The sequence below is a fragment of the Typopeltis vanoorti genome, chromosome 22 (assembly GCF_054136105.1).
Source record: "Typopeltis vanoorti isolate ZY-2024b chromosome 22, IOZ_Tvanoo_1.0, whole genome shotgun sequence".
In the NCBI taxonomy this organism is placed as follows: domain Eukaryota; kingdom Metazoa; phylum Arthropoda; class Arachnida; order Uropygi; family Thelyphonidae; genus Typopeltis; species Typopeltis vanoorti.
In genome coordinates this window covers 57,400,001-57,450,781 of record NC_143570.1, presented here as the reverse complement: position 1 = coordinate 57,450,781, position 50,781 = coordinate 57,400,001, and the positions used below count along the sequence as shown (strand labels likewise).

The window sequence follows — 50,781 nt, the reverse complement described above, 5'->3', positions numbered from 1 at the left end:
TGCTTACTTTTTATAATAAATTGACGAATGTGTTGGATAAGGTTATTGCATATACAGTGGTATATTTAGATTTTGCAAAGGCGTTTGATAAATTTCCACATGACAAGCTGGTAATTAAATTTGAACGGATGGGGGCTGAACAGTAGATTGGTTCACTGGATTGGAGATTGGTTGTCTGATAGGTATCAGCGAGTTGTCTATGGAAGAGTGATATCCCAGAAGAGGAAAGTTACTAGTGGTGTACCTCAAGGGTCTGTTTTGGGTCCATTGCTGTTTAATTTGTATGTAAATGATATCTGGAGAGATCTGAATGGTGATGTGCAGTTGTTTGCAGATGATGCAAAGTTGGGCAGAGCAATCAGGAGTAGTGTGGATGCTGTAACTTTGCAAGAGAACTTGAATACACTGTCTGAATGGGTAAATAAGTGGGCATGTCAATTCAATGTTTCAAAGTGTAAGGTTTTGAAATTTGGGAAGCAGAGATGGGATGTAAAGTTCACAATCGGTGCGAATATCTTGGAAGAGGTAGAGGAAATGAGAGATCTGGGAGTGATTGTAGACAAGGACCTAAAATTTCGGGGACATGTTACTAAAATAGTGAAGACAACACAGTGGATAATGGGAATGATGAGGTGGACATTGACTTGTAGAAGTAAGGATGTTATGGTTCCTTTATATAAGGCTTTGATCAGGCCACATATGGATTACTGTGCACAGATCTGGTCACCTGATTTTCAAAAAGATGAAATTGCGTTGGAAAAAGTTCAGAGGCGATTGACTAAGGTGGTTTCTGGTCTCTGGAATGTAGAGTATAAAGTCAGATTGACAAAATGCAATTTGCAGAAATTGGTGGATAGAAGGAGGAGGGGGGGGACATGATTGAGACGTATAAGCTGTTAAGTGGTTATTACCAGATTAACGTCGGGGAGGTTTTGCACAGAATGGGTGAGGAAAGCAGGAGAACAAGAGGTCATTCCTGGAAGCTATATAAGGAGGGTGTGAGCAAGGGAGTGAGGAGCAGGTTTTTGCATGGAGAGTGGTGGGTGATTGGAATGCTTTGCCCGAGAGTGTGCTGTGTGCAGAGACAGTGAATATATTTAAGCCACAGTATGATAAACTGTGTGTATAACAGTGGACCTCCCACAATGAGTCTTTGACTCCATGGAGGTTTTTAAAATAATAATAATAATAATAATAATAATAATAATAATAATAATGTTTGTATAAGGGTGTGATTATGGCGGTCTTTAGCATACTTGGTGTATCTCCTGTTTTAAATATTTTATTTATTAATTTTAGTAGGATAGGACTTAAACTAGTTGCATGTTGCTTTATATCTTTAGGTCTTATACAATCAATACCTGGGCCTTTGTTTGGTTTGATTTGATGTATTACAGAGAGAAGTTCTGCTTCTTTTATAGTTGGGAACCATAATGTCTGCTTTGATTGTGGTCCACGTGGAGGGTCACGTTTTGTGATTGGGGAATATTTCTGTGCAATTCTTGGATGGAGTCTGCAAAGTATTGGTTAAAATCATTTGCTAGTTGTCGGATAGGAACACAATCTAGCATCTCATTGATTAGATGCCAGGTTTGTTTCATGTTGTTTTCTGCAGAAGTCAGTTTGTCTCTGTAGTAGATTCTTTTTGCTTTTCTAATTTGTGTGGTAAGGCGATTCCTTGTTATCTTATATTGAGTTTTTAAAGCTGTGTTATTTGGATATCGCTTTAATTCTTTCCATAAAGCCTCCTTCCTGTGTATTTCTAGGATTACGTTTTGTGTTATCCAAGGATTTTGTGTTGTTTTTGAACGAATTCTGATTTTCTTTGTAGCGTTCTTATATATTTCCTCCAGTGTGATTTTAATGTTGTTGTATAAGATATCTGCTGAATCTGATGCCAGGTGTTCCCAGTCTGTTTTTCGTATTTCATGGTTGACTATTTCTTCGTCTATTATTGTTTTCTATCGCTTTTCTTCTGTGGGACATTGCATGGATATTGTCTTGGTGTGCAGGTTTAGAGCGGTGAAGTAATGGTCTGCTACTTTGCACTTTATGACTGATGCAGTGTAACTGTTCGTTGGTGCCCGGAACTTTATATGATCTAGACAAGAGGCAGTGATAGTATTACCGAATATTTCTTCTCTAGTACATGATGTTATTGTTAGTATTAGATTATATATGAATAGCGAGTCTAGGTATTGTACAGTGCTGTTCTGGTTTTCGTTTGCAATATTTATGTTTATGTTGCCAATTATCATTAGGTATTTGGTTGAGCATATTTCTTGGCGTGAAAGCCAGCAATTCGGTTCTTGCAAGGATTTTATCATGTTTAGGTTTGGTGGCATGCAAATAGCATTTAGTATTATGGGATGCTGTCTATTGGTGGTATTAGTAATTTCGATGCAAAGGATTTCAGCACGCTCAAACTGATAGGCTGTTTCTTTTGCTATTAAATTTTGTTTGATAAATATTAATATTCCACCACCTCTTTTTGTTTGGCGGCATGATCTATGTTGTTGGAAGCCTGGAAATTGGAAAGCAGTCGCTTCGTCATTGGTTATGGATGCTTCTGTTAGAATAAAAAAAAAAAAATCAGCTAACGCCTTTTTTATTCCCGTATATACGAGAGTAGGCGAGGCCATTTAGCCCTATCTAACTTTTGGAGACTGAGTGGGCAATTCAATCTCCACTGGTACCCAATCAGAGACAGATGGCCCAAGGCTATCACTAATTAAGCGGTACGCAGTGAAGAGAGACGGCTCAAATGTGCCGCCATCTCGTGGTCTCTAACCCTAACACAATATATTTAATGTCTGAAATAATGTGGGTTCTACGGTCGATTTTCTTGAGTTTACAGGACGAAAAACCCGAGTTTCCGGGAGGAAAAACCTGCTTGCCCGTGCCAGAGATCGACTAACTCGGGAACCGGTCGAAAAAGGCTTAGAAAAATTTCCTCTAGTCGCCGACTAGACTCGAAACCAAGACTTCCTTCGTGCGGCCTAGCGCGGTGGTGTGCAAACGCCACATCCACTGAGCTACACAGGCTCATCAGTGTAATTCCTCAGATAAGCCTGTAACAATAACCAATGTTTTCGGATGCTTCCGATGTTAATATGCAAGATTGAGAGACATCTCGCTTGTACTGTATGTTGTTTCCATGTTTCAAGCGATTCAAAAGTACAATTACTGATGTATTCTGGTGTAATTACATCTATCTGATGGTTCACATTCATATTTGTTGTGTTGGAATCTTCTTATTGAACTAAGTTGGAGTCTTTTTTTTTCTTTCACTCTGGCAAGCTATCTATATCTTCCGAGCTTTTTATTTGTATAGACTTTGAAGTATGTGACTTTCTCAAGAATATTTTGCCATCTTTGATCCATAAAAATTGGTACTGTTTTCTGTTTTATCTTTTCTTGCTTGGTTCAAAAGATTCTGATTGAAAGATGTTAAATACTCAGATAGAAAGATTGGCGCATTTTCTTGCGATGCATTTAAATCCTGGACTACTGGATTTTTCAGTCTGCTGGCTTTAATGAGATTGTCCCTTGTAGCCTTGCTTGTTAGACGAACTATGACTGGTTCGGGTCGTGGCGAGCCTTGTTTTTTGTTCTTCCCGGGAAACCGATTTATGGTCTGAATATCATTTGCTGTAGGGGGGATGTCAATTGCATGGCCTAACTTTAAAACCTGTCTCTGAGATTTTCTGTGGATTCAGTTTCTGGAAGACCGTTTATGTCCAGGTCATTTTTATGTTGTTCAAAACTTCGTATTGTCGTTTCAGGGAATTAAATTCTTGATGGAGTTCCGATGTGTCGTTTATCAATTTGTGCTGCCTCACAGTTAGTGCGTTAATGCTGGTTTTAATGTCTTTTACCGTTTGTAAGACTTCTTCGACTTTTGAATTATTAAATTTAACAAACTCTTCATATTCACTAATTTGTTTTGTTATTTGTTTATTCTTTTTATCAAATAGTTCTTGTACAAGATCTACCAGGCTGGCTTGTATCTTTTCTAAACCTTTTTATAGTAATAAATTTACAGAAATCAAATTATAAGACTCACCGGTATTTTTTTCTCTTCAGTTCATCGTCCGATTCTACCTCTGCCATCAGTTGCGTCGTGGGTGGCAGCGTTTCTTTGTTCTCTCTGCAGTAGAGGCATTTCCATTCCTCTCGTTTGGCATTGGATTCGCGTTGCCATGTTGTTTCTGAGACTCCGGAACATGTAAAGTGAAGATTCCTATGGCATCACCTGCAGATCTCCTATGGCAAATCAAATTATAAGACTCACCGGTATTTTTTTGTCTCTTCAGTTCAACGTCAGATTCTGCCTCTGGCATAATCAGTTGCGTCGTGGGTGGCAGCGTTTGTTTGTTCTCTCTGCAGTAGAGGCACTTCCATTCCTCTCGTTTGGCATTGGATTTGCGTTGCCATGTTGTTTCTGAGACTCCGGAACATGTAAAGTGAAGATTCCTATGGCATTTCCTGCAGGTTATATGATTTCCGTTGGACGATAATTCCTTCAGGCACTTGTTACACTTCATGGCTCACCTTTCTTCCTTTGGACAACTGTAAAGATGGCGACGTCCTTTGTTCTATGCTCGTTGGTGACCACGGTGAACTCTGCTCAAATTTTCAGCACACTCAAAATTTGGGTTTCACTTGGTCGATTTCGATGAATTATATATCACTGTCTTCAGCGTGACAAGAAGAGTTACTTTGTGACACTTTTAAATTAACAGGAGTTTGAACCACATTTAAGTATAAAAACTGTACCAGCGATACAAACCATGCAACCATTTGTATGCCTACACAGCGCCCTATCCCTATAATAATAATAATAATAATAATAATAATTGTTAACCAAAAGAAACTGAAGAGGTACAGCCTTTTATATACTTCGGACACATATTTATAGATGGAGGAAATACCCTTAAAGGAATAAAAAGAAGACTAGAAATAGCAAAAAAGCTTTTATTATTATGAAAACTCTTCTAACATTAAGGGACATTAATATAGACACAAGAAAAAGATGAATAAATTTGGCCAAGCCTTCTCTACAACAGTGAAACTTGGACTCTAAATAAAGAAGCAGAGAAAAAAATTAGAAGCCTTTTCAAAATGTGGACGATCAGAAGAATGTTGAAAATAACATGGACAGAGAAACTGAAAAACGAAGATGTTTTGAAGAAAGCAAAGGGTTTTTCCTCCTGGAAACTCGGGTTTTTCATCCCGTAAACTCAAGAAAATCGACCATAGTACCCACATTATTTCAGATAGTGACATATCTTTTTAGGGTTAGGTACCAAGATATGGCAGCACTTGTTTTCCAGCCTCTTCATCTGCGGCTGCTATAATTAGTGATAGACATGTGCCAGCTATCTCTGATTGGCTACCGGTGGAGATTGAACTGCCCACTCAGTCTCCGAAAGCTAGATAAGGTATAAAGGCATCTCCTACTCCCTATTAGGGAATAAAAGGCGTTAGTTGATATTTTTTTTAAAAAATGAAAAGAACATTAATGAAAATTATTAAAGAATGAAAACTTAAATTTTTTTGGTCATCTGGCTAGACAAGATGGCATTCAGGAATTAATATTAGACTGGAAACTAGATGAAAAAAGAAGTAGGGGTAGATCCAGGAAAATGTGGTTTGAAGAGATTAAGAACTTGATTGGCTTGAATTACGATAAATGTTTCAGAGCAGCAAAAGAAAGAAAAGGTTTCATGACATGGTTGCCAACCTCCTTCTAGGAAATGACAATTGAAGAAGAAGAACATCCTACGGTGACGTTGGGTGAGTGTGGTGGGTCTCCCACTCTCGGTAGTATTTGAAATGACTTCCTGCGCTTCCATCTCAATATAGTATGAATGATTTTTGACCTGCTATGGCCTAATTTGTAAACAATTTGCTGAACAGATAGACCTGCAACATTGCATTCTGTCGCAACACCTTTCAACCTCCGTCAGTTCTCTTCTCCCAGCTGTTTCATCCTGGCCACAGTTGCACTCACTTGGAGCATCATATTCCTCCAATTTCTACCGGCGCAAACACGTGACTCGTTACTTGGCGCGATTTACCTTGTCCATGGGGGGGGGGGACCCATTGACCTCTTTCCAAGCAGTGTATTTCTTCCTCTCTTTTTTCCTTTAAATGTTTGTGTAGCGTCCAATAGTATTTTGGAAAGTTCTTTTGCACCTTAATGCAGCTCCTAACATTGTGATCTTCATTCATAATTGCAATCGGAATCATTTATTACCTTCCCAAACTTAATCTAGAAACTCAACTGAAAAAGTTTTAGAGACGCTTTACTATCATTTGCTTTTAAGTTTTCGTGCTCTTCCTCATATGCACATTGCTCCTCAAGGAGAGCTTTACCTTTAAGAAAATTGAAATGAGTGTTAATTCATTAATTCTCGAAGATTGGCGAAATCCAGTGATTCAAACCTAGATTTCTTCCAATCTTCACAAGGTCTCCTGCAACTGTTTTAATCTGCGATTCAAAACCAATGAAACATTTAGCATAGAATGAAGTCAAACATGCTTCCAAAGAGTTCTCATATAGGCATTATATAGGAATATAATTTCTTGACATGTTTAATTGGGTTACTGGTAATGGATAATATGGAGATAGCTTCCCATCTATTTTCAAAACTTAGGGTTAAAAGCAGAGGCGTAGCTGAAGAGGTGAGTAGGGGACGGTCCGCCCTGGGTGGCACTTTGAACCGTTTTGAACTTGTGCAGTTAATTCTAAATTACAGTCTCGAGAACTCATTTCCAAAGATTGTAATACTACTGCGAATTTTCTTCACAATTGTTGTAAGTGTTGCTAGTTGTAAGAGGATTTTTTCTAAATACAGTTGACTAAGAATTAGCTAAGTTATTATGAAATAGACTTCGCCAATGTCATCGACGATTTTCCTAACAAAAAAGCAAGAAAATTAACATTTTAGAATGTTGAAATTAATGTTTTGCTTCAAAAATAAATATGACGTTTTCATTTATTTCCCTATACGTCGTTTTTACTCTTTGTAGTATTTTTGGTGTGTATTGAGAGGGGCGGCAAACTCATGGATCGCCGTGGGCGGCAAAAGCACTAGCTACACCACTGGTTTAAAGGGTTTTGCCCACTTACCTTGAAAATAAAACGCTTTGGATGATATATTTTTATTTTATTGATTTGATTCGTCACCATATGCATTAGCAAGATACAGATATACATTCAAATCTATGAATATGCTACTAAACAATTGGTTTCATTTATTTCGGCAGCAGGGTTTTTTCTGCCGGAAACTCGGATTTTTCATCCCGCATACAGACAAATCGGCCCTTCAGAACACAGCAATTTACAGACATAGAATACTAGTTGGAGTGGTGGTGGAGGTGGGCGGTTGATGGAGATGATTCGTAGTAGAGGTTCGGGCTAGTGGTTTAGGCAGTTGTATCAGTTGAGATAGTTGTAGATGTCCTCCCACGATGAGTCTTCGGACTCCTTGGAGGTGTCAGGAATAATAATAATAATAATAATAATAATAATAATAATAATAATAATAATAATAATAATAATAATAATAATAATAATAATAATAATATTATTATTATTATTATTATTATTATTATTATTATTATTATTATTATTAATGTCGTCAAACCTACAACCTTCTACTCATGATGACTGTTTTGAGAAACCCAATTTTACACCAAATATGAGCGAAACAACCTTCATCTACTTTTTAGCCCAATTCCCTCGTCATTTCCGAGATTTTATATACTATCTTCTTCTATGGATATTTTTCAGCCATGCCTCACTTAATTCAACAATTTTTGAAAAAATTATTGAGCAAGCAAAAAACCCACGCGCCTTACGGAAAGAGAGGTCATGTTCAAATTGATTAAATTACTGAACACGGCTGAAAGAACAGCCGCGTTCTTTCTTTTCAAATAATTTTCATTTATACTTCTTTCGGCACTCGACGAATTTGCTTATTCTCTTCTGTATACGTTGATTTTTTTTTTTTTTTTTATCGTGCACATAAACGAAAGGAATACGATTAAACTGTTAAATCTTTTAATTTAATAATGACAATAAATAAATAACAGTTTTTTTGTGGTTTTCTCCCGCTTTCATTTTATAATTCAAAGTCCTTCAAATTCTTATTGATTCCGAATCTGATTATTCTGGTAAAATAACTGAATATAGAAGAATTCTATACAGAATTCTTCCAATTTTTAATTTCCATTATAGTTATGTAGATTATAATGTGACACCTTCGTGTGAGGGCATTCCATTCGATACAGCCACCATATACTTAATCCTTCGTCTATCCGTCTACAAGCAACGAAACTAGAATGCATAAAATAGATGCATAGAATACATAAAATTTGTTTGTGTGGCGTAGTGTGTCATGTACAGTTTCGATCGGGAAGATGGTATGTGTTTGCAGATTATTTTGACTTTGATGCTGTAATCGCGGTTTGAAATATTTATTGTCTTCGGGCTTTATTAAGTTAATATGGTTGAAGTAGAAGATAAACAAAAGCGATACGAAAAGTTACAGTTTTTAGGAGAAGGACAGTTTGCTACCGTATACAAGGCTAAAGATGTGAAATCAGGACTTATTGTTGCAGTTAAGAAGATCAAGTTGGGATCAATGGCCGAAGTTCAGGATGGAATCAACAGAACAGCTCTTAGGGAAATAAAATTACTGCAAGAACTATCTCATCCGAATATCATTGGACTTCTTGACGTCTTTGGACATCGATCCAATGTATCTTTGGTATTTGATTTTATGGAAACAGACTTGGAGGTGATTATTAAAGATACGAATGTTGTCCTGGCGCCTGGGAACATTAAAGCTTATATAATGATGACACTGCAGGGATTGGAATATCTCCATATCAACTGGATTCTTCATCGTGATTTGAAACCCAATAATTTATTAATTAATGAAAGTGGAGTACTTAAATTAGCCGACTTTGGTTTAGCGAAATTTTTTGGCTCTCCCAATAGAACTTATACACACCAAGTAGTAACTCGCTGGTATCGAGCACCGGAACTTTTATTCGGCGCCCGCATTTATGGTACTGGTGTGGATATATGGGCAGTAGGTTGCATTCTAGCGGAACTTCTGCTTAGGATTCCATTTTTGCCAGGAGAGTCTGATCTTGACCAGTTAGACAAAATATTTCAGGCATTGGGCACTCCAACAGAGAAAGATTGGCCTGGTTTAACACATCTTCCACATTATGTGCAGTTTAAGCCTTGCATTGGAACACCATTAAACAATATATTTACAGCAGCAGGAGATGACTTACTGGATTTAATTAGTAAATTGCTAGTCTTGAATCCCCTAAATCGTTGCTCATGCAGTGATGCTTTGCAGATGCCTTATTTTTCAAATAAACCTCATCCTACACCAAGGACACAGTTGCCTCGACCTTCTGTTTCTCTGGTAAAAGAAAGCGAAAACCTGACATCGAGATTCAAACGAAAATTGAGAGAGGGAGACAAAGATAGTTTAATAAAGAGGCTAGCATTTTAAAAGAGAAAATCACATATATAAAATTCAAGCTGCATGTATTATTATAATTAAGTTAGAGATGAGTGACAAATTATTGAATGTTTATTTTCTCTGTAGCTGGAAATTGAGTGGTGGTGATATGCAAATATCTGTTTATACTACATGTGTGTGCATTTGGAATTCCTTTATCAGACTTGTCATTGAGGAAGAGGTGATTAAGATTTAAAAAAAAGCACATTTTTATTTTACTTTAATATCTTTTTTTCATAATCATAACTGTAGTATTGAATGTTATTTGTAAATTATTCAGATTATAATATAATTTGGTAGCATATTACTCTGCAGAAAATTCATTAGTTTTGCAAGCAGTGTTATATTAGAAGATACTGCCAGATTTTTTTAGGTGATATTGTCAAAGTATGCATATAATTAATGTCTAATATGAAAATTTCAGTGATTATTTGTAGTGTCACAGTTTGTAGATTAATAATTTAGTTTAACACTTTGTTGGATGACCCCTGTAGTTTTTTTTTTAAAGAAATCACAAGTTCTTGGTTACTACTTTTATCTAACTTGATCTTTCACATTTGCTGCTCACTGGAATGATATATAAAAAAAAAAAGTACTATAGTTCATTTGTTTGGAACAGCAGTAAACTTTTTGACTTAAGTTAATTGCTCATTCATGATTAATTGGATAATATAAATACTTATATTGTGCTGCTAGATATTTTTTTTCTATGGATAAGGTGCAGGCTAGAAAGGTGACAAGCATGGTAAAGAAAGAAAAGGTGCAGTATAAGAGGAAATTGGCTGGTCAGACCAAAGTTAACTTAAGGGAATTTTTCCGCTACATGGCAAGCAAGAGGACGAATAATTATGGCAGACTAAAATTGGTGGATAGTCAAGGCAACAGACTAACAGCTGCAAAGGATATAGTGGAATTATTGAACGAGCATTTTATCAACGTATATCGTACTGGTATAAATGATTCGGTACAATACATAGAAGAGTGGCAAGTATCAGGAGAATTGGAAGTGAAAGAAACAGAGGTGTATCAGATGTTGGTTGGGTTAGATGTGAATAATGCTGTGAGAATGGATGACATATCACCATATATGCTTAAGGAATCTGCACCAGAATTGATTATGCCCTTGACCTGGTTATTTAATTAAAGTCTTGCAGTGGGTAGGGCCCCTAAGGAGTGGAAAAGAGGCAAAATAGTACCACTCCACAAGCATGGTTCTAAGGCAGAAGTCTCCAATTATAGGTCAGTCTATATAACTGCAGTTGTGATCAAGGTGTTGGAGAGATTGGTAAGGAATAGAATACAGAATTGGTTTGATGGACATGGCATTCTTTATGATGGTCAGCATGGATTTGTAAATGGTAGGTTCTGTTTCAGTAATTTACTTGCATTCTGTGATAAAGTGACAACCTAGCTCTTACCCCTTTCTTGACTGCAGATAAATTTAACTTCCATGGATGCCCCCATGTTCTCTTCTCACCTTCCATATAATGAAAATTTTCATCAGTTGATATCCTATAACACCCATTCAAAAGTTTTAGAAACCTCTATCATATCACCCCCTCTTTCTCCTGTTAACCAGAGTCTGCAATCCACATACAATCTGTCCTCATCATCTAAATCTCATAATCCAGATATAGTCTTTTGCAAATCTTCTTTGCACCCTTTCCACAGCCTCGTTTTCCCCATGGAACCCAGGAGACCAAATCTGTGTACAGTAATCCAGATATGGTCTTATGAAAGCCTTATAAAGATGCAAAATGACCTCCTTATCTTTACGTCAAGGTTCGCTTCAACATCGCAATTATCCTCTGAGTTGTATTTGCAACTTTTGCTATGTGACCTTTGAACTTTAAATTGCTATCCACCAATACGCCAAGATCCCTTGCCTCTTCAGTTTCTTGTAGCATAACCCTGCTAATATAATATGCCACTGGAACTCTAATCATGCCAAAGTGCATAACTTGACACTTACTAACATTAAACTGACAGCCATTTTTGCTTGCCCAAATTTCCAGTATATTCAAATAATTTTGTAATTGCTGAATATCAGTAGCATCCCTATTTGCCCTGCCTATCTTTGCATCATTGGCAAACAATTGCACATCTGATGTTAGATCCTTCCTGATGTAATTAATGTATAGGTTAAACAATAATGGCCCAAGGACTGAAATCTGGCAAATTCACATCCACTGTATGCCACTTTTTGATATCTGTCTGTCAACCATCCCCTGATCCAAGTCGAGTTTATTATTATTTCGGGCAACTCCAAGGAGTCGATAGACTCATCGAGGGAGGCCCTAACATCATGTCAAGAACAACTATTCGACATTCACACAGTATCTATCATACCTTGCCTTGAACTCATTCACAGTCATAGCACACACAACAGAATCTGGGCTTATTCCACTCATTCACCACTCTCCAACTAAAAAATCTAGCTCTAACACCCTTGCTAACCACATTCTTGCCCAGCTTCCATGTATGGCCCCTAGTTCTCCCACCACCACCAGTCATATTCTCAAAAATATCTTCTGAATTAATCTTATAGAAACCCTTCAGTAATTTGAATGTCTCAATCATATCACCCCTTTTCTGCCTATCAACCAATTTTTGCAACCCACAAATCTTCAACCTATTCTCATAAGGTTTATTCCACAGACCTGCTATCATCTTGGTCACTCGCCTCTGGATCTTCTCCACCTCCTCCCCATCAAGAAGAAACCCTGGCGCTCATATCTGGGCACAGTAGTCTAGATGGGGTTTTATCAAGGCTCAATACAGAGGAACAATAACTTGTTTGCCTCTGCCTGTTAAAGTATTTTTCAGGCAACCAAGTGATTTGATGAGCTGATTTAGCCACTTTTGCAATGTTCCCCCTAAACTTCAATTCCCTATCCACCAACACTCCCAAATCCCTGGCCTCATCAATCTCCTGGAGTACGGTTCCACCAATGTGATATACTGCTGCTAATCTTTTCACCCCAAAATGCATAACCTTATACTTTGCCACATTAAAATGACATCCATTTTCCTTAGCCCAGTCCTCCAAACTCCAAATCTTTCAAAAATTTGACATTGTGTGCACTCACTATTGCTCTACCCAATAGTGAGTGCACATCTTTGCATCATCAGCAAACAAGTGAACACTTCCTCTCAGATCCTTTCCTATATCGTTAATGAACAAATTGAAAAGTAGTGGTCCAAGAACAGAACCCTGCGGCACACCATTAGTCACAAGCCGTCTTTTGGACTCTACTCCTGAATAAACCGCTCTAATATCTCTCCATCAACCACCCTCCTATCCATCTCACCAACCCTATATCCATCCCCATATGCTGCAGTTTACTGATTAGAATTCCATGTGGTATTCCTGTCAAAGGCCTTAGCAAGGTCCAGTAGAATCACTGTAAATCCATTACCCTTATCCAGTTCAGCCGTCACTGTTTTATAAAACGTGAGCAAGTTACTGAGGCATGATCTACCTTTCACAAAACCATGTTATCCCCCATGGTATCCCATTTTCATCTATCCAGTCCTGTATTTTTCTCTGAACTAATTTCTTCAAAACCTTGACAACGATTCTTGATATGCTAATCGGTCGGTAATTTACAACAGCAGTCTTGGAACCTCCTCTATGCAGTGGAACTATTTTCCCCTCTTTCCACCCCCTCGGGACTAACCCAGACCCGAGACTCAAATTAAACAAAATGGTCAAGGGCACTGACAATTCTTTAGCTGCTTCACGTACGACACGAGCTGGTATACAATCCAATCCCACAGATGTATTGACATTGAGGTGATATATTTGCAAAAATATATCACCTGGATGATATATTTTTGCAAAGTGCTCGCTCAGTAATTCAACTATATCAACTGATTCGGTTACCTCCCTGCATTCTTTAAAATCATTCTGCCATATACATATTTTCTTTTACTTGCAACATATCGAAAAACTTTTGGGATTCTCTTTAGCTTGCATGGCTAATGTTCTTTCATAATCTGTTTTTGCCTTTCTTACCACGCTCGTTACCCTTCTGGCTTGTGCTTTATACCGTTCATGTGCCTGCCGGTCACCTTTCTCCTTAAATTCCCTCCATAGTTGTTTCTTTTTTTTGCAGCTCAAGCTTAATGGTGGTATTCATCCATTTAACCCCTATTTGATTTATTATTCGAACTCTAAGTATACAGTCAGTCATTGCCTCATGCAAACACTTCCTAACCGCCTCCTATGCACTATCAACATCTAGCCTATGCAGTTTTACATGCCATGGCACTGAACTAATCAAACTCGTAGGTGTGTCATACTTACCAGTCTGATAATTCCACATGTACTCTGTCTTAATTGTAACTTCTACACCTTTAGCCACCTCCCAAGTCAAGACCCTATGATCTCTCTCTCTCACCAATTGGTGGCAACGTGGTCATATTTATTGCAGGCCAAATTCTCAGATGCAATTACTAGGTCAAGCTCTCTAACCCTTAGTATTTTCCATTACATGCTGTCGCAGATAGTATCCCTTAATAATCGCATAAAATCCAATTCCTTCTTCCCATGTGTCCTGTCCTCCTTCCAATCAATGTTACCATAGTTGATTATATATGCAACAGCCTTTCGTGTGGGTATCCTATCAAATGCTTAGAAAAATCCAACATTATCATATTGTATCCATTCCCTTTATCCAACTCGGCCATAACATTGTTATAAAATATGAACAAATTGCTAAAACATGACCTTCCTTTAGTAAGCCCATGCTGTTCCCTGCAGAGTATAGCATGTTTGTCTACCCATTTCTGTATATAAGTTCTTACCAACTTCTCTAAAATCTTCACTACCACACCAGAGATACTGATAGGTCGGTAGTTAGACACATCAATTTTTGCAAACCCCCCCCTTGTACAATGGACCTATCATGCGTTCCTTCGATTCCTGTTGTATCATTCCTGAGCTGAGACTCAAGTTATACAAACATATAAAAGGTGTATCCAATTTGGCTGAACATTCTTTTAGCAAATGGGCTGATATTCCATCTGTCTCTATAGACAAATTCTTATCCAGGTTATGCAAGAGCTCTTCAACCTCTAACTCTTCATCCAATGTAGCACTAGCACTGTGCACCATATCACACATACCTGGTTGATTTAGTTGAAGTGAGCACTCATTAACTGAACAATCTCATTAGATTCTGACACTAGAGTACCATCTGTATTCAATAAAGTTATTCTTCTACATTCAGTCTCTCTTTTACTTGCGGCTTAACGATAAAATTCTTTTGGATTGCCTTTAGCTTGCATGGCCAACTTATTTCTTTTCATACTCTGATTTAGCATTCCTCACAATACTTGTTTCTTTTCTGGCCTGAGCTTTATATATTTCATAACTCCTCTCACTTTTATTCTCACGATATTCTTTCCACATCATCTTCTTCTTGTGGATTTCTTGCTTAATAAGGTTGGACATCCATTTCACTCCCAACCTATTTATTCTTCGAACACTAGGGATACATTCAGATACCGCCTCATTTAAGCACTTTTTCAAAAATTCCCATGCATTACTCACATTTTTCCCATTCAGTAACTGATACCATGGGACCAAAGATATGATCATAATTTCCTGCTTTGTAGTTCAGCATTTAACCTATTTTAATCGGAGCATCACTACAATTAGATACGTCTGTATGCGGGTTTTTCACGTTTTTCATCCCACATACAGACAAATCGGCCCTTCAGAACACACACAATTTACAGACATAGAATACCAATTGTGGTGGAGGTGGGTGGTAGATGGCATTAATGGAGATGATTCGTAGTAGAGGTTCAGTGTAGTGGTTGAGACAGTTGTAGGTGTCCTCCCGCGATGAGTCTTCGGACTCTTTGGAGGTGTCAAAATAATAATACCTCCCAAGAAAGTCATGATCACTGTCACCAATTGGTGGTAAAATAGCCATGTTCTTGACAGAGACCCTTTTTGATGCTATGAGAAAATCCAATACTCTTTGACCTAGAGTTCATTCTTTCACATGCTGCTTGAGAAAGTTGTCTCACAACAATTCAATAAATTCCTCTTATTTCTTATCATGAGATTTCTCTTCTATCCAATCAATGTTTGGAAAATTAAAGTCACCCACAATGATCATTCGTTTGGTACCCATAATGCTAAATTGGCGATGTATTTCGTGTCCCCTGCAACTGAGCCACCAGGTCTGTAGCAACACCCACCATATATTTCATTTTGTTAACCTCCACTTCACACCAGATAGACTCAAACTCACCACTACATGGGAGGTTGTTACCATCATTTTTTTTTTTTGTTTCTACCCTAACTGGACTTAAGTCATCTGATATCATTAGTAGCACTCCTTCTCCTCTCCTGTCTCTTCTGTCATTTTAAAAATAGTATACCCATTATATTTGATCCCACTTTCCATATCTGATTCTGATAGCCAGGTTTCACTAATGCCAACAATCTTAGGCCAGGTCGTATTCAGTAAAGCAACAAACTCAACCCCGTTGTTTCTAATGCTCCTGGCATTTGTGTATAGACATAATAAATTACCACTTAGCCTATTCTTATAATTAGATATTCAGTCTATTTGGTCTTGTTCTAGAATTTTCTCTTTTCCCTCCTCAGACATACTTAAAACGTTCAAACCGAAAGCATATTTTTCCATCCTTTCGCCACATACATAACAATCTTCAAAGACATTCATATCTTGATCACGTTTGCATACCTCAGCTGAACTTTCACACACATTTTTTTCCATTCCTCTCTTGATAATCTAGTTTCCTTGACTCTGCGTTAGGTCTCATACCAGGAAGTAATTTCTCCAGGCTTCTGATGCCAAATGAATTCAAGTGGTGCAGGCCATCCTTCTAATACAAGTCTTTTCTGCCATCAAACATACCCCCACACATCTAAAAACTCGCATCCATATCTTCTACACAGCCTGCGCAATAAATCATTTGTGATCTTCGCCCTCCTTTTTAACTGAGTACTGTCGTATCTGGGTAGTAAACCAACAATTTTTACTTTCTTGCTTCTTCCAACAGGATGATATTTGATCAGTTTATTGCATGCACATTGAGGCTTTTAAGTATTTCTGACACTTGGAAATATCCAAAATAGCTTTAATGATTAAGCCCAGGATTTAATTACATTATTCTGTCAACATCATCGATGGTAGGCCAAGACAAATTTTAATCATTCTGTGTTAAGTATATGAAACACAGACAAGTGTGTGTGTCACCTCTGCCTCTGTATGCTACCTATGCCACTATTGATGGATTATATTTCTCATTGAGTATTAGTAAAGTCAGGATGACAAAACCTTTTAACTAATTACAATAATTTTGTTCAACTATAAATTAAGATGATGAATGAGATTCTCATACTGCTGCTTTGATCTGCATGTTTTTGTTCTTTTTGTAGAGAATTTGTTTTTCCAGTCTATTTTGTCCTTTTCAAAAGGCACGGTATTGATTTATTTAGTATAACTTTATTGTGGTTTATGTAATCTGTGTTTGAATACTTACTTGGTCATATAAGAGGTATGATAGATATTGTGTGGATAGTTTGGGTCTCTCTCTCTCCATTTCTTTCTGTATTCCTTGATCTTTTCATTTACGTTATAAATATCTAGCTCTCTTCTGATGTCTTCATTTTTTTTCTTTATGTAGCCCAGTTTTTTGTGCATCCTTAAATTGCACTTAAAAATCTAATTTCTGCAGGTTGTATTTTACTTTTATCTTTCTTTTAACAGTCCATGTTTCTGAACCATATAATAGAGTGGGAGTGGCCATTACTTTATAAAATTTTAGTTGAGTTTCTTGTCTCGTTTTTTTTTTATTCAGCTTCCTCTAAATTGTTTCACAGATTTTCTGAATTTTTTAAAATTTTTCATCTATATCATTTAGATATATTATGCAGCCTAAATAATTAAACTGGGTCACCTGTTCTATTATTTATTTTCAATGACTATTTTTGATCTAACATGATCTCGACCTTTAAATACCACAACTTTTGTTTTATTTTGTTTCGTTCATAAACTGATTTTTGAATTTTGAAGGTCATCTTCATTGTCTTGTAATGTAATCTAGTCATCTGCATACAGCATTGTATTGATAACAGTCCTCCTGGTTAACCAGATATCGTGTTTATATTGTTTTCCATATTTTAATAATCTAATATATATATTAAATAGAATTGGAGAGAAGCTACATTCTAACAACCTCGATTAATTTGAATCTCGTCTGTTAATTTATTAACTGTATTTTTGTATCTTTATATAAACTTTGTATAGCTTGTGCCAAATGTAATGGATATCCTTGTTTTTTTTTTTTTGTTATTATTATTTAGAGAGACTTCCAAGGAGTCAGAGACTCATCGAGGGAGGTAACATACTACACACACCAGCTATCATACTTATTCTTGAATTCATTCACACTGCTTGCACTCACAACATTCACTGGCAATCCATTCCAATCACACACCACCCTCTGAGAGAAAAATCTAACTCACACCCTTCTTGGCAGCCTTCATTCTCAGCTTCCAAGGATGCCCTCTCCTTTCCTCATCCTCCATCAATTGAAATCCTTTATGATCCTTTCAGAAGTTTGTAAGTTTGAATCATATCACCCCTCTTTCTCCTGTTTGTTAGTGTCCGCAGCTTACAAATTCTCAATCTGTATTCATAATCAGCATTCCACAATCCTGATATAATTTTTAACACTCTCCTTTGTACTCTCTTCAATATATCAGAATCACAATGGAAACTAGGAGACCAGACCTGCGCACAATAGTCCAAGTGTGGTCTTATCAAGAACTTGTAAAGAGGCAAAATAACATCCTTATCTTTACATGTGAATGTTCGTTTCAGCATTGCAACTATCTTTGAGTTGTATTTGCAGTCTTTGCCACATGGCCCCTAAACTTCAACTTCTTATCTATTAACACTCCAAGATCCCTAGCCTCATCAGCTTCTTCTAGCCTAATCCCACCAATATAATACGACATTGGATATCTAATCATGCCAAAGTGAATGACTTTACATTTACTGACATTGAACTGACATCCATTTTCCCATGCCCACAATTCCAGCCTATTCAAATTATTCTGCAAAGAGTGCATATCAGCAGCATTTCTGATTGCCCTACCTATCTTTGCATCATCAGCAAATAACTCTATGTCACTTGTCAAATCTATCCCAATATCATTAATGTACAGATTGAATAACAGTGGACCTTGTGGTACATCACTTGTTACCTTAAACCTTGCAGACTCAGAACCCCCGTATACCACTTTTTAATATCTGTCAGTCAGCCATCCTCTTATCCATGCTAATATTGTATAACACAAACCCATTTTCTCCAATTTATGGCAGCAGCCTACTATGCTGTATTCTGTGAAAAGCCTTAGCAAAATCCAAAAGTATCATGGTGTAGCCATTCCCCTTGTCTCTTTCAATGATAAGATTGTTATAGAATGTGAGCAAGTTGCTAAAACATGACCTTCCCTTAGTAAACTCATGTTTGTCATTGCAAAGTAGAGATTCACTGTCAACCCATTTCTGAATGTGGGCCCTAACCAACTTTTTCAAACTCTTCACCACCATTCCTGAGATACTAATTGGTCGATAGTTGGATATATCGGTCTTTGCACTACCTTTGTGCAATGAAATTGCCATACATTCCTTCCATTCCTGCAAAATCTTCCCTGTTCTGAGACTCATATTAAACATCCTGGTCAAAGGAATGGCCAGTTCAGCTGAACACTCTTTTAGCACATGTGCTGATATTCCATCAGTCCCTATTGTTGAATTCTTATTCAGTTTGTGCATCAGCTCTAATACCTTGGCCTCACACACCTGCGTTTCTTCATCTAGTGAAGAGGTAACAGTGAGCTCAATGTTGCATTCACCAGGTTGATAGCTTTTAATGAAATGAGCACTCATTAACTGAACAACCTCTTCTGCTTCTGTAACCCTCATGCCATCTGGATTTAGAAGAGTTATATTCTTTCATATTCATTCTTTCTTTTACTTGCAGCATATCGATAGAATTTTTGTAAGTTGTCTTTAGCACACAGAGCCAGTTTCTTTTCATACTCAGACTTTGCTTTCCATACAGCAGTTGTGACTATTCCTTCCACATCGTCCTTTTCTTACGAATCTCTTACTTAAGATCACACATCCATTTGACTCCTACTCTATTTATTCTTTGAACTCTCGGGACACATTCTGATATCACATCATTTAAGTATTGTTTAAATGCTTCCCGTGCACTGTCGATATTCTTTCCATCCAGCAACTGATCCCATTCCACTGAACTCAGTATACACCTCAGTTGTCATAAAATCCTGCTTTGTAATTCAGCATGTAACCTTTTCTGAATGGAACATTCATAAACTTAGTCACTTCCCAAGTGAGTATCGTGATCACTGTCACTAACTGGAGGCAGAATAGTTACGTCTTTAACTGAAACACCCTCTGACACTCTAATCAAATCTAAAACTCTTTGACTTAGAGTTCCTTCTGTCACATGCTGCTTGAGGAAGTTGTCCTGCAACAGCTCAGTAAATGCATTTTCATTCTTCTCATGAGATTCTACTGCTACCCAATCAATATTTGGGTAATTAAAGTCTCCCGTTATGATTACTCTTTTCGTGCTTACCTTTTCTATTTGGTAATGCATTTCTTCATCACCAGCAATCGATTCACCAGGTCTGTAATAATACCTCACTATATAATTTGTCTTGTTAGATTCCACCTCACACCAGATGGTATCAAACTCACTGCCACATGGAATATTGTTAGTAGTATTACTAAATTCATAGGTCTCAACTCTAACTGGATTTAAGTCATCAAATATCATTAGCAGCACACCCCTCCTCTCCTATCCACTCTATCCTTCCTAAAAATACTGTACCCATAACACTCGATACCAGTTAGTAGGTCTGAGTCTGATAACCAGGTCTCACTAATTCCTACAATTTGAGGTCGCAACATATTGACTAAGGCAACAAACTCTCTCCCTTTGTTTTTGATACCCCTATCATTCGTGTAGAGACATAATAATCTACCTGCATGTTCTTTTGTATATTCTTGTTTGCAGTCTGCCTGACACAGTTGGACAACTTGCAGATCTCTATTCTTAACTAATGCCTTACACATGTAGACATCTTTGCACACATTTTGGGTCCGAACTGGACGAACACAAATCCGAAATCATTCTCGTCTCGTCAGCATTTCCATGACAAAGCCTATTCCCTTCATTAACACAGTTATATACAATTGTTGCTCTTACACTCACATTCACACCATTCCTGCCTTTATAATTTAGTTTCCCTGTGTTAGGTCTCATACCAGTTATTAATTTTTCCAGACTCCTGATACCAAACGCATTCAGGGGTAGGCCATCACTCTTATACAAATCCAATCTTCCCTCAAACTCACTCCACACATCGAAATATATTATTATTATGCGACACCTCCAGGGAGTCCAAAGACTCATCGCGGGAGAGTGTGCCAACACTATTGAACGATTGATCCCCTTCCAACTACTAACCACGCTCAAACTTGATTAAGTTTTTGCGAGCGATTAATAGCAGAGGCTTTACCAATCGACCAACTTCGCTGGCATCCAAATATATGAAAATAAAATTTTTATTAGCATAATAATATTATTTAATATAATAATATGGAACATAGAAACACTCACAGAAATTAAATCGAACGATTTAATTTCTGTGAGTGTTTTAAATTAAATTGAACGATTGATCCCCTTCCAACTACTAACCACGCTCAAACTTGATTAAGTTTTTGCGAGCGATTAATAGCAGAGGCTTTACCAATCGACCAACTTCGCTGGCATCCAAATATATGAAAATAAAATTTTTATTAGCATAATAATATTATTTAATATAATAATATGGAACATAGAAACACTCACAGAAATTAAACCATCTCTCCCTAGATATACTCCTCAGTTGAACAAAAACATTGTCTCCTATTATCAATCTTATTCAATCTCCAAGTCACAGCTCCATAATATACAAGAAAGAATCTTCCACAATTTCTATAAGTTTTTAAACATTTCTATCTGTCTCATTCTACATCTCACCAGTATCACTTACATATGTAGAAAGTATTTTTAACTTGGGTATAGTTATGTTAAAGATACCAAGCAATTTTAAACCTGGTTTTACTCCATTTTTTCCAAGTAAGCAAACCGACAAAATGTCAAGTTTGCGCCTGTAATTTATGCGAGACTAGCTGATCCCACAGGTAGTGCAAGACCAAGGCAACTCGTGGTAAAGGTGGGGCAAGCTCTGATCACTAATCTTAATATTTACCCTTAATGCCAAAACACATCTCCAAGAAGGGGATGTATGATGTTTTGTATTAAAGGCAAGGGGCCACTACCCAGACTGGTTTTGCTTGGTATCTTGAACATAACTATACCCAAGTTAAAAATACTTTCTACATCTATATCTCCTCCTGAGATTTTTATTTAATAAGGTTATAACACCTTATGGTAACTTGTTTTGGTAAAATACTTACAAGCTCTGCATTACAAGACTTCTGGGAATGATGAGGAGGACACTGACGTGTAGAAGTAGGGAGATTCTTGTTCCATTGTATAAGGCTTTGATTAGGCCACACATGGACTATTGTGCCCAGATTTGGTCACCTGGTTTTCAGAAGGATGAAGAGATGTTGGAAAGGGTCCAAAGGCGACTGACTAAGGTAGTTTCTGACCTCTGGAATGTCGAGTATGAGGAAAGATTGAAAAGATGTAATTTGCAGAGTCTAGTGGAGAGAAGGAAGAGGGGAGATATGATAGAGACCTACAAGTTGGTAAGGGGTTGTTATAGGATCAATGGTGGAGAAGTTCTACAGCGAATAGTGGGAGATCAGGGGAGAACCAGAGGTCATCCCTGGAAACTGTATAAAGAGGGTGTGAGTAGGGGAGTGAGAGGCAGGTTTTTTTCGTGCAGAGTTGTGAATGATTGGAATGCCTTGCCTGAGAGTGTGGTGTCTGCAAGGAGTTTGAATGTGTTTAAGACCCGATATGATGAGATGTGTGTGAGATAAAAGGACCTCCTAGATGAGTCTTTGACTCCATGAGGTCTTGTTTAATAATAATAATAAAAATAATAATTACTAAATCTTGGCATTTCTAGCCTGGCTCCCACTGATGAGACCTCAATAAAGGTCGAAACCGGTCTGGGTAGTGGCCCCTTGCCTTTAATACAAAACATCATACATCCCCTTCTTGGAGATGTGTTTTGGCATTAAGGGTAAGTATTAAGATTAGTGATCAGAGCTTGCTCCACCTTTACCACGAGTTGCCTTGGTCTTGCACTACCTGTGGGATCAGCTAGTCTTGCATAAATTGCCGGCGCAAACTTGACATTTTGTTGGTTTGCTTACTTTGAAAAAATGGAGTACACCAGGTTTAAAATTGCTTGGTATCTTTAACATCACTTACATAAGTTGTTATTTCAAAAAAAATAAATAAGACCTCACATCAGGTCTTATAAAGAGAAATAACAACTTTCTTATTTGTGGTTGTTAGTGTGTTCTATAACCAAGTAATCTTATGAGCTACCTTGGCAACCCCAGCAATATGTCCTCTAATTTTCAATTCTCTGTCTATTACCACCTCCAAATCACTAGCTTCATTTATTTCCTTGAGTAGAGTTCCATCAATGTGGTACACATCTTGTATTCCACAGTTTTTCTCTGTGTATTTTATCAAAAGCTTTGTCATAATCTATAAAGGCCAGATGAGTCTCCAAATTATTATTATTTTTTTTTTATTTTTTCCCAGTGTTTAATGGTGGCCTTACTATGTGTGGCAAAACTAGTTGCTTTAACTATCTATATTATCATGACCTATTACACTCAGTGTCACTTATCATTTGTCACATGGTAAACGATTTACCTTGGTCATCTCTACAGAATAAATTATCTGTAGAGATGACCAAACCGGTTTTAACGTATAAAGTTGAGAGCTGGGCTAGAAATAAGATTTAATCAAAGACTGGAGACCACATATATGAGAGTCCTGATAAATGTTATTAGAGGGAACAGATGGCAATATTAAAAATGAGAATGTTAGGAATGACCTTGCCATTGTTAGCATTGAGGAATGTGTTAGCAGAGCTTATCTCAGATGGTTTGGTCACTTAAACTGAATGGGGGAGGGGGGGAACCTGGAAAAGAAACAAGTGTTCTTTTCCAGGTTTGCAGGAAAAAGGCCAAGAGTTATGTGGATTGATGCAGTAAAACGTGCTTTAGAAGAGAAATATAAGAACTGATATTGGAGTCTCGATAGATAACAGATTAATTTATTATTATTATTATCCAGGCCTCCATGGAGTCAAAAGACTCATCGTGGAAGTCCATTTTTAGGAAACGCAAAGTTTATCATTCCACTCCTTGAACTCATTGACCATTCCCACTCCAACCACTCTCTCAGGCAATGCATTCCAAGGTTCAACCACCCTCCACACAAAGAATAGAAAATTGTTCAGAAGTTAGTAATGGTATAACTTTTTCATGAGGGCACACATCAGTAATTTGATGATGATGGGTGGCATTGATATTGCTTACCACAGAATGCACTATTTTTGTCTCTGGCTTAAGATTTTCTTGTACCGTTTAGTAATATTCATCTTATGTACTTACTGCTTGCCAAATTCTGAAAATCACTGTGATCTCTTATCATAGTGATTTTTTGAAGTCTAATAACTCAAACAATGAAACCATCTTCATAGGTGACCACAATGAATATCCGTAACCCCCAGCTGGCTTCACTTTTTCCATTTCTGCTAGCCAAGCTCAAAGGAATCTGGAAAATTTGCATTAGATCAGTGATTATTCTTGTTGAGAGGCTTATACGCTGGTTAAACATGATAACTAATATTTAAGGAATTGACAGCGTATACTAGAAATATAGATTAAATAAACTTTAATATATACTTTCCGATATTTCGGCGAACGTCGCATTGCCATCTTCTTGGGAACTTACTACAAGACACGTGCACACAAGTGCTAATAACAGCAAATGAGACTGAGGCTAGCGTTTCCTAAAGTCCTGATGGTGCCCCCTGGCGGGCTATATTGGTAGTTCTTGGCCTTTGGGCTGAAGTTCTTCTGATAAAAGTTTCCCAAATTTGGGGCAGTTTCATGCATCCAAATTTGTTGAGGTTTGGCATGTTCCTAAGGGCCGAGGCTGATTCCATGAATAGTCTTTCATACTTGAACTTGCTGCGGTGTATTACTGTGGCTTTCTTCCATCTTATTCTGTGGCAAGTATCCAGAGCGTGGTCTGCAAGCCCAGAGTGGCTGTACTGGTAAAATCGGATGTAATCCTTGTGTTCTGAGATTCTGATATTTGCTGTCCTGCCTGTTTGGCCAAAGTAGGACAGTTTACAGCTGCAAGGGGCCTGGTATACACCAGGTAGGTCTAGGGGAAGTGGTTGGTCTTTGGTGGAGCGGATAAGGGATGCCAGTTTTCTATGTGGTCTGTAACAAGTGGTCAAGTCATGTTTTTTTAGGATTTTATTGATTTTTTCCGAGGTGCCTCTGATGTAGGGAATCGTGATAGATTTAGAGTAATCTTTTTTGTGAAGGGGAGGGGGTGGTGGGTTGTGGATAACTGGGTTAAGTATTTTTTTGGATTCTTTTGGGGGGGGGGGGTAGCCATTGGCTGAGAAAGTGTCACGGATGTGATTTAGTTCAGTGGTTAGGGCTTGATCATTACAACAGATTATTTTTGCCCTGTTGAATAATGTTTTAATAACTCCATATTGTTGTGAGGGGGGGGTGGGATTGTTGGTGAATGTATCTGCCTGTATGGGTGGGTTTTCTATAAACTGAGAAAACCAAGGTTCCATCAGGTTGGCGGGTGACTAGTGTGTCTAGGAAGGGGAGGTTATTGTTTTCCTCTTTTTCCAGGGTGAATTTGATTCTAGGGTGTTGGTTGTTCAAGTGTGTTAGGAAGGAGAGGAGTGAATCCGGGCCATGTGGCCAAATAGCGAAAACATCATCAACGTAGCGAAGCTATATGGTAGGTTTTTGTGGGGCTGAGTTTAAGGCTTTCTCTTCAAACATCTCCATGAAGAAGTTGGCCAACGGTGGGGAAAGTGGTGAACCCATGGCTGTCCCCTCTATCTGTTTGTAGAATTTTTCCTGCCAAACGAAATAGCCTGAGTTCATTGTAAACTGAAATAGGGCTGAGATATCGGGAGGAAATTTAGCTTGGATTAGCTCTAAGGTTTCTTTGAGGGGGACATTCGTGAATAGGGAGGAGACATCAAAACTGACCATTATGTCATTATGTTGGAGTGTAAGGTTTTCTATACTGGCTTTGAAGTGGGCTGAGTTTTTTATGTGTGATGGTGTATTGCCAGTATAGTGTGAGAGCGCTTTGGCTAAATGCTTGGCTAGTTTGTAAGTGGGGGAATCAATGCCATCCACTATGGGACGTAATGGCACATTTTCTTTGTGTATTTTTGGGAGCCCATATATGTGGGTGGGGGGGGTCTAGAGTTATAGGGTTTTAGTCTGTTGGTAATCTCCACAGGCCAAGAAGTGACCTTCTTAAGGAGCCTATGGAGTTTTCTAATTTGTGAGTTGGTGGGATTGTAATCAATGGGGAGGTAAGTGGAACGATCTAATAATAAAGCCTAAAGAGATGGCAATGTGACGTTCGCCGAAATATCGGAAAGTATATATTAAAGTTTATTTAATCTATATTTCTAGTATACGCTGTCAATTCCTTAAATATTAGTTATATAGATCAGTGATCTGATGCAAATCTTTCAACTTTTCTTAACCAGTTCTCTTTCCTTGTATACTGTAAAGGTTCCACCCCTCTCCCCTTCCATTTAACTCAGATCATAATCTTCTGCAGAGTTTTATCTCCCATAGAAGTCCTCTCTGCAATCGCTCGTAATTTTATTGGCACTATAACATGCCACATGGGATGTCCTCCAACACTTCTACTTGTCCTCCATGTGGTTCTACTGCTTCTGCTCTGAGTGGGTTACAAAAATTTATTCTTGTAAATGAAGGACTTCATTCTCTACTCTATTCAAAATCCTTCCCACTTTCCAAGCCATGGTTTAACAATAGCTGAATTTAAAAAAAGTTCAGCATCATAATTGGCCTACGACAAGAATTCCAACATCATAGTCAGTCTACACTGAAGCATTTAACAAAAGCAAAACAGCCATCAGCAAATCCAAATTGTGGGCCTTGAAAGAGTTCAGTAGCTGAAATCTTCAGTTCAAATGGCAGTCTTGCTTTCTGGTCCCTAGCAAAAGACCATTGAGCATAATTTCTGCTTGTGTGCTTTCACCCCCCCCCCTCTGCAGGTGGTACCACTTTTACAGTACAGTCATGCCTCGACTTATGTCTGGGTTCCGTTCCATCCAGCAGGATGTAAGTCGATACATTAAATCAACAGAGTTATAGGGGTTAGGGACTTAACCTTAATAAGTATACTGTCATTTTAATTTTTAAACCTTATAAAACTGTACTGTGTGTTACTGCCACTATTCCAATGTGCTTTGCTTATTCCTCTTCTTTTCATCATAAATTTGTTCATAGCAAGCAAACGTGTCATGTACTTTCGTTTCTACTAATAAGTAGCATTCAACATTGGGATCCATGTCTTCAACCATTTTGAGAACATCGCTAACTACAATGTTCTGCAAGACCCTTCACTGTGAATTGTTTAACTACCTCTCGTTTCTCTTTTCACCTCTTCCTTTTCTCGTTTTTCCTCTTCTGCAACAGTTGTTCCTCCAGTTCGACCAATTCTTCGTTGATCAACTCTTCAGGGGAACTTTCTATGAGTTGAATTATGTCATCATCATTCACTTCGAGATTCAGATTTTTTGCTAGGCCCACTATTACAAACTTCCAAATTCATGCACAAACCTTTTTAATGTATTATAATTACGGCTATTTTGCCTGCTTCAGTTTAGGAGTGCCCCTGTTTAAATGTCATTGGCTATTTACTCACGGATTCTTAGGGCATTGTAAATGTAAGTTTACCAAAACGTATATGTAGCATAAGGAAGAGAAATTTACACATACCTTTTTCTGGGTGTTGCGACTTTTCTTCTTTATGCGATGTCCAAAAACTATTGAGTGTGTGGAGGGGGGGGGGTAGGCAATTTGGGAGAATTAATGAGAGTTTTCCCAGAAATAATATACACCTTTTTAATGTCTTTTTCCATATTCCACTCATACATTGAGAGGTCACTTCGTCCCAAGCCACAGCAATATTTTTAATAGCATGATAAATATTGAATGTTTTCCAGAATTGCATGAGACTCTGGTCATTTCCTTCAGCGGCAGAAGTGGCTTGTGAAAAAGTTGTCCGTAGATAATAAGCCTTAAAACTGCAAGAACTCCCTGATCCATCGGTTCGATCAGTTAAGTAGTGTTTGGAGGCAGAAACATGATCTTGAACTTGGTGAAGGTCACCGTTATAAGACTTGCAAGACGGATGACCTGGAGTGCGTTATCTAGAATTAATAAAACTTTAAATTCTATATTTTCTTTCACACAATAGCTTTTTATTTTACTCTCATAACAGTTGATTAAGGCATCCTCAAACAATTTTTGAGTAATCCATGACTTCTTATTGCTCCGATAATGATCACCAGTAGTTTTTGAAGATATTCGTGGACTCTCACTGCCATATCACAAATGGTTTCAGTTTATATATCCAGCCACATTACCCGTAACAGAATCGTAATATGGGCATTAAGAGCTTTGAAACTAGGTATAGATTTCAGCTTTTTGTGGATGAATGTCCACTCGGGCATTTTTTTTCTGAAACAAGGACGTCTCATCCATATTAAATAATTGCTCTGTCAAATAATTTTCCTCCATAATAATTTTATTCAATTTTTCCACAAACTACTTGGCAGCCTTCTTAGCACTTGCACATTGCCATACATTTTCACATTATGCAGCGCAAAACTCCGCTTGAATCTGAACCAACAGGAAGAAGCGTTGAATTTGTAGTCATAATCAGGTTCTGCTTTCTCCTTGAACATGTTGAAGAGACTTAGTGCCTTAGCAGTTATAGTCACAGTGCTAAGGGGTATGCGCTTTTGATTCAGGTCATCTATATATAGCCGAAAATGTTATTTATTCCCTTATGGAATCACGGACGTAAGTCTAGGGATGACTGTACTTGTCCAATTTCCTGGCATAATCCTTCTCTCATCTCTGCATAGATGACCAAAGTAAATCATCTCCTACCATGTGACATGATAAATGACACTGAGTTTAATATGGTCATGATAATATAGTCCGTACGGTTAACCTAGTGGCTTAGCGCTTCGCAACCATATGCCTGGGGAAGGAGTGTCCTAGGTTCGATTCCCGTCGGAGACGTGAGGAGCTCAAGGATCTTCCTCAGCCATAGCCAAGTTAGCCGGTCTTGGGCGTAGACAGTAGGGTTTTTTCCGCCAGTTTATCTGGGGTTTTTCATCCCGCAAGCAGGCAAACCGGCCCCATGAACACACAGGTTACAGTCATAAAAAATACTTACGGCAAGGAAGGCAACGGGAAACCACCTTGCTCATAATCATCTCCCTAGTATGGTAGCATATATAGCTACCCTCCCCTGGCCGTATGGCAGAAGGGAACAGATAGATAGATGATAATATAGATAAAGTGACTAGTTTTGCCACATATGGTAGTGGCTTTTTCTGAGTTAGGAAGAACAAAATATGAACCATCAGTGGTGCACCCAGAGGGGGGGAAAGGGACCCGGGCACCCCCCAAAGAAAAGGAAAAAAACACTAGAAAAATTTCCAAAAATCTTTTCCTAATTAAAATTCATTTTTTTTATTTATGTTGTGTGCTACTTATGAATTAGCGATCACTGCAGATGCTCAGTTATAGGTCGTATGCAATGTGTAGTGTGTATTCGCAAAACGTCTACTCAACTCGACCCCCCCCCCCCCCCCAAGGTTAAATCCTGAGCGCCCCCCCCCCCCCCCCAAGATTAAATCCTGAGTGCGCCACTGTGAACCATTACATAACTAAAACCAAACATGTAAGAACCGTTACACACGCTCACAACTGCGTGGAAGATGGCATGGGTTAGTCATTGTTCAGTAGGTGTGCATGATAGTTGGCAGAAAAGAGTCTGATGTGTGGAAAGATGTAATAAGTGGCTACCCAATATCACAAAATCATGCCTTTTTTTTTTCTGTTAAGTGTGCCTTATGAGTGGATAATCATTGTAGACTCTTGGATGTTGCAAGCACTGAAGTTGTCTTCTATGTAAGGCATGCAGCTCTTGTCCCATTCAGAATTGTGGTGAATGAATGTGGGAGAAGTGGAAAACTAGATCTAAGCTTGTCTTCTGTTATTAATGTCTCCAATATGCTCTTTTTGTCTAATTTCCAAATTTCTAGATGTTTGCTCTATGTAGCAAGACCACAAGAACGTGGAATATTGTCAACTCCAGAATGTTTGTCCTATGTGACAAATTGTGGTCCTTAGAGCTTGTATAGTCACAATGAGCTTGAAAGCCACTTATATCATGAGATTTCAGGAAATTGACAATTTTGAGAGAAATCACTCAAATTTTACAATACAAAATTTACCAATATAAGGGATGGAAACTAAGACTTTGTAGGGAACGTTGGGGATCTGCTGTATTGTGGAGAAGGAGTAGAGAGTAGTATTCTTTGTACCATTTTCTTAGAATATCTATTGCTCACCGGTAGTTGGATAGATATTGCCCTTTTTTTCAGCATATGTATAATACCTAATTTTTGCAATATATGGTTCAATTAAGAGAAATGTAGGTAACGACCTGTATGAGTGGACTTATGGTAATATGCTAAGATTGAGGTCTCCTGGTTGTTTTTTTTTTAATTAAAACATCTATTCATTTTCAAGTTTTAAAGTGAATTTAATTTTATTATGGAAGGTGTTAATAGATGAAAGAAAATCGGATAACTCAGCCATGCTGTTTCCAAATTATAAATATGCCATTTACGTATCCCCACCAATGAGATGGGTTTGGATTTGTAAATAGTAGGAAATCTTTTTCAGTTTTCCATGAACAAAGCAGCACATGGAGGAGATAGAAGGCTTCCCATTGCAAGGCCAGATTATTGTTTGTAGATTTTCCCATTCCATTGGAAATAATTTGAATTGAGACAATGTCTAAATAGTTGAGAGATGTCAGGAAGGAACGGATCATCTACAAGTGCCATAACTTCGTCTACAGGAACATTTGTGAACAAAGATACAATATCTAGATTAGCTAGAACAGAGTCTCTGCTACTAATGGCTCGTAAAAAGTTAAGCAAGTTTGAGCACAGGTAGTAGTTGGAAGGGATTCAGTCATTCCATGCTGTTGGCGCACACTCCTTCAATGAGTCTTTGGACTCCCTGGAGGGGTCACATAATAATAATAATAAAGATACAAATTTCTCCCATTTTCTACAAAGTGTTGCTAGTTTTTGAAGAAGGAGTCTGTATGTCGGATGTGTTCCTTTAAAAGCTTAGCCGGATGTTTTGATATCAAATAAGTAGATGAGCTAATACCACCTACAATATTTGGAAGTCACTGATTAGATCTTTCCACACTTCAGACTTTAAATTTTCTATTAACTATCATGCATGCCTACTGAACAACAACTGGCCTGTGGCATATTCAATGCTCACTTTTTTTTTTTTTTTTTTTTTTTTTAACTATATATATTATCATGACCTCTTAAACCCAGTGGCAGTTATCATTTTTCACATTCGTTTTTGGGAATGTGAAAAAAAAGTCTACAAGCTCCTCATCTCTTACCATATCAGAAACAGTATATCACATGCTCCTGATGATATTTCTCCAATTGTACTAATTGTGCTTCAGAACTAACATCTTTCTTGTATCGTGCCTGCATTCTTACTAGCACATGTTGCAAAATGTAGATGCTAGTCTATATTCAGCTCATTTCATTGGGCAACCAGCTTTCTCTTGTTGAACACTGTGTTCATGGTAAATGACCTTCTCTCACTGACCAATAATCCCACTCATTTATTTGTTGATGATAGTACACTCCACTCCACTCCATGGACCCCCTGGAGGTGTGACATAATAATAATAATAATATTCATTTGACAAGTCATGCAGTGCGCAAACTTCCCAACTTCAAATCTTCTACAATTAATGCATTAACACTGTATTCTTTAAAGGGTTGAAGTTAACCTAGTCACCAGGTATTAATGCAGTATTATCTTCTTTCTTTCAAAAAAAGGTCTAATTTCACCTTCCTTTACCTTCAGTAATGCACAGATCACCAGAAAGGAGCATATTTGTGATTGTCTGTGGAAATGCTAGTAGTGGTGGCAGGCGGTAGATGGTGTTGGTGGATTGAGTGGTGGGGACAGATGTAGAGTAGGTGTCCTCCCTCGATGAGTCTTTGGACTCCCTGGAGGTGTCACGTAATAGTAATAATATATCACTTCTTGAACTAATATTTACATCTACCATTTCTTGATATAAACACATCATGTGAATATCTTCCTTACTTATAAAAAAAAAAAAAAAAAAAAAAAAAAAAAAAAAAAAAAAAAATTCCTCTTTAGAGGACTCTCATTTCTGCTCAAGATGCTGCTGTTTGCTTATCCAGCTACTAAATGCTGCACTCAATTTCACTTAGCCTTAACATGTGTGTAAAAGTCCACACTTCAGACTTTAACCTTTCTATTAACTATCATGTATGCCTACTGAACAACGACTGGCCCGTGCCATCCTCAATGCTCACGTTTGTTTGTTTTTGTTACTTTTGTGGAACAGTTCCTACATGTAATGGTAGTCATCAAGAATTTTTCCCTCTTTCCACTTCAATGGCACCTTCCTACTACTGATGCTTAAATTAAAGAGCTTGGTCAGAGGAACTGAAAAAATTCTTGATGACAGCTAGAAAAGGATGATTCTTCCCTCACTGAATGACTCATAACAGAAATAACACCGAACATGCATCCATCAACTATCTCGCCAATATTTTAACAAGCCCATATTATCTGAGCCTGTTAAAATATTACCAGACATCATCTTTTCCACTCCAATTGCAATCTACTGAGTCTCTTTCATGGAACAACCTTTCTCACAAAAGATTTTCTCGACGCTTACAGCTTTTCAAGAATAAGTTCCGGTGGGTTTCTTTGTTTCCTAACATAGCACTAATGAGCTGCAGGTTCTACCAATACTTGTGTGTGGGATTGATTTAAAAAAAAAAAAAAATGATGATCCCTGACTTTTGCTTCTCCTTTCTGTGGCATGGTTACTGTTTGTTTCCAGATCCAAACACCTACTTTGATTTAATAACAGAAATAACATTACAAGCCTGAGTGGCTGATCTTATCTAAACTTTTCATGGGTGAAAACCACATAACCAAAAATAAATAAATAAAACTTTGAATGAACATCTTTCAACCAAAACTCCCTGACTGCTAACTAAGTCTTGCTTTTCCAACAAATGTACTAAAGCAATCCAAGGAAAAAATTCAGCATGTGATCAGAAGCAACTCAAGACCTTTTAGTCTTGAGTTGCTTCTGATCACATCTCTAGCTTCTCACTTTGCTTACTATGCAGCTGTGGAAATCCATCAACAGGTATATCTGATTTTGGAAAGGTAAATGCAGAAAACTAGTTTCTTTTGGTCCTCTTTCATTCATCCTGATTGTGTAGTCACACCTCCTGGAATCATTCTCCTCTCCAGTTCTTGCTTAGGCAGCTACTGCAGAAAGAACTTACACTAACCAATCTAGCTATGCTGCATCCATTTCGAAAAAGTGATCATGTGATTTGACCTGGGAGATTGCTAGACATACGGAATTTTCTGTTAAGAAGGGATATATGTGGAAGTACAAAGCAGTTAATTATGACAAGCTGAGGAGACAGCTTTCAGCAGAGCAATGGCATAAGAATTTGGAGGGAAGAGGCAGTGGTACATGGGAGGTTATCAAGGGGTGTTTGAAGAAAGCAGTATCTGAATGTATACCTGAAGTCAGAAGGATAAATCTGGTAGGAGTTAAATGAATGAATAGTTTCATTAAGCAGCAGTTGCAGACAAAGTTTTGGAGAGATTATAAAGAAAAAGGTGATCAACATGCTTATGAGCAGTGTAAGGCATAGGTAAGAAGGGTGACTAGTATGGTGAGGAAGGCCAAAACTAATTATGAGAAAAAGCTAGCTGATGAGGTTAAAAGAAACCCTAAAGAGTTCTTTAGCCATGGCAAGTAAAAGGTGGAATTACTATGGAAGGATGATTTTCAAAGTTGTTGATGGTGGGAAGGCACCAGAAGCAAACCAAATAGTTGAATTACTGAGTGAGCATTTTGCATGGGCCTACCATCTAGGTGGTGATGTTGAAATGCCAGATGTGATATTGACTGATGAGATAATAGAGGTTGAAGAAATGGAAGTACTTAAAATATTGCAAAACCTCAATACAAACACAGCCATGAAATTAGTTGGCATATTGACTTGTGTATTATGAGAATGTGCAAAGCAATTATCAGCTCCTCTGACCAAGCTATTTAATTTAAGCATCAGTAGTGGAAAGGTGCCATTGAAGTGGAAAGAGGGAAATGATAATTTACATAAAGGGTTTCCAGCTCAGAAGTAGCAAATTATATGCCAATCAACATCTCAGGAGTTGTGGATAAGGTATTGGATAAATTTGTGAAAGACAAAATTCAAGACTGGGTGGATAGGAATGTGATTCTGTATAAGGGACAACATGGTTTTGTGGAGAGCAGGTATTTCTTTAATAATTTGCATACCTTTTTATAATCAAGTTGATTAAGAGAAATGGCTACTCAGTGATATTGCTAGACTTTACAAAAGCATTCCACATAGAACTCAATTGCATAAATTAGAGCACATGGGGATGGATATAAATCTGGCAATTTGGATTAGTGGGTGGCTGATAGACAGATATCAAAGAGTAGTTTATGGAGGTGTTGAATTAAGGAGAAGGCAAGTGACTAGTGTCTAACTATAGGGCTTAGTACCTATTCCTCTGTTGTTTAATTTGTATATCAATGATATATGAAATGATTTGACAGGAAATATTCAGTTGTTTGTTGACAGTGCTAAACTGGAATGAGCAATGGTAAATGGAAGAAACTGCTTCTGCCTGTTAAAACTGTACTTTTCCACTCAAGAGACTACTTCTTGCTTATACAGCTGCTGATACTATTAATTTCAAATCCATCTAAATCTGATATTCTGTTCTCACATTTTAGCTTATGCATAAAGAATGCTCAATGCAATCCAGAAATGTGTGTGTGTGTGTTTCTGTCCCTTATGAGCTGCTTCTATAATAGGTGTATGCAACAGTTATTTTTTAACTCTGTAAACCACTTTTAAAACCTCACAGACATGATTTCTGTCATGAACAGTTATCAGTATGCAGACAAATTAGACTGTTAATCCCAAATCCACCTAAACCTGGAATTCTGCTCTCATATTTTAGGTGATGCATAAAGAATGCTATCCAGAAGAGGAAATAATTCAGTGCTGTGTGTGTGTGTGTGTGTGTGTGTGTGTGTGTGTGTGTGTGTGTGTGTGTGTGTGTGTGTGTGTGTGTGTGTGTGTGTGTGTGTGTGTGTGTTGGAAGTTGTTTCCCACTTAGTTATGCTATGAATTATATATTTGGTTTAATCCTTTATCCAAGTGTAAGCAAACAAAGTTTGCGACTGAAGTAATTTCAGAACTGGGGCAAGTCATGACAAATGACTTCACATCACTTGCCTTAGTATCTATAATACAAAGAAGTACATCTTGTAGAAATGTATAATGTTATGCATTAAGGGAAGGGTCACTACCCAGACCGGTTTCTACCTTTATTGAGGTCTCATCAGTGGGAGCCAGACCCAGAGGTTGTGATACCAAGGTGGAAGTAATGCAGAAGTCATATTTCCATATACGAGTTGCCAAAAGGTGTCGCACCTTATTAAATTTTTTATTATCATCACCTCTGGGTCTGGCTTACACTTGGATAAAGGATTAAACCAAATATATAAGGTGTGTGTGTGTGTGCGTGTGCCCCTTCTGTAGGCATATTTTACAATGTTCTGTTCAATTGGCTACTTTCATTTCTAACATTTTTTTTTTCAAGACTATAAGAACATGAGTAGTTGCTGGTCAACTTCCATTTACTGTCTAGCTTCATAAGTCTAATTTAATAAGGTGTCGCACCTTATCAAATTTTTTATTATCATCACCTCTGGGTCTGGCTTACACTTGGATAAAGGATTAAACCAAATATATAAGCTGTGTGTGTGTGTGTGTGCGCGCGCGCATGCGTGCGTGCGTGCCCCTTCTGTAGGCATATTTTACAATGTTCTGTTCAATTGGCTACTTTCATTTCTAACATTTTTTTTTTTTTCAAGACTATAAGAACATGAGTAGTTGCTGGTCAACTTCCATTTACTGTCTAGCTTCAAATACATAACCCATTTTTCTTCCTATTTCATTCCATCTACCAGCGTTTTTTTTGGATAGCCTCACTTTTTCTTTCCCAAAGACCACAACCTTTTTCTTGAAATACATCAAAAGATTCGGTATTTTCTCTTCAACTTTGTGTGGGTTAGAACATGTTGAAGTGAAAGTCCAGAGTGATCCTGAATGCAATTAACTTGACATGATCAAGAACAGTGATTACTAATGTTAGTCATCTCAAGATCCGGCAAGTTTGGCCAGAATATGTTATTGTGTTAAAAGGATTAGTGTTGGTGAACACAAAACAAATTCAATTATTTAGTTGCTAATATTTTGCTGGTTTCAAATTAGCATCTTTAGAGTGCAAAAATGTATTTATTGAACAGCGAATTACAGATTGTTGCAGAAATAGTTTGAATTGTAATAAAAAAAAAAAAGGAACAGGAGTGCATTAAACAAAGTGTATTCCTATGAAATAGACATAATATTTGATGTTCACCTATCCCTTTCTTGCCTAACACAGTATCAAAGCACAATTCCCATGCCACTTTTAAACCACACTTAACTAGCAACTTTTATCTGTTGTCAGCACCAGCTCCATGTTTTGCAGGGTCTCCTGTGCAAGTATGAATGCCGGACCACAAATTTCTTTGGGGAATGGGGCAGAAATTTCGTGTGGCAAAAAAACAAAACATGTTTATCTTCTTGGTGTGCATATGTTTATCGTTTTATAGAAAAATAATTTATAGATGTAAAATATTTAATAAATATATTTTTGCATCTTACAACGTGCAAAGTATTAAATGAAATAGTTTTAGTTAGACTTACTCATTTTTTGGTAAAATCAGTTATTATGTCCCTATAATTTAATTTTTAGCTGTTTCATTTTCAGTCAACACAATTGCAAGTGATAACAAAGAACAATCTCCGATATGTTTTATTCCAATGTCCATGTGTGTGGTTTCATGTTGTAATAATTTACTGACAATATTTACTTTTAACAAAAGTTCATACCAGACTACTGAGCTAAAAATAAATTTACGTGAATCTGTGTTCATACATAGAATCTATTTTCAGTTTCATGGTATTATCATAAACTGTTTCAATGAGGTGCTTCAGCACTTTTGAAACGAACAGTATTTGAAAACAGATAACACTTACTGCCGTTTTCTTCTTTGCTTTTGATGTATCTGGCAGACCAGAAAATCTGTTAACATCTACCTTGAATAACTTAATGATTACAGTAAGTGTAGTTCTTATGACAAGTCTTAAAATGATTTCCAAATTACATAGAAAAAGTGTATATTAAAGATCCAAAATTATTTTAAAGTTTGTAGAAACTATGAAAGTTAAGTAAATATGACCAGAGAGCTTAAGAATACAGTCCTCGCATCGAAGTTGCCTTAATTCGTACTACTTAAAAGAACACGACCGCTGCCCAAGCATCTGTATATTCTCCTTTTATTGGTGCATTCGATAAAGGTTCTGCTGGCCTGACAGCTGGTTTGAACTAGTTAATTCTCTTCAGAGGCCAGGCAGCAACCTTACGAGAGCAGAAAGATCACCTTTCACCTGACATCTCTGAATAAACTTCCTTTTCTTGTACCTTAGTGGATGCTGCTTTTTTTTTTTTTTTTTTTTTTTTTTTTTCAAAAGTTTGAATTGTTTCCACATCTATTTGAACATAGTGCTCTATGTTCAATAACAAGTTTGTTTTTAAACTTGGAAGATGCTGGTTTGCAAGCCATTTAAATATTAATAAAGTAACAATTTAATTTTTCTTTGGTGCTGTTAAACACAACTATGAATGTACTGTTGTCACAGCCTGATAATGGAGAACCACTAGTTCAGAATTGGTACTAATAGAGATATGATCATGAACTATTTTTGATGCTACTTTTGTGCATGATAACGAAATTAGATGCGATGTATAACCAAATAGGCCAGTTTGATCAACAGCAGTAAACATCTTACATTTTAAGTCTCATATATTGCATTTAAACAGGTGTATCAAGAGCTCTTTTGCTGTGAAGTATGCCAAAGTTAAACAGAAATGATGATTATTAATCTTATAATGCTGTAAAAGATGCCTTAAAAATGCAGTTTCAACACAAAGTTGAACAGAGATCAGAAAACCATTCATTTCCTCTAAAGAGTTGTAATTTTAAAACAAAGAAAAAAAATGACAATGTTTTGAAGTATTTAAGAAGAATAATTTCTTGCAACTGCAGTAGTTTATTATCATCATCATTTCTGCTTAACTTTGGCATATAGAAAAGCATATCGGTGCTTATTGGCTTATATGCTAATCTTGATTTTCCTTCTAGCGAATAATTATTGCAGATCTGTCCATGGCATACAAAACTGCATGAACCAAAACCATTATAAACACCTGGATTGAGATCAGAGATATGATTTATCTTTAATTGGCCTTAATAAAGTAGAAAGCTTAAGAATGGGTTAAAATATACATTTGTAACTTAACGGTTCATAGGATTCTAGAGATGTTTGGCTAATATCTAGCATAATAATCGTATTTGTTATACCTGTTCACATTGCTATTTGGGAAGTTCATAGTTATTAATAATAAGCTGGATAAATTACTGTTTATAGTCATTATTATTAGTAACTTTGGGTTAATTATATCCAGTTCTTTATGTAAAAGAGTATCTGTGGAGTGTAGGAAATCTTTTGCAGAAGTTTTGTGACTTTTGACCAGGATGATAATGCAAAAAAAATAAGTACTTCTGACCTGTGCAAATTCTCTTAGAAAGTGAGCCTGTGTAGCTCAGTGGATGTGGCGTTTGCATACCACAGTGCTTGACTGCACGAAGAAGACTTGGTTGCAAATCTAGTCGGTGACTACAGGAAATTTTTCTAAGCCTTTTTTTTTTTTTTTGACCAGTTCCCCAGTTAGTCGATCTCTGGCATGGACAAGCGGGTTTTTTCTCCCTGAAACTTGGGTTTTTCATCCTGTAAAATTCAAGAAAATCGACCGTAGAAACCACACTATTTCAGACATTAAAAATATATTGTATTAGGGACCACGAGATGATCGTTGAGCCATCTCTTCACTGCATGTGGCTTAATCAGTGATAGCCTTCGGCAGCTATCTTTGATTAGCTACCAGTGGAGATTGAACTGCCCACTCAGTCTCCAAAAGTTGGATAGGGCTAAAATGACCTCGCCTACCCTCTATATGGAAATAAAAGGCATTAGTTGATTTTTATTTATTTTTTAATGAATATTAGAGTGAATTTTGAGTTAATGTTAAGAAAATCATCCTATTCTGCACAGGATGACATTCATATAAATCTTTCTACTTTTTTCCACATTCATGTGAAAGTCTTATCCAGTGTATTGTTGTTATCCTGTCCTTTGAAGAGTCTTAGATATTTCCATGTGCTTCTTGAACTACTTTGGCTATGTCGATAATTTTTTTTCGTGTAGAGCTGTTGTTCAGGATTAGGGTCTATTGCTTGCAAGGCTGCTGTAATTGCTGGACAGGTAAAAATGTGACTGGGTGTCAGTTCAGTATTAGGGCAGTTATTGGTTTCTATATGTTCTCGTATCATGCGTATTGATCTTCATTCCTCTAAAATGTCCTGTTTGGAGTCTTGCTATCGTGGTGGTGGTCTTTCTGTCAACATTGATTTTGGGAAGGTGGTGTATTCTTGATTTTAGTGGAATTAGTTTAGATTTTGCTAGTGCATTTGCATCAGCAAAAGTTATGTCAATTTCTCGGTTGTTTCTGCAATGTATTGAAGTGGTTATTAAAATCAAAGAATCAACATGCACAACATTACAAAAAAAAATTGTTTATTTATAACTGCATGCATCAGATGACATTTGCTAGGATACAGTGCATTATACTAATAAGATATTCATCATTTATTTAAAAAATAAATTAATTTAAAAAAAAAAAAACTTCAGTTTATTATACTGTATTGATCTGTCCATAAAATTTAAATGATCATTCAGTGAATAATATACTGTGGAAGTATCACTTTCATCATATACTCATTTCTTCAAAGATACAAACTCACTGAAGTTCTCCCATTCTGCGTAATTTTCCTCATGCAGCAATATTGTGACTACATAGGATCTTGTACATGAAGTATATAATGCTATTTTATACACTTTTATCCATTGTTCTCTTAGAAGTTGTTACATGAAAAGCCCCTTTGCTAAATTATATAAAAAATTTTTCAGTCCTCCCTTTCTGAATCACAAGTTTTACAAACAGTGAATAATACTACTTTATTATCTTGGTTTCATAATATAAAATATTTATTTTTTTACATTTTTTAGGTGATAAGTGAATCTCATTGTCTGATGTTAGACTACCACTATCCTGATTATTGAAAGCCTGAAATGCCCAGAAAAAGTTCATGTTAGGCTCCCAGATTATCACCCATGTTACTAATTATTGTTATTATTATTGTGACACCTCCAGGGAGTCCAAAGATTCATCGAGAGAGGGTACCTTCTCTAAAACTCTTCCACACGATCTACCAACTGACTGCACTACACCAATGCCATCTACTGCCTACCACTAGTATTTCCACAAACATCCATGCCCACGGCAGGATTCGAACCCTCAGCCTTGTGGCTGGAGAGCGGATGCGCTAACCACTCAGCCAGGCTGGCATGCATAGCAAGCATAATGTATAGCAAGTTCACGACCCTTTGTGAGTAAGATCGATAAAGTTGTTGATAAAGTAAGGATGGAAACCAGGAAGAAGGTCACTAGCGCTCTGCCACAAGTGCTTTTTAAATCCATTGAAATCGGACTTTGTAGCTACAAAGTTGGCCAAATGGACGACTTGAGGCAGTAAATGATATCTGTTGGCTTATCTGAAGCTGCCATCCTTCTTATTAGTGACTTGTTTTGAAAAGTTTCATGTTTAGCTTTTGTATCAGAGGAGAAATTCATGATTTAATTCATAGCCCACGCACAGTGCAAAAAAAAAGTTCATGATATTGAGAGAGAAAGAGGTTTAAATGGGAATATGGATTTTTTTTTTTTTTTTTTTTTTTTTTTTTTTTTTTTTTTTTTTGCAAATGATACAAAGTTGTGGAGAGCTATCAGATGCAGAACTGATATGGCTTTTCAGGAGGATTTTAATAGATGTATGTGGGTAGATAATTGGAACCATGAATTCAGTGTTGTGAAAGGTAAGGTTATGAAATTTGAAAGGCAACAATGGTATAATATGTATTAATTTAATCAGAGATGTACTGCAGGAGATAATAGACCTCGAGATGATAGTAGGCAGTGGCTTCAAATTTTGGGCAGTATTTTGATAATTAGTCTGGATTATTATTGTATAGGCACCTCCATAGTCTGAAAACTAATCATGAGAGACCCAACTATCCACACAATCCATCATACCTCTCCTTGAACTCATTCCATTCATTCACAACTCTGCAAGCGAAAAATCAAGTCCTCATGTCCCTACTAACAGCACCTTTACTTGGCTTCCAGGGATAACCTCTTGTTCTGTCCCCTCTAGCCAAGTGCTGAAACATTTTCCCTGCATCAATCCTCATATATAACCCTTTAAGTAACTTAAATGTTTCAATCATATCTCCTCTTTTTCACCTATCTACCAACTTCTGCAGTCCACACATACCACTCACCATCTTGGTTGCTTGTCTCTGAATCCTCTCAACCACTTCCTTATCCCCAAGAAATGCAAGAAACCAGATCTTAGCACAGTGGTCCAGATGTGGATATAAATGCCTTATAAAGAGGAATAGCAACTTCCTCATCTCTACTTGTTAGTGTGTTCTTCAACAGCCAAGTAATCTTATGAGCTACCTTAGCAATATGTTCTATGAACTTCAACTCTGTCTCCCACCCCTAAATCCTAGCTTGATCTATTTCCTGGAGTATAGTTCCATCATTGTGGTATGCAGCATCCCAAAATGCATATCTTTACGTTTCTCCACATTAAATAATCCTGCAAAGTCTCCACGTTTGTGGGATTATTTAATATTCTGATTTATTGCTTTACCTAATTTTATATAATCGGCAAACAACTGAATATTTAAGGTTATTTCCTATATAATTTATGTACAAATTAAACAGTAGTGGTCCCAGCACTGAATCTTGTGCCACGTCGCTAATCACCGTTTTTTTACCTGAATTTTGCTCCTCCCCTCCGTATACCAGTTTCTGATATAGTATTCTACCATTTACCTGATCTTGTTGGGAAAGCGATTTTTGTTCGACAGTTTGAAGGATCCTTATCTTGAGGATATGAGCTGTTAAGTAGCACTACTCTTGAGGCCAATGTATGGTTTCACGTTAATTTCAAATATAAGCTGAGATTCTTTTGGTTTTGTCAATTTGAAAAAAAAAAAAAAAAAACGTTAATAACATTTTCAGCATTATGGTTTTCTCGCAAGCGAACAAAAAAAGAAAAAGTAGCCATTGAAGAAAGGGGACAGAGTTATCACAACAAACTACAAGCAAAAATGGTTGTTTCACTTGTCATAGCCTGTTTCTAATGAAAAGACGTTGATCTAAACTGTTTACAACTTCCTTTCAATTAAATGGAGAATTTTAACTCTCCTCTCATCAAAAATAATAAATAAATTTCTGTAAGCAGATAATGGTGTCCAATCAATTATGAAAATTTCACTCAACTCATTTGCTAATGTTCAGAGAGGACAAAATAATAAGATTGCCAGTAATTTTGAAGTTAACTAAAATTAATAAATAATGATCAGTGAATTGCAGGTGTATCTGCAAGGTGTTAGGTTAGAGTTCCTGCTTGTTCAGTTTTTGGTATTTCTTATTTTTGCTACCACACCAAGCAATTAGTTGTAGTTCTCTCTCCCCGTATAAACTAACTTTTTCTTTTTTCTTTTTGAGCATTCCACTTTTCTAAAAGCACGATGTCACTTCAACTTGGAAAACAAAATTTCCTTCAAACAAGTTGTTCATTTAGCTGCAATGTATGCATCATGCTGATTTAAAGCAATGTTCTTTGTCGATTGTTTTTTTTTTACAAACGGTGCTAGTGGTATGGTTAGCTTATCCGCTCTCCAACCAAAAGGTTGTGGGTTCGAATCCTGCCGTGGGCATGGATGTTTATGATTGTCTGTGAAAATACCAGTTGTGGTAATGGTGGGCGGTAGAGGGCATTGGTGTAGATGACGGTAGTTGCATTTCTTTGTTGTTGGTGGAGACAGAGTTGTGGAGTAGGTGCCCTCCCTCGATGAGTCCCACGCTGTGGTTGGCATTGTTGTCAGAAGGGTGCCAGTAACCAAGCTATGCTACTATTGATATGTACTTCGTTTCTAAAATAAAATATCTTAACTTGTATAACTCTTTGTATATCGCAACCAATGAAAAAATAATAATAAAATAACGCAAGTCAAAAATTGCCAATTTTTAGTTATGCCGCTTAAAAGCATACTACTGGATGCAGCAAATTAATCAGCAGAATCATACGGTTATTTACTATAGAAAAACAGAAGTGTCATTTCTTTTCCGTGCAGCTGAAACAACAACGTATTGCTCCGGAAATCACAAACGGTTTGCATCTATAACGCAACACAAAATAGTAATCAACTCTTAACTTTGTTTATATCCGTCTGATGAGTCGTGTTCACTGTCGTGCACCGTAGTTGATGTGGACAACATCCGCCAAAACAAGCTGATTTTATTCACATTATACTCTTGTTGTCATGAACACTTAATTGGAAATCTTGTACAGTCTTCTGTAGCCTTGAAATCCAGTGATTGCTTCTCTCCACAAATTACTATGCGCCTGATTCCATTACGCTACTTAAACCTACAACCATTCCATGTTCATTTTCTCATGGAAGTATTTTGCCTTTTCTCTGATTAGTCAACCTGGTACTGAAATCTTTCTCATTGCTGATGATGCCATCGACACACAACTTAATGATCTATGTTCTTAGTTTTGTCAGTGGTGTAGCTGGAGCTTTTGCCGCTCCTCTCAATACACACCAAAAATACTACAGAGTCAAAACGACGTATAGGGAAATAAATTAAAACACTTTATTTTTTAAGTAAAACTAATTTCAACATTTTAAATGTTATTTTTCTTGCTTTTCTGTTAGCAAAATCGTCGATGACATTGGCGAAGTCTATTTCATAGTAATGTAGGTAATTCTTAATCAATTTTATTTAGAAAAACTCCCCTCACGACTAGCAACACTTACAGCAATTGTGAGGAAAATTCGCAGCAGTATTACAATATTTGGAAATTAGTTCTCGAGACTATTTTAGAATTAACTGCACCAGTTCAAAGTGCCGCCCTGCCTTTCTTTGTCCACACTTTTAAGTTTCTCCTCTAACACTGTTCTGCACCTTCCTCTTTCTGCTTCACTTGTTCTTGCCCTCTTCGTTTCTGATAATGGGCTTTATATTTTCTTTTTTAATTTCGACTTGATGTTTACAATCACTAAACTATGATCCGAGTCTATATCCCCTCCTTGAAAAGTTCGATGCTGCCGTACTGATGTTACCATCTTCTTTTAATCATTATCATATCAATCATGTTCTTGGTTTTCCTATCATTTGATCGCCACGTCCATTTCCCACACCCCTTTTGCTGGACTCTTATGTTATAGATCATCATATCGTGGTCTACAGCAAATTCTAACATTTTTTCACTTTGTTCATTTCTTTCTCCGAAATATTTCCCCATGACTTTCCCAATCATCATTATATATTCCGACTTTGGCACTCCAATCTCCTTCAATAATTAGTACATCTTATTTTGGTATTGTTTCTGTTGTCTCTGTCAGATCTTTGTAAAATAAGTCAATATCCTCATCTGTGCTGTCATATGTGGGTGCATATATCTGGACTGTTGATATATTAAATGGTTTTGCTTGAAATCTTGCCGCTGTGATTCGTTCATTGACTGGTTTGTAGCCTGAGAGTGCCTTTCTAGCTTTTTTTTGTTAAGAAGGAAACCAACTCCTGCTTCATGCTTGGTGTCATGCCATGACCAAAAGACTTCAAATCTATCTATCTTTCTTGCTGATGTCCATCGTAACTCTGCCAGTACTAGTATATCACACCGATATCTCTTAATTTCCTCGCGAAGTCATTCTAGTTTTCCTGCCATCCAAAGTGTCTGTACATTCCATGTTCCTACTGATAATAGTGCTGTTAGTTTCAGTTTCCTTTCGGTATCCCTCTTTTCGATCCGAACCACGATCGCTCAATTGTATCGCGGACCTTGTTGATCCGGGCGACGTCCAAGCCAGCATGTTGATAACAATATAGGCATCAGATAACAATCGTTATCTGATCGTATAGGCATCAGATAACGATTGTTATCTGATGCCTATACGATCAACAGCTACAGCATGCCGGCTCGGATGTCGCCTGGATCAACAAGGTCCGCGATACAATTGAGCGATTGGGGTTTGGATCGAAAAGTGGGATACCGAAAGGAAACTGAAACTAACAGAACTATTATCATGTAAGCAGTACCACTTTCACACCAGATCCAGTGTTATCTAGAATTGGAGGAAAGATTAAAAATTATTCTTATATTCAATAGAATACTGAATAGGGTGGTTCACAAGACAACACATGGTCTTTAGAGAATTCAATGAGTCTGTATAAAACAAACATGTTTCGTAGCGGAAGTTTTCTTGTATGCGTCAAAACGCAAGTTATATGCCAAGACTACAATTTGTCTCTTGAATGTGTGTGAGTGAAAGAAAATATACAAGCTTTTCGTTTAACTACCTTAGATTATTATACATACTCAGCATGATTTCTTTATGCTCAGTAATCCATACGGCTGCAGCTTAGATGAGTTTTTCATTTGTATGGTTTGGTAAGATATGGTTTATGTGATAACTACTGGTAGACTGATAACGGAGTAGCCAACTTCCTCATCAGGTGGGACAGTAACTGAGCATAAAGAAATATAACCTCAGCAGGGATGATTATCATGCTGAGTATGTATAATAATATAAGGTAGTTATTATTATTTGTCCGCGCAGTTAGAATAGTGGCTTTGCGCTTCACAACCATATACCTGTGGAAGGAGTGTCCTAGGTTCGATTCCCGTCGGAGACGTGAGGAGCTGAAGGACCTTCCTCAGCTATAGCCAAGTTAGCCGTTCTTGGGCGCTTGCAGTAGGGTTTTTTCCGACAGTTTATCTGGTGTTTTTCATCCCGCAAGCAGGCAAACCGGCCCCGTGAACACAGGGATACAGCCAAGAATACCTTGAGGCATAGGAGTGACCATTCTATCCTCGTATTTCGGTTACGAAATCCAAGCATGCTTGGAAGGTTGTGGGCCTTAAAGGCCTGTTAAAGCCATTGGGATAGGATAGATTATTATTATTCCTGATACCTCCAAGGAGTCCGAAGACTCATCGCGGGAGGACACAACTGTCTCAACCACTACTACACCGAACCTCTACTATGAGTCATCTCCATCTACTGTCCACCTCCACCACAACTCGTATTTTTTGTCTGTAAATTGCATGTGTTCTGAAGGGCCGATTTGTCTGTATGTGGGATGGAAAACCTGAGTTTCCGGGAGAAAAAACTCTGTTACCTCCGTATGAGATCGGCTAACTCACTTTCGATTGAAATCGTCCAGATAAAGATTCCTCCCGTCGCGACGAGAATCAAACTTAGGCCTATTCCAATCGAAGGCCGCAATGTATAGTCGTTTTTCCAATTGCGCTACGGAGGCGCTTAGTTAAACAAAGAGCTTGTATATTTTCTTTCACACATATATTAATGAGACGAATGGTAGTCTTGTATATGTTATATTGAACTTCTTAAAGTAAGAAAAATTCTTATTGCCATGCATGATGGATTTTATTTTCAGGGTCTAATTATAATTATTATTATTTCCTATGTAGCTCAGTGGAAGTGGTGTTTGCATTCCTCGGGGCTTAACCGTCCGAAGAGAGGCCATCGTTAATTCGATTCTAGTCACTGACTATATGAACTTTTTCAGCAGGTTGTGTCGGTCGACCTCTGGGACGGGCAAGCGGGTTTTTTCTCCCGAAACTCTTCTTTTTTCGTCCTGTAAACTCATGAAAAACGAATGTCGAAACCACACTATTTCAGACATTACAAAGATTGTGTTAGTGTGGAAACACTAGATGTCTGCACATTTTTGAGCCGTCTCTTCACTGTGGGCTACTTAAATTAGTGATTGAAATTAAATTAGTCTTGGGCCAGCTATCTCTGATTGGCTACCACTTGAGATTGAACTCCCCACTCAGTCACCAAAAGTTAGATAGGGCTAAATAGCCCTGCTGACTACCTATAAAGGAGTAAAAGGCATTAGCTGATTTTCTTCTTATTATTATTTATATTTATATAGGGACTTCATGGAGTCAAATGACTGATCGTGTGAGACCGACTCTATCCATTAACACAATACTTATCATACATATTCACTGTTAGGGTGCTCACACACCTATGAAAATCCATTCCACTCATTCTCCAAGTTAAGATTCTTTACTTCGAAAATGAGTGGAATGAGTCCACACATCCTTACTAACCACACTCTTAGACAACTTCCAAGTGTAACTCCTTATTTTTCCCCTACCCCACATGTATTGAAAATATTCTTCTTTGTTAATCTTATAGAATCCCTTCAGTAACTTATAAATTTCTGTCATATCTCCTCTCCTCCACCTGTCGGGTAAACGCTTCAACCCACACACCTTCAACCAATCCTCATAGGGGCCATTCCAAAGATCTGTCATCAGCGTCTCTCGTCTCTGAATTCTCTCTACCATCTGCTGATTCCGAAGTTACCTCATAAGTATTTCATGATCGCCATAAACCCTTTCTTGACTGAAATTTCCACATGTTGAGCAGCCTCCCAGGATAAGAGCAGAGGTAGGGTTTCTACCAGTGGCGGCTTGTACATAAGCACTGTGACACTGCAGTGAAAAAATGAAAAAAACTAAATTTTGTTTGTGTTTATAAATAATAACAATGTTTACAACATTACATAAACCCAATACAACATGTTAAAGGTTACAGCTTATGTTTCGACATTGATTGAATAGTTAATAATTGGAATTGTTCGATTAACGCTTTAAATTACGAAACAAATGCACTGCGATCTAACGCAGTGTCGGAATTATCACGATCAGAAGAACTATCCTCTACATGCCTACAAAAGAACTAGAGCAAGTGCCCTGTCAAGCCACGTACTGTTTTCAGTAAACACAAATGATGAAGGCCGTCAACATGAGATAAACTGGACAAAAACCCTCAAACTTTCATATATGCTGTGACGAGGTAGAGCGCCACATAGTCGAGTATAAGGAAATTGTTATAGACCCTCATCACATAAATAATAACCTTAGCTATAATCTACCGGACTCTTTCAGCTCTACTATCCGATATTGGCACACTCGTGAAATCAGACGCACGCAGCTGTTTAACAATAGAACTTCAACACGGACTGTAGCTACAGTTCAAAACTAATTGAATTTTATAACAGTCGTTTGTATAGTGATAAGATGTTTCTTATAGCGTTTATTTGCTTTCTATGTCCCCACGCGTGAAGAAATCGCACAATCCGATGAAACATGTTGCGTTTTGAATAAATTTAATTGTTATTCTAGTCTCGGTTATAGTCAGTATATATAAATATGAACATATCCCAATACCGAGTTAATACTACAAATTGCTATCATAACCCTTCTGACGGGTATAATTTCCATCCTACGAAAGCTTATAAGAAGACACTCAAGAGTATTGGACTCGTTATCAACAGACTTATCTTCCTGAAACGTAAGTTCTCTTCTATTATTCCTAAATTCTTTTAATTCAGAGAAGCCATTACCAGTGAAAAAGCACACAGAAGAATCTACCAAAAAGCAAAACTAGAACTTTTAGGAGAGAGGGTTAACGATACCAAACGTAATTTAGCTCTTATCTTTTCTCAAAAATCATCTTAGAAAACCATTTAGCGACCTTCTTAGACTGCGTATCATGGAATCCCGTTCAAAAAATAAGTACACGTCGGGCATTAAATCTCAAAACTTAAACAAACATAAGTTTATCAGAAAGTTTAATTCGCTAAAGACACAAGAACAACCAACCCCTAATTATCTTTATGGAAGAACTAAAAGATTAGTGATAAACCAATCGTAATATACAGGGTGTTCGGGATAAATTTGACATATTTATAATTAATTATATTTTTCCGTAAGTTACATGTATTAACACACACTTCTCTTCATTTAAAAGTTTGGACCCTTCTTCATTCATATACAAGATGTCAGAAAGGATGGATAGCTGGAACCCACCTGAATCATGGAAGAGAATAACTTGTATCATGATGATTCGTGCCCGCCATCAAAATAAGGATATTACGACTGCTGCCCAATGCTCCCTGAATACAGTAAAAACAATCAGGCATGAACTAGAGACTTGCAATGGTGACTACGAGGATGTAGCAAGAAGAAAGATCCCTAGCAGACGATCTGATTGCGTTCGTACAGCAGAATACCTCGCAAATCTGCAGGAACAGGTGTTGAAGAACCCTGGCATTGGAATTCGGGCTTTGTTCGTGGAGTTGCTAACTGTAGTCAAGCCCTGGATAACAAGGGTAGCCAATGGTAGGCCGTATGTATGGCAGCAGGATTCGGCCCCTTGCCACACCTCTGGGAAAAGTCAAAAATGGTTGTCTGAAAATTTCTACGACTTCACCAGTCCAAATGTTTGGCCTCCAAACTCCCCAGACCTTAACCCCATGGATTATTTTGTATGGGGCGCAGTTGAAAAAGACACCAATCGCACTTCCAGTAATACAAAAGCCCAGTTAATGGATAAAATTAAAACAGTTTTTGCGGCCCTTCCCAGGGAGACTGTAGCATCAGCTTGTTCGAGGTTCCGAAGCAGAATTGAAGCTGTGATCGATGCTAATGGTGGTTATTTTGAGTAAATCTTGTTGATAGTATTGTAATTAACTCTGCCTGTAATGTTTTTTGTCAATTCATTAAATTTAATAGATACAAAGAAGATTTTCTTTTTCCTTACGAAACTGTCAAATTTATCCCGAACACCCTGTATATGTATATAGATATATATATTTTTATCAACACATACATATATATATATATATATACATATATATATATACACATATATGTGTATATATATGTGTGTGTATATATATATGTATATATATGTGTGTATATGTGTATATATATGTGTGTGTATATATATATGTATATATATGTGTGTGTATGTATATATATATGTGTGTGTATATATATATGTATATATATGTGTGTGTGTATGTATATATATATGTGTGTATATATATATATGTGTGTACATATATGTAAATATATATATATAAATATATGTATATAGATATATATATTTTTATCAACACATATATATATATACATATATATATTTCAAAAAATAGATTTAATGACTCCAAGACCGAGATAACAGATAAAGATTTTAATGATAAATACTACTAGTTTCGGCATATAGCAGCCTTCTTCAGGTATTTATAAAGGAAAGGAATACCAATAAACATTGAATTATTTAAACAAACTGGAAATTACAGGTACAAATTGCCTCACATAATCGATACATAAAAACGTTGTATTATTCAAGTTGTTCCAACTGGCGTGCCATTGTTGCAATTGTGCGTGCAAGTTCACGTGAACGCCAATATTGAATAACTGCAGCATGGCTATCTGGGATGTTATAACTTAAATT

The 50,781-nt window shown here is 37.2% G+C and overlaps 1 protein-coding gene across 1 annotated transcript; it reads left to right on the top strand.

Annotated features, from left to right (window-relative positions):
* Positions 1-8,287: 8,287 nt before the first annotated feature.
* On the top strand, positions 8,288-40,765 carry Cdk7 (Cyclin-dependent kinase 7). Its single transcript, XM_090411995.1, has 2 exons — positions 8,288-9,735; positions 40,360-40,765. Exon 1 carries the CDS (start codon positions 8,517-8,519, stop codon positions 9,543-9,545), a length of 1,029 nt encoding a protein of 342 aa, XP_090268121.1. The 5' UTR covers positions 8,288-8,516; the 3' UTR covers positions 9,546-9,735; positions 40,360-40,765.
* Positions 40,766-50,781: the final 10,016 nt, after the last annotated feature.

Bases quoted from the DNA above. Each gene is read 5' to 3' on its own strand.
- Cdk7 (XM_090411995.1), top strand. From the start codon at position 8,517: ATGGTTGAAGTAGAAGATAAACAAAAGCGATACGAAAAGTTACAGTTT.